This window comes from Hypanus sabinus, chromosome 21 (genome assembly GCF_030144855.1).
Source record: "Hypanus sabinus isolate sHypSab1 chromosome 21, sHypSab1.hap1, whole genome shotgun sequence".
NCBI lineage: Eukaryota > Metazoa > Chordata > Chondrichthyes > Myliobatiformes > Dasyatidae > Hypanus > Hypanus sabinus.
In genome coordinates this window covers 9,635,951-9,697,571 of record NC_082726.1, presented here as the reverse complement: position 1 = coordinate 9,697,571, position 61,621 = coordinate 9,635,951, and the positions used below count along the sequence as shown (strand labels likewise).

Sequence of the window (61,621 nt, the reverse complement as noted above, 5' to 3'; positions counted from 1 at the left end):
TAAGGTCCATATAGACAATATCCACTGCCCTACCCTGATCTATCCTCTTGGCTACCTCCTCGAAGAACTCCTAGAAATTTGTCAGACACAACTTCTCATCTATTCCCATGGAAATTATTTTGGTAATGAGGAAATGGCCAATGGTCTTCATGGTGGAGGATGTATCTAACATGCCAAAGAGAGAGGTTGTGGGTGTGATGGGAGGTGAGAATCTCGATACAATAGTTATCACTAAGGAGGCAGTGCTGAGCAAACTTGTGAGCCTGAAGATAGATTCCTGATGGAATGCATCCCAGGGTACTGAAAGAAATGGCAGAAGTTACAGTAGAGGGTTTGGTGATTTACCAAAATTCTCTGGATTCTGGGCAGGTCCCAGCAGATTGGAAAACAGCCAATGTCACGCCATTGTCAAAAAAGGATGTAGACAAAAGGCAAGTAACTATAGGCCAGTTGGTTTAACGTCTGTAGTTGGGAAAATGCCCGAAACTATTATTAAATAAATAGCGAGGCATCTGGAAAGAAATGGATCCATCAGGCAGACACAGCATGGATTCAGCAAAGTCACATCCTGTTTGACAAACTTACTGGAGTTCTTTGAGGAGGTAGCCAAGAGGATAATGAGTGCAGTGGATAGAGGGAAGCAGATGGACGTTGTTTACTTGGATTTCCAGAAAGTGTTCGACAAGGTGCCGCATAAAAGACATCCATAAGGATACAGAGTTGGGCGTGATGTATTAGCATGGATCAATATAATGGATAGATACTGGCTAACTAATAAAAAGCAGAGAGTTGGGATAAATAAGTGTTACTCCGGTTGGCAATCAGTGGTGAGTGGCATGCTGCAGTGGTTGGTGTTGGGCCTGCAACTGTTCACGATATACATTAACGATCTGGAAGAGGGGGCCGAGTGCAGTGTATCTAAGTTGGCGGATGATACTAAATTGAGTGGAAAATCAAATTGTGCAGAAGGTACGGAGAGTCTGCAGAGAGAGGTTAAGTGAATGGGCAAGGGTCAGGCAGATGGAGTACAACGAGGTCATCCATGTTGGAAGGAAAAATGTAAGAGAAGATTATTATTTAAATGGTAAAATTATTGCAGCATGTGGCTCTGCAGAGGGACTTGGGAGTGCTTGTGCATGAATCACAAAAGGTTGTTTTGGAGGTACAGCAGGCTATCAAGGCAAATGGAATGTTGGCCTTCATTGCTAGAGGGATTGAATTTTCAAGCAAGGAGGTTAGGCAGCAATTGTACAGGGTACTGGTGAGGCCGCTCCTCGAGTACCGTGTGCAGTTCTGGTCTCCTTATTTGAGGAAGAATATACTGGCTTTGGGGGTGGTGTAGAGGAGGTTCACCAGATTGATTCCAGAGATGAGGGGGTTAGACTACGAAGAGAAACATATAAAATTATGAAAGGGATAGATAAGAGGCAGAAAAATTTCCACTAGTAGGTGAGACTAGAACTAGGGAACATAGCCTCAAAATTTGGGAGAGTAATTTAGAACAGAAATGATGAGGAGCTACTTTTCCCAGAATGGTGAATCTGTGTAATTCTCTGCCCAATGAAGTAGTGGAGGCTACCTCAGTAAGTATACTTAAGACAAGGCTGGATAGTTTTTTTATAATAAGGGAATTAAGGGTTATGGGGAGAAGGCAGGTAGGTGGAGATGAATCCACGGCCAGATCAGCCATGATCTTATTGAATGGCGGAGCGGGCTCGACGGGCCAGATGGCCGACTCCTGCTCCGATTTCTTATGCACAAAGCCATGTTGAGTGTCTAGAATCAAGAATCAGGTACTCTCTCTCCAAATGTTGTTAGGTCCTGTCCCTCTAAATCTCCACCAGCAATTCACCCAAAACCAATGTCAGACTCTCTGAACTGTAGTTTCCTGGCTTGTTTTTGCTATCCTTTTTAAACAATAGTATCATTTTAAGCCACTCTCCATTCCTCTGTAACATCACCCGTGGGCAGGAATGAAGCAAAAAATTGCAAGGGCTCTGCAATTTCTTCTCTAACTTCCCTCAAGGTCTGAGAATGCATCACATCAGGCACCTTAAAGCACTTTAAGGTCTTCAATATCTCTTCCCTGCTAATTTGTATGTGATCCAAGACATCACCATTCATTTTTCTCACTTCCATCTCTCTCTCCACCCTCTTACTCATAATGTACCTGTAGAATATCTTGGGATTTTACCTCACCTGACCTGGCAGATCCTTCTGATTCCCTCTTTTCACCCTCATAATGTAATTCTTAAATGCTCTCTTGCAATTCTTGTGTAAGAATGTACTACAGTTGTTCAAGATCCCGTTGTGATCTTAGATAACCACTTTCACTGTCCATTATGCCACTAATTTTAGTGTCATTTGTAAACTTACTAACCATGCCAAAAACATTCTTACTGGACTTGATAATACGGATGAGATAAATAACATTTGACTCAGGACAATCCCTGAGGCACACTGCTGGATACAGGTCTCCATACTGAAAACCAATCCTTCACCACCACCCTCTGAATCCTTCCTCCAAGTCAGTTTGTATCCAATGGAATTTCTAACCTTGGATCCCATGTGATATAACCTTATGGACCAACCTACCGTGCAAATCCTTGTCAATGGCTTTGCTAAAGTCCATGTAGATATTTGCTGACATGCTTTCATCAATCCTCTTGTCACATTTTGAAAAAAAATATATCAAAATATTGAGACACAGTTTCCCACACATAAAGCCACGTTAACTTTCTCTAATCAGTCCTTGCCTTTCCAAACGTAAATCAATCCTCTCCCTCAGAATCCCCTCCAGTCCTCATTGAGGGGTAAGCAGTGGAAAGGGTGAGCAGCTTGAAGTTCCTGGGCATCAACATCTCAGGAGATCTCTCCCGGCCAAACAGATTGATGCAATCATGAAGAAGGCATGCCAGTGGCTATACTTCATTGAAAGTTTATTTGATATGTCACCAAAGACTCCTGCATTCTGACTGGTTACTTAACAGCCTGATTGCAGGCTTCATGCACAGGATCAAAAGAAGCAGCTGAGGGTTATAGACTCCATCAGAATCTGCAGAGTTAAAGACTCAGGCAGCACAATTGTGGACATCTTCAAAAACCCAGTGTATCAAGAAGGCAGCACCATCATTACAGACCCCCACCATCCGGGACATGTCCTCTTCTCAGTACTACCATAGGGGAGGAGGTACAGGGGCCTGAAGACCTACACTCAACGTCTTAAGATTAGCGTCTTCCCCTCCACCATCAGATAGCTGAATGATCCATGAACATTACCTTATTTTTTGTACGGGGGTCTCCTCCCCATCCCCAAGCACTTCCCTCAGTAACCATAGGAGATTAACATTTGCCACTACAACTCCTCCTTCAACACTATCCAAGGTCTTAAAGCCCTTTCAGGTGAGATAGACATTCACTGCAAACTCCTCCGAACTTTTTTGTTGCATGCAGCCTCCTTCTCGTCAGTGAGACTGGGCAACTTGTGTGGTACACCTGCACTCCATCCACCACGGCCCTTTTGGAGATCCCAGTTGCCAGACATTTTAATTCTGTTCTCCATTCTCACACCCACTAGCTACAACCTCCTCCTCTGCCAGGGTGATGCTGAACGCAAACTAAAGGAACAGCACTTCATATTCTGTCTGGGCAATCTACACCCCAATGACATGAACACTTAAATTTCCAGCTTTCAATAAACGGCTCCCTGTCCCTTTTCTTTCCACCCTATGATGTAATCATTTCCTCCTACAAATACCCCAGCTCCTTGCTTCTTACCCATTTCCCACACACTCCATCTGGCAATCACCTATACACTTCTCTCCTATCTTCACACCTCCTTTCCCCCAATTTGCACCTCCCTGTCTCTCAGCCCTTACCTGACCAACGTATTTCTCTTTCACTTCCTCATTCCCTACCTCACCCCTTACCCTCACTCTCCACTTCCCGTATCACCCCAACTCCCTACTCTTCCCTTTCAAAGTTCAAGGTATATTTATGATCAAATGATATATACTGAATGCCACCGTACACTACCAAGACTTGTTTTCCAGCAGACATTCATAGAACAGAGAAACACAATAGAATCCACAAAATCTACACAAAAATATTGACAAACAAGCAATAAATAAATAAATAATACTGAGAACATGAGTTGTAAGATTCCCTGAAAGTGAGTCTGCAGGTTATGGAATCAGTACAGTGTTAAAGTCATCTGAACTCTTTTCGGATGACTCCTCCCCCTCATCCCCTCCCTCCCCCTCACCCCCTCTCTTTCCCCTTCCCTCCTCTCCTTGCTCCTTCCTCTTTGCCCCTCTTTCGACATCTCTCTCCACCACCCACTCCTTCCTACCCATCGCAGCCGTATTTGCATCCCTCCTCCCCCTTTCTTTTCCCATTAGGGCCCGGGCCTCCTCCCTCCCGCTCTGCCGGGGAATGTCCAGCTATTCGAGCCATCACTGGCGAACCCTGGACCGGTGTGGCGCCTCCAGTGTGGTCGCCTGGCGCCCGCACCGGCTCTCGCTGCTGAAGCTACACCGGCAGAGCAGCTACTGGTCTCGGCCCAAGTGGGCCGCGGGCTCGGGCCCGGCCCGCTGCCGGAGCCTGGCCCTGGTTGCGGGGGTAGGGCTCGGCATCGGGCTCGGCATCGCTTTCACTCGCGATCTGGCCCTGCAATCGGAATGCCTGTCCGAGGAGGAAGAGCAGCGGGGACCGTCGGCCCGGAGCCTGGAGGCGGCCCGGGAGGTGGGCCGGGACTTGCTGCAGAGGATCAAGGTGAGCTCGCCGGTCCTTGCATTCCCCAAACCAGAGAAATCTGCAGATGCTGGAAGTCCCAGCAACACACACAAAATGCCGGAGGGACTCAGCAGACCAGGCAGCATCTATGGGGAAAAAAGTACAGTCGACGTACAGGACCGAAACCCTTCGGCAGGACTGAGCATTTTGTGTGTGTTCCTTCCACTCCCGACAGCTTTCACCCAGTGCTTACCCTCAAATCACCCCTATTACCCCAGCTCGCTCCAGCAACCCTCTCCATCAACCCTACCCCACCCCAGGTTCACCCTAACCCCCTGTGGAGATTCACCCCTCCCCCCCAGCCTAGGGTTACCCTCAAAATTCCCTCAGCCCTCCCATTTCCCCTCCACTCCTCACCCTCACCCATTACTACCCTTTACCCTCAAGACAGACAGACAGACATACTTTATTGAGCCTGAGGGAAAATGGATTTCGTTACAGTCGCACCAACCAAGAATATTGTAGAGATATAGCAATATAAAATCATAAATAATTAAATAATAATAATAACAAGTAAATTATGACAAGTGGAATTAAGTCCAGGACCAGCCAAGGGAGGACTCAACCCCCCCCCCCCCCACCCTTCACATCCTACCCCATTTCCCTCACCATTCCTTATCCTCCACATCCCCACCTCACCCTATCCCCACCCTCCACCCCAGTTCAGCATTCACATCTCTCTCACCATTCCTCATCCTCCACATCCCCACCTCACTTACACTCCAACTCCCACCCTCCACCCATCTCACCCCACCCTCCACCTTCACCTCACGCCCTCCACAACCCCTCTATGTCCTTTCTCTCTCCCTCCATGTCCCCTCACTCTCATCCTGTCCAAACCTCACCCCATCTCCTACTGTCCCAACCCTCTCCTCCCCAAATCAATAGACAATAGGTGCACGAGTAGGCCATTCGGCCCTTTGAGCAGCACCACCATTCAATGTGATCATGGCTGATCATCCACAATCAGTACCCCGTTCCTGCCTTCTCCCCATATCCCTTGACTCCGCTATCCTTAAGAGCTCTGTCTAACTCTTTCTTGAAAGCATCCAGAGAATTAGCCTCCACTGCCTTCTGAGGCAGAGCATTCCATAGATCCACAACTCTCTGGGTGAAAAAGTTTTTCCTGAACTCTGTTCTAAATGGCCTACCCCTTATTCTTAAATCCCCAAATCATTCTCAATCCAAATGAAAATCGATCTCTGGTGATGCGGACAATCAAAATTAAACCATGAAATGTTGCATCTGAGCGGTCTGTGACTGAGAAAGTATAATTTCTGTCAACACATTTGGTCAGAATTGGAACAGCAAGTAAACAGATTGATTCTTAAGTTGTACTGGTTGTGAGGCAGGATTGGATAGCACAAAGGAAACATCTGTGTTTGGATTTAACCTGGAAAGAAGGTCGCCTGGCTGATTGGTGACTGGCAACAGTTCATAAGGACATTGGAATAGGGATAGGAAAATAGGAGTTTGAAACCACAGAGGAACATGAGAGTTGTAAAATGTAGAAAGTGTTTCTGGGGAGAGTCAATGTCACAGACTTGATCCAATCATGAATTATACAACACAATGTCAACACATTTACAGAAACAGGTGTGTAAAAAGGGCCCAAAGGATCATTGGGGATCCAAGTCACCCCAATCACAAACTGTTCCAGCTGCTACAATCTGGGAAACGGTTCCGCAGCAGGACCAACAGACTCCAGAACAGCTTCTTCCACCAGGCCATCAGACTGATTAGTTCACGCTGATACAATTGTATTCTATACTATATTGGCTGTCCTGTTGTACATACTATTTATTACAAATTACTATAAATTGCACATTCAGACGGAGACATAACGTAAATATATTTACACCTCATGTATGTGAAGGATGTAAAAAATGTCAATTCAGTTCCTTCTTCCTGAACTTCTACCATCATTAACAAAGCCCTTATTTACATATTACTTATTTTCTACATTTGTGCTCTCACCCCAGGGACAGATCAAGGATGGAGTTCACTTGTCTCACCTTCACCTTGTTAACTTTCCCATCATCAGCCACATACAGCAAAATTCCAGCACTGGTACAACTTCTGCTCTACTTTCAGTACCTAAAAGGGATAGTTCCCTCCGCAATTCCCTGATTCATTGTTCCGTCTCAACTAACTGCTCCCCTTATTGCATACAACTGCAGAAGCTGCAGCACCTGTACCCCTTTCCCACTATCCAGAGACCTAAACAGTTTTTCCAGGCAAAGTACTAAATTCACTTGCATTTCTTCCAAACCAGTGTTCTTGCTACATTTGGTTTTAACAACGTGATCTCCCCTGTGCTAGAAAAAGTTAAAAAAACACATTGCAAACCACTTCTTAAGGGTCTCAGCCCAAAACATTGACTGTACACTTTTCCATAGATGCTGCCAGGCCTGCTGAGTTCCTCCAGCATTTTGTGTGTGTTGCTTAGAGCACTGCAGTAGTAACCCGGAGCTTCCAGGGAGCCTGATCACAAAGCAACAGGATCAAAAGAAGCCACAGAAAGTTGTAAAATTAGTCAGCTCTATCTTGGCTACTGGCCTCCGTAGTATCCAAGACATCTTCAAGGTTGGTGCCTCGGAATGGAGGCATCCATCATTAAAGACCCCCACAACCCAGGACATGCCCTCTTCATACAGGTATTGGCAGGAGGGAAATACAGAAGCCTGAAGGCACACACTCAGCGATTCAGGAACAGCTTCTTCCCCTCTGCCACCAGATTTCTGAATCAACATTGAACCCATGAACACTACCTCAGTATTTGTTTTCCACTCTTTCTGCATTACTTACTTCATTTATTTTTTATATGTATGTACTGTGATATACAGCTTTTATTACTATTTTTGCAATGTTCTGTTGCTACTGAACAACAAATTTCATGATTCTGATTCTTATTCTGACCATTCCAAAATCTATTTGAGGAGATTATGCGTTGGATAGATAAAGGGGATGCAGTGGATGTTGTTTATTTGGACATTCAGAAGACCTTGGACAACGTGCCACACATGAGGCTGCTTACCAAGATAAGAGCCTATGAAACTACAGGAAAAGTTACTAACATGTTTAGAGTGTTGGTTGATTGGTAGGAGGCAGTGAGTGGGAATAAAAGGATCCCTTTTCTGGTTGGCTGCCAGCGACTACCACTTCTTTTTATGCTTATATCAATGATTTAGATGATGGAATAGATGGCTTTGTTGCCAAGTTTGTAGATGATAGAAAGATTGGTGGAGGGGCAGGTACTGGTAAGTAAATAGGTAGGCTGAAGAAGGCTTGGACAGATTAGGCAAATGGGCAAGAGAGTGGAAGTGAAGTACAATGTTGAAAATGCATAGTCATGCACTTTGGTAGTAGAAATAAATGTGCAGACTATTTTCTAAACGGGGAGAACATCCAAACCTCTGAGATGCAAAGGGACTTGGGAGTCCTTGCGTAGAACAAAGTAAAGATAAGCTTGCAGGTTGAGTCAGAGGTGAGGAAAGCAAATACAATGTTAGCATTCATTTCAAGAGGTCTAGGATACAAATGCAGGGAACTGAGGCTTTATAAAGCACTGAAGTGGCCTCACCTTGAATATTGTGAACACTTTTGGTCTCCTCATCTAAGAAAAGATGTGATGGCATTGGAGAGGATTCAGAGGAGGTTCACAAGGATGATTCCAGGAATGAAAGGGTTATCATACGAGGAACATTTGATGGCTCTGGGTCTGTACTCGCTGGAATTTAGAAGGATGGGGCGGGGGGGGGGGGGCTGATCTCATTGAAACCTTTCAAATGTTTAAAGGCCCAGACAGAGTAGATATGGAAAGGATGTTTCCCATGGTGGGGGAGTCTAGGACAAGAGGGCACAGCCTCAGGATAGAGGGGTGTCCATTTAAAACGGATGCAGAGAAACTTCTTTAGCCAGAGAGTGGTGAATTTGTGGAATTTATTAGCACAGGCAGCTGTGGAGGCTAGGACAGTGGTTGTAATTAAGTCAGAGTTTCACAGGTTCTTGATTGGACACGGCATCAAAAGGTTACATGGAGAAGGCCAGGGAGTGGGGCTGAGGAGGAGAAAAAAGGATCAGCTATGATTGAATGATGGAGCAGACTCAATGGGTCAAATGGCTAATTCTGCTATGTGTTATGGTCTTACTTATTCTTGAAACATCATTAATAATGCTTTCACAATGTCATTAGCTGCATCTTTCAGAACTGTAGGGTGTTATCCATCTGGTCCAGATAACTTGTCTACCTTCACACCTTCCAGCTTCCCAAGCACCTGCTCCTTATTAATAGAAGATTGCTTCAAAACTACAGCTGTCAAAGTCCTACTTAAAAAGCCAAACCTTGATAGTGAGGTACTAGCTAACTATGAATCTTCCCTTCCTGGGCAAGGTTCTTGAGAAAGTAATTTTCAACCAATTTCACTACTTTCTGAATGAGAACAATATTCTAGAGAGTTTCAGTTTGGTTTTAGAGCACACTGCAGCACGGACGTGGCACTTAATGAATTTGTCAGCGGATTTAGGCTCAACACTGATGCCAGAAAAGTCTCAGTTATAATTTTTCTAACTTTAAGTTGACACAATTGACCACAATATTCTCTTAGATCAATTTGAGAACTGGGTTGGCATTTCTGGCGGTGCCCTTAATTAGCTTCATTCATATACCTTAGGAATTTTTCTCATCTGTCTTGGAGACCAGTTTGCTAAGAGATACAACATACATTATTGTGAGGCTCAGGGATGCTGCCTTGGTCCCCTACTCTTCTTCTTATCCCTGCTCCCCTTAGGAGACACCATTAGGGAGTACAAACAATTTTCAGCTATGCAGATGACACACAATTGTATATTGTGATGCTCTACAATAGGTACATTTACTGTCAGAGAAATGTATGCAGTGTACATCCTGAGATTCTGTTTCTTCGCAGAATCCATGAAAACAGAGTGTGCCAAAGAATGAACGGCAGTTAAAACGTTAGAATCCCAAAGCCCCCCCCCCCCCCGCCCAACTCCCCCACCTGCACACACGCAGTCCCATTGTTATGGGATAAACTTACAAATGGATGAGCAATAATTTCCTAAAACTAAAGGAAAATAAAACTGAAATACTTTTGGTTGGTCCCAAAAACAAGAAAAAATAAACTTTTTGATAAACTTGGGAACTTGGTTCTCCTTGTAAAATATGAAGTAACAAGCCTGGGTGTTATGCTTGATTCAAATTTGAATTTTAAATCCCACATTTACATTCTGCATAAGATCGTGAACCTAGCCCAGCACATCACACAAACCAATCTTCCATCCTTGGACTCACTTTACACCACACACTGTTGGAGCAGAGCTGCCAGGATAATCAAGGATGAGTCCCACCCAGCCAACACACTTTTTGTCCCACTTGCCTCCAGGAGAAGGTTCAGGAGCATGAAGATACGTACGGCCAGATTTGGGAACAGCTTCTTTCCAACTGTGATAAGACTGCTGAACAGATCCTGACCCGGATCTGGGCCGTACCTTCCAAATATCTGGACCTGACTTGCACTACCGTACTTTCCCTTTTCTATTTTCTAATTATGATTTATAATTTAAATTTTTATTATATTTACTTCGATTTGTACTTCAGGGAGCGCGAAGTGCAGAAACAAATATCACTTTGATGATTGTACGCTCTAGTATCAATTGTTTGGTGACAATAAAGTATTTGTATTTGTACATAAAGAGAGTAACCAGAGCAGCATTTCTACACTTAAGAAATATTGCAAAGGTACATTTGTTTTTGTCACAATGATGCTGAAAAACTAATCCACATCCTTTATATTGAATAGATAACTGCTACGCACTTTTTACTGTAATTCCAAAGCAATCTATTGACAAACTTCAACTCAATTAGAATGCTGCTGCGAGACTTTTAACCGAAACCAAACTGAGGGGATATATCACTCCAATACTACCTACTCTGAATTGCCTTCCTGTATCTTTTAGAATTGATTTTAAAGTTCTCTTGTTTGTTTTTAAAAGCTCTTAGCAGTCTTGGAGTATGTCACAGAATTGTTCTTGTTTTTTATAATCCTGCTTGAGCTCTCAGATCTTCTTCTGTTGGTTTCTTAAATTTAAACAATCTCCCTCAAAAGGTAATTGGGAGGTCAGCTTTTTTGAACGACCTTTAGGTACTCTATATCTAAAACTATAAGAGACACAGACTCTGTTGACACTTTTAAACACCAGCTCAAAACCTATTTATTTCACCTTGCTTTTTGTCTTTTATTCTCACATTTATTTTTATTTTATTTTCATATTTCTACTTGTATCCCATTGTAAAGCATTTGAATTACATCATCTGTATGAAAAGCGCACCATGAATAAAGTTGTCATTATTATTATTTATTTATTAGCAACTACACTCACTTTTGTCCCAGACACTCTCAAATTTCTGACATAGTGATAGGGTCTTCCACAGTGACGACTCACATAAAAACATTAAATACTAATTAAATTTGTCCATCATTTCTTAGTCCCCCATTTCCACCTCTCCAGGGTCTTTTCCCAGTGATTAAGGATAGTCAGTATGGCTTTGTGTATGGTAGGTCAAGTCTAATCAATCTTATAGTTTTTTGAGGAAGTTACCAGGAAAGTGGATGAAGGTAAGGCGGTGGATGTTGTCCACATGGACTTTAGACGTTTGACAAGGTTTCACATGGGAGGCTGGTCAGGAAGGTTTGGTGGTTTGGCATTCAGGATGAGGTGGTAAACTGGATTAGACATCGGCTTTGTGGCAGAAGCCAGAGACTGGTTGTAAAGGGTTGCCTCTCTGACTGGTGGAGTGCCACAGGGGTCGTTTGTTGTTTGTCATCATGTGGACTGGAAGTGAGGAAGGCTATCATGGCTTACAGAGGGATCTGCATCAGCTGGATAAATGGGCTGCAAACCGGCAGATGGAATTTAATGCAGACAAATGTGAGGTTTTGCACTTCAGTGGGACCAATGGGTTAGGTCTTACACTGTGAATGGTCAGACACTGAGGAGTGTGGCAGAACAAAGGGATCTGGGAATACAGGTCCATAATTCCTTGAAAGTGATATCACAGGTAGATAGGGGCTTAAAGAAAGCTTTTGGCACATTAGCCTTCATAATAATAAGTACTTTATTGATCCTAAGTGGGAAATCCTTTCATTACAGCAGCAACATTTAAAAACACACTTAGCAGTGTGCAGACTTAACTAATAATACAGAATAATAACACTGGACAACAAAGTTTTTTCAAAAGTGTTGCTTCCTCAGAATTTTTTTTTTTGTTTATCACAGACTGCTTGAAGATGAGCACAAATATAATTTCAGACTACTTGTATCATGTAGGAATTTGGAGAAACAACAAATTAACTTCTATTGAATATAATGTGTTTAAATGCATAATGGTGCTGATGCTTTGCAATAGTTCAACTAAGTTAAAAGTATTTTGTTAATGATTTTCATTTGTACTCAGTGTCTGAGGCTTCTTGCTTGTGTGCAACAATAATTCACCAGCATTGATGGATTCCAGTTGCCCTGGTATCTTTTCTCCATGACCACAATGTCCTGGTGAAACCTTTCACCATGCTCGTCACTAACAGCACCAAGATTTGCAGGGAAGAAGTCTAAATGGGAATGCAGAAAATGAATCTGTAGTGACATGTTGCATTCCATGGTTTTATATGCTTGAAGCATACTTTCAACCTGCTGCATGTAGTTTGGTGCTCTATAGATGCTGAGGAAAATTTCAACAACTTTCTTGAATGCCTTCCATGTGATTTTCTCCGGTCCCACTAGAAATTCTTCAAATTGCCTGTCATTGACGACCTGTTTGATTTGTGGACCAACAAAAATGCTTTCTTTAATCTCGGCATCAGTTATTCTGGGAAGCATCTGTCTCAAATATCAAAATCCTTCATAGAAATTTTTGTGCCTGGTGATAGCAAATTCCATCCTTACAGTCCCGAACCCAATAATTATTACTAAACCTGTCCTGCCATGCAGCAGCCACGCCGCCTAAGCAAGCACAAGCATGCCTGGACAAGATAGGAAACATTTTAATTGACTTGAATTATGAATTGAAATAATAAACATGGTGACAGGGAAATTTCATGGTGATTTTCATGACCAGTCACCCAAAATTCATAAGATACACCTAAAGGTATTCAGGAAGCAAAATCTTTGTTGTCCGGTGTAATATACATAATAATAATAATAATAATAATAATTCATCAATGTGTAATAATAATGTTTGAAATAATAAAACAGAGACTTTTTCACTATGATGACTCAGTTGGGGGGTGGGGGGGTAACGGTGTCGACTTCATTGTCGGCCGAGACTAGTGGAGTGAGAATGCCAATGCGGACCCCTCCATGATTCGCGGTTAGGAGGAGGGTTGATCTGTGTGTAAGGAGTGGCGACTACTGATGTTGGAGCCGCTTGGTAGCACAGAGCCTCTTTTAGGCAGGAGCACAGGACGATCAGGTCGGACGATCAGGTCTGAGGACCCTGTCACGAATTCTGCCAATGTCACTGCACACACGTCCAACGGAAGGTGCACTTACAGCAAGCGTTTTAATGGCTGGACATGTGGATGTGTACAACTCTACCGTTCATGACTGCTGTATCTCTTCAGGGTTTTAAAGAAGAAAAAAAAATTAATAAGTGTGAAGTGGTTCATATTGGTAGGTCAAATATGATGGCAGAATATAGTATTAATGGTAAGACGGCAGTGTGGAGAATCAGAGGGATCTTTGGGTCTGAGTCCATAGGACACTCAAAAACAGCTGCGCAGGTTGACTCTGTGGTTAAGAAGGCGTACGGTGTATTGACCTTCATCAATCGTGGAATTGAATTTAGGAGCCGAGAGGCAATGTTGCAGCTATATAGGACCCTGGTCAGACCCCACTTGGAATACTGTGCTCAGTTTTGGTCACCTCACTACAGGAAGGATGTGGAAGCCATAGAAAGGGTGCAGAGGAGATTTACAAGGATGTTGCCTGGATTGGGGAGCATGCCTTATGAGAATAGATTGAGTGAACTCTGCCTTTTCTCATTGGAGCGATGGAGGATGAGAGGTGACCTGATAGAGGTGTATAAGATGATGAGAGGCATTGATCGTCTGGATAGTCAGAGGCTTTTACCCAGGGCTGAAATGGTTGCCACAAGAGGACACAGGTTTAAGGTGCTGGGGAGTAGGTACAGAGGAGATGTCAGGAGTAAGTGTTTTACTCAAGAGAGTGGTGAGTGTGTGGAATGGGCTGCTGGCAACGGTGGTGAAGGTGGATACGATAGGGTCTTTTAAGAGACTTTTAGATAGGTACATGGAGCTTAGTTAAATAGAGGGCTATAGGTAAGCCTAGTAATTTTAAGGTAGGGACATGTTTGGCACAACTTTGTGGGCCAAAGGGCCTGTATTGTGCTGTTGGTTTTTGATCTTTCTATGTTCTATGTTTCACACAGAGATGAATTGTTGTATATACTTGTTGCATTTGGTAGGAAGGATTTTCTGTAACGGACCTTGTGACAGCGGAGCTGAATGAGTCTGTTCGAAAGGGTGCTCAGCTGCTTACTCAGTCGGTCATGGAGAGGATGTGCCAGACTGTGCCTAATGGATAGCAGTTTGTTTAGTGACCTCTTCTCCACAAGTTTTCCGCTCAAGTCTATTGTCTTTGTTGCTTTATGTGCTGGTGATGCAAAAAGTCAGTAATCCAGAAGAAAGTAGATTTATCCGTCCCCACCCTTTGCAGCTTCTTGCTCAGAAGGTGTGGCTGGATTGTGCTGAAGGCACTAGAGGATCAAAAAACGTGGTTCTCACAATGCCACCAGCATCATCCAGGTGGGAGTGAGCTCCTGCAACAGGTAGATGACGGCATCATCCACTCCCACATCAGGTTGGTAGGCAAACTGTAGAGGGTCCAATAAATTGAGGGTAATTTGTCTGTAGTCATTAAGTCCAGATGGAGTTGCCTTCTTGGGTACTGGAACCAAATACGAAAGCACCAGTATCTTCACCTGACTCAGACTCAGATTGTAAAGGTGCTGCAAAATATCAGACAGCCACTCGCACAGGCCTTCAGTACCCTGGGGCTGATTCTGTCCAGCTGTCTCCTAACCTGACCTGCAGTCACAGTCAGGCGGGGAGGGTGATCATCCCCATGGAGGCAGGATATTCCAAGGATGGTTCATAAAGCGATGTATTGTGTACAGGAGATGGGATATTATGTTGAAGTTGTGTAAGATATTGGTGAGGCCTACTTTGGAGTATTGTGTGCAGTTTTGGTCAGGAAAGATGTAAACAAGGTTGAAAGAGTGCAGAGAAAATTTACAAGGATGTTGCTGAGTCTGGTGGACCTGAGCTGTAAGGAAAGATTGAATTGTTTAGGACTGTATTCCTTAGAACGTAAAAAGATTGAGAGATTTGATGGAGGTGTACAAAATTGAGGGATATAGATGGGGTAAATGCAAGCAGGCTTTTTCCACTGGGGTTGGGTGTGACTACAACCAGATGTACCGAGTTAAGGGGAAATGAGGGGAAACTTCTTCACTCAGAGGGTAATGAGTGTGTGAAATAAGCTGCCAGCATAAGTGGTGCATGTGAAATTGATTTCAACATTTAAGAGAAGTTTGTATAGGTACATGGATGGTAAAGGTATTCAGGGCAGGTGCAGGTCAATGAGAGTAGTTTAAATGGTTTCAGCATGGGCTAGATGGGCTGAAGGGCCTGTTTCTGTGCTGTACTCTTTATAACTCCATGAGTGCTTGAACACAGCCTAGTCCACTGACTCAGAGCAATCTCATAATCACTCCTCTGTCTCCTGTGACCACCTTTCAGTTGTCCTAATCTCTGGAGCCCTTCTTTATAGCCTCTGCCTGTCCTCAGGTGGGAGGTGATCAATTTTTCCAAAATGTGGTCTGGGCAAGGAACTGTAGACATTCCTTATCTTAGTATAGCAGTGCTCTAGTATGTTGGGACCTCTGGTGCTACTGATTCTAACTGGGCAGGACTTTCTTTTCAAAGTGTGGAGGAACTCAGCAGGACAGGTATCATCTGCAGACGGGCTAACCAGCTGAAGTTCCAGGCTGAGACCCTTCATCAAGACTGAAGCGTCTACTGTTTCTCTACCTCCACATAAATGTTGCCTGACTGGCTGGGTTCCTCTAGTACTTTGTATGTGTAGCTTTATCACATTCTGTGGCAATCAGAATGACACACAAATGTGCTCTAATGTTTGAATAACTAGCATTGTGTGCCCCAGTCAATCTACTTGTGCTCCACTTCAGGGATCATTCTGTGGATCTGTTCTAAGGTGTCTGTGATGAACACTCCACGGGTGATGGAGGGATGGGACGGAGCTAACGGGTTGTCCGGCCCGGCCGGCCATGCGCTAACTGCCCTGACGGCGGTTGGTCAGTGTCGCGTGTTTGATTGCGGAGGGGTTGCCCCGGCAACGCGGGGCTGTCGGTTGGAGGGCGGTTGTCGAGCGAGCGGAGGGCAGACGGCCGGAGAGGCAGGAAGACGGCGGCAGCATGTTCTCGGGCTCCAGGACCTCGTCGCCCAGCTCGGCCACCGCATCCTCGGCGTGCCAGGAGCGGCAGATGGAGGTGGTGGCGAGCGAAACGAGCGGCAAGGAGCTGCAGGACGGCATGCAGGAGGGCAAGGACCAGATCAAGGATCTGAACGAGCGCTTCGCCAAGTACATCAACAACACGGTGCTGAACCTGCAGCGCAAGAACAAGGAGCTGCTGGCCGAGGTGAAGAAGCTGGAGAGGGAGGAGTTCAACGCGGCGGAGAAGGCCTACCAGAAGGAGTACCAGGACTTCCAGGCGCGGGTGGACGAGGCGCAGAACGAGCTGGTGTTGCTGAAGCTGGAGAAGGACAAGCTGAAGGCGCGGCTGGAGAAGGAGTGCCAGCTCAAGCGCGAGTTCGACCGCGACTTCCAAGACCTGAAGAAGAAGTACGAGGACTCGGGCAGCGGCCTGGAGAAGCTCCAGTGCCACTTCAAGCTGCTGGAGGCGCAGCTGGCGCAGCTGAGGCTGGTCCGCGACCAGGAGCGCATCTACTGGCAGCAGAAGCTGGACAACCTGCAGAACGTGGAGCAGGCGGAGTGCACGGCGCTCGACCTGGAGCAGGGGCTGCGCAACATGCGCCAGGAGTACGAGCAGGCCGCCCGGCGCAACAGAGAGGAGCTGGCCCGTTACCGGCACCGGTTCGAGGAGAACAGCGTGCCGCTGCAGAAGGTCAGGAAGGAGACCGAGTGCTTCCGCAACGCCGTTACCGACCTGCGGCTGCGGGACGAGATGCACAAAAACCACCTGCAGGAGAAGGAGCGGGAGATCGGCCGGATCCGGGAGTATAACAAGGCGCTGGAGAAGAAGATCGAGGCGCACACGGCCGACTTCCAAGCCCTGCTGACGGTGAAGAATGCGCTGGAGCAGGAGCTGGCCGGCTACAAAAGTCTGCTCAACCAGGTGGAGAAGAAGTCCAGAGACTACGCCAACCCTGCCTGTCTAAGCGGGTCTCCCGCCACTCTAACCACTTCTCCCGCCAAAGCATCCGAAGACCTCAACAAGATGTGGTGTTAAGTGTACCCACATGTACCCTCAATTTCCTTTGAGCTTGATACATATTTCAACAACCCTCTAATTAGCTGACCGCTATCGGAGTATTTATTTTGTGGTTTTTATGCGCAACCTGTTTATCTTTGGAAATACATTGTAACCTCTACACCTTTTATAAAATAGTAAAAATCCATTATGTCCCCTTTAAAGATGAACAAAATTTTAGAATGTCAGCTGTATGGAACATGTCATAGGAACAGACTTGTTATTATTTGAAATAGCCCAGTTATAGTCAAAAATCATGCTGGATGGATGACTGTCTCAGCAAATACAGCATTTCAATACCATTACTGATAATATTTTGGCACTAGTAGTGTTTTTCTGCTATGTAATAGTATAATGAAACAGCGTTTTAGGCTTTCATTCAAACAAATGCAAAGAAAGAGTTGATCCTCAAAAATCTGAAACAGATGTTAATTTTGGTCCCACTATTCTCATTAAACCACATCTTAAACAGTGAAGATTTGTGATTTTCTTTGAAGATTATTATCTTCATTTTGAGATGGAGATAATTATATTGGTAAAGACCTACACACAGATATTCAGCATATGCATCAAACAGAAACTGATATGTAGAAATAATGTACAATTCTAGTCCATATTTTACTTTGCTTTTATGACAGAACAAATTTAACTGACATGTGACATTCTCCTGTGACTTAATTAGGAAAGGAGCTTCCAATTTGCCTTCTACATTTGTTGTACTCAAGACAAAACACTGTTGTCTTGAATTTATGCAGTTGCAAGAGGGCACCCAATGGAGTTAGCTCTTCTTGGATGTAAACCCTTAATGTTGCCCTTGTATCTAAAACTATCTAGAAGCAGGAATTCTACCAAATGAGAATTCTATCTGTAGTCTCAGTAATAACCTTGAAAACAAATGACATACATCTCATTCTTGTAATAGTGAACTGAAGCTGTGTGTATAACTGTGTTACTCACTTACAAGAAATATACTTGGTAGCTGATGTAGTCCTTTTTTATTAATTAACCAGTTTCTTTTTTCTGCAATGCCATGACTTGGACCTTATATTGGGTGAAAGGATACATAAGACTTAAATATACACAAAGACTTTGCATTTTGTAATCCTATCAGCCTAGTTTTTCATCTGATAATTTACATACTGTATGATTTTGGTCTGTATGTAATTGTACATCAATTGAAACACATCATTAGACTAAGAAGAGTGTTGCTAAACTTGAGAACTTGCCCACAGAGAGAGGGTGGGGAGTCTAGGACTTTATACCTTGGAATATGGGTCACTATAGAGGTGTATAAACCTATGAGAGGCATAGATAAAAATAATGGACAATGTTTTCCCCTCAGGGAATCTAGAGAGTGAAAGTTTAGGGTGTCAGGGATAGTTTTAAAGCTGACCTTCATGCAGAGTGAGTTATGTATATGGAACCAGCTGAAAGAAAAAGCAATAACAGCATTTAAAAGACATTTGGATATGCACGTGGATAGGAAAGGTTTAGAGGGATATTGGCCAAACATAGGCAAATTGGGTAGGCACCTTTTCCGTTTGAATGAATGGGACTCAAGGGTCTGTTCCTATGTTGTTCTGTGCTCTTTGCCTTTGTGATTCTATGTAGTTTACTATTATTAAGTGTACATGATTAGAATGGTGTATCTAAACTATAATCAACCTGGTATGTTAAAGCAGTTGATGCAAAAGTGTCTGGAGGAGGTGATCTTGTATCTTTCAGCTACAGTATAGAATGTGGATGTTGAGAACTATTGACAGAACCTCGAAGTCATAATTGTGAGAAAGGCTCCCCTCGTGTCTACATCGGTATTCTTCTGAATTGTGTATCCTTGCACTAAAGTTTCAGTTAGCACTTGAAACAGAGTGGCGCAGAAGGCTATAAGGAGTGTGCCATAAAATGGGATTAGCAAAGGACGTGATGGCCAACCTATGTTTGGTTATGATAATCAAAAGAATTAAGTGGTAAATAAATAAACTGAGAAGAAAGGTGAGAATTTAAAAAACATTTTGGTGAAAAAATAAAAGGCTTAATTAAATCAGCCAGCTAATGGAATGCAGAATATTATTAAGATTTGTATTTGGTGTTTGACAAGTATCAGATAGTAACTAATAAACTTGAAAATTTGTTATACAATAGATGGAAAGCACTTGGAATACTATTCTACACTATCCAGCAAATTATTACTTATGTTTAGAGTGATAGGGTCATAGAGCTTTGCAGCAGTACAGGCCTTTCATTCCAACTAGTCCGTGCCAAATTCGGTGCTCAGTCTTGATTCCCTGTGTTCGGGCCATATCCCTTTTTCTAATAGCATAGAGCACACAGTCTGATGTAGTACAGTTCACGTAGCCCTACGGTGTACTTTTTAGTTCCTTGGCACATTCACCGCAGCTCCAGTAAAGGATAATCTGGCCAAGTTTGAAGAGCGAACTGAAGCTGTGATAAGTTCCAACATCATTCAGCTTGCTCTGACACTTGAATAGCTTCACGTTATTTCACAGGTGCTCCTCATTTTAGCAATAAGGCAACTTGAGATTTGACTTTAAATAAATATAGGTTATATCAGATGGATTATTGCTATTCCGAGACAAAATAATTATATGTAAATATTTGTATTCCCTTAGATTAACAAGATTGAGGGCAATCTAACAAAAGATAAAATGTTGAGGGATTTAATAGATAAAATGATTCTGCTGGTGAGAAAACCCAGAATAGGAATTCAGAATTCTGATGAATTGACCTAGGCCTTTTATAAGAATGTACTGACACAGGTTTACTGGAAATCTGAATTCAGCTCTTCCAAAGAGTTATGGATGCTGAGTCATTTAAAATGTCCAAGACAAGGCCAATAGATTTTAGGCAAATAAATCAGGAAATACAGGATCAATGCCATTAAATTGAATTGAAGTAAAACAAGTTTGAGGATCTGACTGATGTATTAAAGGAGATTCTTGTGGTCCTGGTTTAACATATCAATACTCCGAGGTGCAGTAACCTATGGTTCTAGACTGGAATGTCAGCATTGACTATGCTCATGGCTCTGGTATGGGGCAAACCTGGCTTCATGGCATCTGACTGACAAACAGTTCATGCCCAGTAGAGAGGAGCTCACTCAGTACGAACAGGAATTGAAGACAACTCTTTATCCCTTTATCTGAGACCCCATTGAGAAGCATTAGACCATTTCCTCCCACACTATCACCAATTTCATCACATCTGGAGACCTCCCATCTACAGCATCAACTTAATGGTTCCCCAACCCCGTCTTGCCCGTTTCTACCTCTTTTACAAATTCCACAAACCTAACTGCCCAGGTAGGCTCATCATTTCTACCTGTTCCTGCCCTACTGAGTTTATGTTAGCATATTGTGACTCAGTTTTGTCCTCCTTGGTTCAGTACCATCCCGCCTACATTTGTGACACTTCGTATGCTCTCTAGCACAACAACAAATTTCAATTCCGTGGCCCTGACCACCTTTATCCATCCCCCATCAAGAAGTCCTTAAGAGCGTCTGCTTATAACCAGTTTCCCTCCGTATGCACTCACATAGACCCTAAATATGAAGCAAAGGAGGATGAGAGCCAGTGTTTTTGTTATCTACAAGGAACAGTCCACATCACTAGCATATGCTGGTAATGCTCTCCAACTTTTTCTCTGCTACAGTACTGTGGAAAAGTCTTAGGCACATGTAAATAAATTTTGTAAAGCAAAGATTCTTTCAAAAATAATGAAGTGAAAAGTCTCTAAATATCAAAAAATTTACTATAAGGAGCAGTAAACAGTACAAATCTAAATCAAGTAATATTTGGTGTGATCACCCTTTGCCATTAAAGCTACATCAATTGTCTCAGGTACACTGTTGTGTAATTTTTATAAAACAATCAGCTGGTAGGCTGTTCCAAGCACCTTGGAAAACTTGCCACAGTTCTGCAGACCTTGGCTGTTTTGCATGCCCCTGTCTCTCCAGGTAATCCTAGCTGGCCCTGATGATGTTGAGATCAGGGCTCTTGCCATCTGTTGCAAAACTCATTTTTGCTGAAGATAGTTCTTCATGTGTTTGGAGTCATTGTCTTGCTGCAGAATAAGTTAGATTGATCAGACACCTTCCTTATGGTATTGTATGATGGATGAGCATCTGCTTGAGCATTGAGGATTCCATTAACTCTGACCAGACCACCAACTGAAATGCAACCCCAAACATGCAGGGAATCTCAGCCATGCATCATTGTTGGCTGTAGATACTCATCCACGTAGTGCTGTCCATTTCTATGGACATGCTGCTGACTAGAGCACCTGCTGCTATTCTTCAGCACTCCATTACTTAGGTGAGTCTCTTGGCTTTGTTTCCGCATAAGAGGAACAGTTGTTTGGCAGCAACTCCATGAAGACCACTTCTGACAAGACTTTGCCTAACTGTAGAGGAGTATACTTGTGTTCCAGTGGTTTCTGCAAGTTCAGAGCTAATAGTGTTGGATTGCTTCCAATTTAGGAGGGACATTAGTTCAATGTACGTATCTTTCATCTGCTGCACTCAGTTTCTGTGGCCGACCACCAGGTCTCTGGTCCTCAATGTTGCCCATTTCCTTGTGCTTCTTCAGAGCTTGGACAGCACATCTTGAAACTCTTGTCTGCTGCAAAATTTTTGCTCGGAAGAGACTTTGCTAATGCAGGATGACCACCTTGAGTCTTGTTGCAATGCTCACACTTGCCAAGCTGGAAGAATTGCTGATTTTAAGGTTAATCTGTCTCATCTGCCACACCCTCTTCGTTTAGTTTGGTTATCCTTCACCCAGTCTGATTCCTTTTACACCCATTTCTGTTTAAGTTGATCATTAGCACCTGTTTGTTATCTTTGTTTAATCATGCACTGGGCTATATACCTATAATCAAGTTTTTATTTGAAAAGTGGTCAAACTTAATACTTCCTTCGTAACATTAAATATGTTACAAAAGTTTCTCTGCAACATTAAATTTTTTGAAAAATGAACTTTTGAAAATCTAAAATTTGCTCATTTCTACTGACGTAAATGCAGAAGACAAAAATAAACATCAGAAACAAAATTTATATAAAAATTTTAGGGTGCTTAAGACTTTTGCACTGTACTATACATTGACGTTGACGGCTGCTTCCAGATCATTGCTGAGCTTGTCGATTTTGTCAACTTTTCCTCCAACTTCCTCCCGGCCCTAAAATTTATTTAGCCCATCTCTGACACCTCTCTCCCGTTTCTGGATCTCTGCCATCTTTTATAAACCCATTGATTCCAACAATTATATTGACAATACCTCTTCCCACCCTGTTGTTTGTAATAACCCTACTTCCTTCACTGAGTTCCCTTGCCACCGTCATTTCTGTTTTCAGGACAAGGCTTCCCATTCTGGAATATCTGACAGTAACACACAAACTTGCTGGAGGAACTTGGCCAGTCAACTAGCATTTATAGAGGGGAATAGTCGACATTTTGGGCTGAGGCCCTTCATCAGTCCTGATGAATGGACTCTGCTAGAAACATTGACAGTTTATTTTCTTCCATAGATGCTGCCTGATCTTAAAAGTTTTTGTGCTTAGAATATCCATCTTTTCTTCAGAAAATAAGGTTTCCCTTCCACCGTATTTCCTAAATATCTGTCCTCACCCCATCCCCTGCTTGACAAAATAGGGATAAGATTCCCCTTGTTTTCACTAGAACACCATGAGCTTCTGCATCCAGTGCCTCATTCTCCACAACTTCCGTCATCTCCAACATGATCCCACCACCAAGCCCATCATTCACTCCCACACACAGGAATCCGTCTGTCCCTGACTCCCTTATCCACTGTCCCTTCCCACCAATCTCCTTTGTGACATTCATCTCTGTAACTGTGCTTACTACACCTGCCCCATACCTCCTCTCTCACTGCCTTTCAGGGCCCTAAACAATCCTGCCTCTTCACCTGTAAGTGTCTGAGGATTATTTATTGCATCTAATGCTCCTGGTATGGTCTCCTGTACGTTGGTGAAACCTTCGCTCCCTCTGCTGCAACAACCAGAATCTCCCAGTGGCCATTCATTTCAAATCTCCTTCCCATTCCCACACTGACATGTCCGTCTATGGCCCTTTTTTACAGCCACAATGAGGCCAAATGCGGATTGGAGGAGTAACATCTCATATTCCTTCTTGGTAGTCGCCAACCTGATGGCATGAACATCAACTTTTCCAACTTTGGTAGCCATTCCCTTCTGTTCCACCCCTTCCCTTATTCCGGTGATCCTCTCACCCCTTCTCTTTGCTACCTCCGTGATCATAACCTTCCCATCACTTCCTTCAGGTTTCCGTGGTCTACTGTTCTATCAGATTCTTCCTTAACCCTTTACCTCTTCTGCCTATCACCTCTTAGCTTCTCACATCATACACCACCCACCTAACTTCTTCCTCTCCTGGGCATACCTATCATCTGCCTGTTGGTGCTCCTCCACCTTCCCTCACCTTTTTCAAGTCTAGTCAAGTCACTTTTATTGTCATTTTGACCATAACTGCTAGTACAGTACATAGTAAAAATGAAACAATGTTTTTTGGGACCATGGTGTTACATGACACAGTACAAAAACTAGACTGAACTACATAAAAAAAAAACCACACAATAACTACAGTAGACTACAGACCTACCCAGGACTACATTTAGTGCACAAAACAGTGCAGGTATTACAATAAATAATAAACAGGACAATAGGGCAGTAAGGTGTCAGTCTAGGCTCTGGGTATTGAGGAGTCTGATAGCTTGGGGGAAGAAACTGTTACATAGTCTGGTTGTGAGAGCCCGAATGCTTCGGTGTCTTTTCCCAGACGGCAGGAGGGAGAAGAGATTGTATGAGGGGTGCGTGAGGTCCTTCATAATGCTGTTTGCGGATGCAGCGTGTAGTGTAAATGTCCGTAATGGCGGGAAGAGAGACCCCAATGATCTTCTCAGCTGATCTCACTGATCTGCAGGGTCTTGCGATCCGAGATGGTGCAATTTCTGAACCAGACAGTGATGCAGCTGCTCAGGATGCTCTCAATACAACCCCTATAGAATGTGATGAGAATGGGGCGTGGGAGATGGACTTTCCTCAGCCTTTGCAGAAAGTAGAGACGCTGCTGGACTTTCTTTGCTATGGAGCTGGTGTTGAGGGACCAGGTGAGATTCTCTACCAGGTGAACACCAAGAAATTTGGTGCGCTTAACAATCTCTACCGAGGAACCATTGATGTTCAGCGGGGAGTGGTCACTCTGTGCCCTCCTGAAGTCAACAACCATCTCTTTTGTTCACATTCAGAGACGGGTTGTTGGCTCTGCACCAGTCCGTTAGCTGCTGCACCTCCTCTCTGTAAGCTGACTCGTTGTTTTTGCTGATGAGACCCACCACAGTCGTGTCATCAGCGAACTTGATGATGTGGTTCGAGCTGTGTGTTGCAGCACAGTCGTGGGTCAGCAGAGTGAACAGCAGTGGACTGAGCACACAGCCCTGGGGGGCCCCCGTGCTCAGTGTGATGGTGTTGGAGATGCTGCTCCCAATCCAGACTGACTGAGGTCTCCCAGTCAGGAAGTCTAGTATCCAGTTGCAGAGGGAGGTGTTCAGGCACAGAAGGCTCAGCTTTCCAATCAGTTTCTGAGGGATGATTGTGTTGAATGCTGAACTGAAGTCTATGACCAGCATCCGAATGTATGTGTCTTTTTTGTCCAGGTGGAGAGTGATGGCAATGGCGTCATCTGTTGAGCGGTTGGGACGGTACGCAAACTGCAGGGGGTCCAGTGAAGGGGGCAGCAGGGTCTTGATATGCCTCATGACAAGCCTCTCGAAACACTTCATGATGATGGATGTGAGTGCAACGGGATGGTAGTCATTTAGGCAGGACACTGAAGACTTCTTCAGCATGGGGACGATGGTGGCGGCCTTGAAGCACGTTGGAATGGTGGCGCTGCTCAGGGAGATGTTGAAGATGTCAGTGAGAACATCTGCTATCTGGTCTGCACATCCTCTAAGCACTCTACCAGGAATGTTGCCTGGTCCAGCAGCCTTCTGTGGGTTGACCCTGCGCAGGGTTCTCCTCAGGTTGGCCACAGTGAGACACAGCACCTGGTCATTTGTAGGAGGGGTGAACTTCCTCGCTGCCACATCATTTTTCACCTCACAACAGGTGTAGAAGTTACTCAGTGCATTTGGGAGCGAGGCATCACCTGCACGGTCAGGTAATGTTGTCCTGTAATTGGTGAAGTCCTGGATGCCCTTCCACATGCGCTGTGTGTCGCCGCTGTCCTGGAAGTGGCTGTGGATTAGCTGGGCATGTGCACGCTTTGCCCCTCTGATGGCTTGGGGCAGTTTGGCCCTTGCTATTGTTAAAGCTGCCTTGTCGTCTGCTCTGAAGGCGGAGTCACGGGACCTCAGCAGTGCACGCACCTCTGCGGTCATCCATGGCTTCTGGTTAGCACGTATAGTGATGGTCTTGGACAGAGTAACATCATCAATGCACTTGCTGATGTAGCTGGTCACTGATGCTGTGTACTTCCCTAAGATGGTAGAGTTGCCGTCGGTTGCAGCCTCCCTGAACATGTGCCAGTCAGTGTGCTCAAAGCAGTTTTGAAGAGCCCAGATGGCTCCTGCAGACCAGGTTTTCACCTGCTTCTGGACTGGTCTGGAGCACCTGATGAGTGGTCTGAATGCTGGGATTAGCATAACAAAGATGTGGTCTGAGTAACCGAGGTGGAGGCGGGGGCTCTGTACGGTACACATCGGGGATGTTTGTATAAGCAAAGTCCAACACGTTCTCCCCCCTCGTGGCAAAGTCCACATACTGATGGAATTTGGGGAGCATTGACTTAAAGGTTCGTGTGGTTAAAATCATCAGCGACAATAATTCTGTCTACTGTCCCCTTCCTTTCCAGTTCTGATGAAGGGCCTTGGCCTTATTTCTCTCCATAGATGCTGCCTGACCTGCTGAACTCCTCCAGCATTTGTGTGTGTTCGTCAATGTTTTCAGCATCTGCAGATTCTCTTGTGTCTAATAACATCAACTAGTGGCTTATCCCATGAAGCCTTTGTTAACCCTTGCTTTAAATATGATTCAGCCCAAGATTTCTCTCGGGCTGAACTTTACATCAGAATTGTTTCATTATGTTGCTGAAAAGAAAATTGATCTTTCATATTCATTGATTAAGAACCCTATAAGAGGCATAGATTTGGAAGATATTCAGAGTCTGTTTTCCATGGTAGGTGTGTCTAATATTGGAAGGCATAGGTTTAAGGGGAATGTAAATTTTACACTGTTCTAGTGCATGTTTTATGTCATGTAGCTATCATTCAGCCATACGTAAGTGAATACAGCCAAATAAAACAGCATTCCTCTGGGGCTAAGGTGCGAAATACAGTACTGACAGTCATACACAGCACAGACAAACACAGCACATATAATATAGCAGTAAACATACCAAAATATATATAGCCCAAGTCCCCGAGTCACCTGTCCTATAAATGGGGCATGTGTGTTGTCAGCAAGAATAAGCAGTTCTCAGAAGTCCGCGGACAAGCGCACAAATGCAGACCAGCTTGTCTCCCATCAAGAGAAACACTGCAAGAGAACCAGTTTCCAACCCAGCATGGATGCCATTCCACCCCAACAGCATCTCCCATCCTGGACTGCGTCAACAGGCAAGCCCATGACATGAGGCCTAGACCTCGCTACAAATGAGCTCTCCTGCCATCGGTCTCATCAACAAACCATGAACCACACTTTTACATTACCAATATCCAACAGGGTCTTGTGATCACAGGAAAAACATCCAAAACAATCACTTGCAGTTCGACTACACACCATCTTCACATACTGACTACAATGCCTCTCCATAGGAGGCAGCAACATGGTCTGCACCAAGCCCAGCTCCTCTAGTACCTCCACTATCGATCAACTTGCTGATGAGATAGACCTGCAGTACTTGAAGTTCTTAATGTCCAGCAGTATGTTATGATCATAAAAAAGACATTTAAAAAAGCCAAAAGCACATTTGGTTGCCCCGAGAGAGGCCGCTGTGTCCGAGTGCACTGCCATCTTTCTGGAAAATGGAATTGGAAACAAAAGACTTAATAGTGGGCCAAATGCCTGTTTCTAGTATACAGTACTATAAAACTGTATGATTCTCTGAGTGACATAGGTTTTGCTGTTTAATGTTTAAATTATGAACCTTTTGGTGTTTCTTGAATTAAAAAAAAACATTAAATATTTTTTCCTCTTTAGGATGAAGTGGGAGCCCCTGGGATAGTAGTTGGAGTTGCTATGGATGGAAAGGAAGTTTGGTCTGAAGGTGTGTATTGCATTCTAATTTATAATGAGTTGCACATCATTTGGTGATGAGTGAGTTGTGTTTTTTGTGAAACGTGACCTGAAATTGTGCAAAGCAAGAAGAAGCCCACCAGTCTCTGTGTGTAAAAAAAAACCAAATTAACTCTGACATCCTTCCCTATACTTTAATCACTTTAAAATTATGTCCACTAGTATTAGCTGTTTCCACTGTGGGTAATAATCTCTGGCCATCCACAATCGATGCTCTTAACATCTTATACTACCTCTATCAAGTTGCCTCTCACTCCTAAGAGAAAGGCCTTATCTTGCTTAGCCTATCCTCATAAGTCATGCTCTCTAATCCAGGCAGCATCCTGGTCAATCTTAAGCCTCTGCATCATTCTTATATTGATGAGAGTAGGACAGTGGATGCAGATTTTAGTAAAGATTCTACAATATTTCACATGGTAGTCTGATTTAGAAGATTAACATACATGGGATCCACAGAGTTCTGGTAGATTGCATTCTCTTGAATGTACCATGGAGGGGTGTTATTCTGGTTTGGAGGTCTGTGAGCAGTGGTGTTCTGCAGAGATCAGTGCTGGTGCCTCTGTTGCTTATGATTATGCACTCAGTGACCACATTATCAGGTACGTTTCTACACCTGCTCATTAATGAAAATATTAAATCAGCCAATCATGTGGCAGCAACTCAATACATAAAAGCTTGCAAAGATGGTCAAGAGCATTATTCAGACCAAGCATCAGAATGGAGAAGAATTGTGATACAAGTGACTTTGACCGTGGAGCGATTGTTGGTGCCAGACAGGGTGATTTGAGTATCCCTGAAACTGCTGATGTCCTGGGATTTTCACAAACAGTGTTTACAGAGAATGGTGTGAAAAACAAGAGTCATCCAGAAGGACAGTTCTGTGGGTGAGAAAACCTTGTTACTGAGAGGGGTCAGATGAGAATGAGCAGACTGGTTCGAGCTGACAGGAAGATGACCATAACTCAAATAACCATGCATTACAACAGTGGTGTGCAGAAGAGAAACACAAACACACTAAACCTTGAAGTAGGTGGGCTACAGCAGAGAAGACCACAAACATGTTATTAGGTACAGGAGACGCCTAATAAAGTGCCCACTGAGAGTAAGAGAATGACTTGTATAGAAATGTCAGTGAACTGTAGAAGAGGTTTACTAGTACACTGCCTGGTTTAGAGTGCATGTGCTACAAGGAAAGGTTGAACAAACTTGGGTTATTAATACGGAGGTTTATAATACTGTGGAGTCATGAAAAGAGTTTACAACTGGTAATTTTTCCCAGGTTTGAGATGTCTGATATCAAAAATCATGCATTTGAGAAGGAGAAAGTTTGAAGGAGATGTGTGGAGGAAGTCTTGACGCAAAGAGCGATCAGTGTTTGGAATGTGCTGCCAGGGGTAATGGTGGAGACAAATAAGATAGAGGCATTTAAAAGGCTCCTGGATAAGCACAAGGATGTGCAGGAAATGTAGGGATATAGACATTGTCTAGACAAAGGGTTTATTTTAGTTAGACATTTAATTGCTAGTTGATTTAGTTCAGCGCAACATCATGGGCTAAAGAGCTTGATCCCATATTGGTTCTATGTTCAAACAGAATGGAACATCTCAGCTGGTCAGGCAGTATGTGTGGAAGGAGAAGCAGTTGACACTTTGGCCTGAAGAAACTTTGTTAGAACTAAAGAAGTGAGAAAAGAGAAAATGTGCTAGTCCAAGCAGCAGAGAAGGTGGAAAAAGGAAAAGGAACTGGGGAAATGTGTGCGTTGTGATGAACAGTCATGAATGGATATCTCATCTCCTTTGCCTGTGTAATGTTTTGAAGTCTGGTTGATGCCGTATCTCTGGCTAACTGCAACATGACCAGCAGACCCGAATATACAAACAAGCAAGTTCTCCAGTGTACCTGGGCAAGAAATCAAATGTTATTTCGTGAGCTAATGTTGGGCCTCACTATAATATTGCAGGAGGCTACAAAAGGAAGGGTCAGAGTGGTAGTGAGGTGCCAATTAGAAACTCAGGGTCGCTCCTGCGCACCAAGCACAGGCACTCTCCAAAGCAGTCATCCGGTTCTCCAGTGTAGAGGAGGTCACATTTTGAGCATGGAATGCGGTACACCAGATTTGAAGAAGAGCAAATGAATTGCTGCTTCACCTGGAAAGACCAACTCTGGGTGGTTTTAAAGAGGTGAAAGGACAGGTGCAGATGTGAGAGTAGACCTCATCTAGAATCTCTTCCTCTTCAGAGATCAACCTGTTACACAGGCTGAGCAGCTGTCTGCTCAGTGGCTCCTTATTTCACTGTGTAAACCATACAATCCATGTTCCATCCATGGCAGTCCTCTCCTCTGCTGCTCAGTTGCTTTCTTTCCCAGTCCAGGTGTCCACTCTGATCTGAAATGACAACTTTTCCACATTATGTTGTATAACCTGCTAAGTTTTTTCCATCATCATCTATTTTTGTTAAAAAGAACTCTTGATATGCTTTGCAGCCGTGAAAATGTTTGGGGAATTGGAAGACAAATCAGGCATTGTAAAGTAATCTGCTTTTAAAGCTAAATATTTATGTGGCCAGTTCCTGTTAACCTTATGTTGCTTTCCAAATTTGCGTAATTTACATTTTGGCAATTTACTATTGCTAAATGTCAAGGGGAGGTGGTTAAGCTCATTCTTGCTGGAGGTGCTCTTTGTCTGCAGTTATGTATCAAGTACAGGTAGCCCCTGTGATACAGCTGTTCGGGTTTACCCTTACAGATTTCACAAATCACTTCCCAAAAATTTGAGACAGAAGAAAATTTACTCTCACAGCAACTGTGTGAAAATTAAGTAAATAAATCAACATGAATTTCAATTCTTCAACTTGCAATTCTTGAAGCATGCTTCATGTTATGGGAAATCACGATACAGTCCCCCCCCCCGCCGCCCCATAATTGGGATTGCCTGTATGTTGTCAGTTAAGCTTTGATGTTGCCAAAGTCTTTGATTCCCTGCATTTCTGAGCAAAGGTTTCACTTACCGTTCTGGCTTGCTTCAAGGACTGGGCTATGCAGATGTGGAAAACAGAGTGCCGTGTAAGCCAGATACGGTGATGCGAATTGCCAGCATCAGCAAACCCCTTACCATGACTGCCATCGCCAAGCTGTGGGAAAATGGAAAGCTGGATTTTGATGCTCCGGTGCAGAAGTATGTGCCAGAATTTCCAGAAAAGGAGTACGAAGGAGAGAAAGTAAGAATGATACTTGTTTGTTAATTCCACCTTACACTTTATTAGTTATCTCCTGCCTTCTGTTGCTAGCCATTCCACTTAAAGGTTTGACGTATTGTGTGATCCAAGATGCTCTCCTGCACACCACTGTTGTAATGTGTGGTTATGTGAGTTATTGTCACCTTCTTGTCAGCTTAAACCACTCTGGCCATTCTCCTGACTTCTCTCATTAACATTTTTGCCCACTGAACTGCTGTTCCCTGGGTGTTTTTCATTTATTGTACCATTCTGTGTAAATTCTAGAGACTGTGGAATTCCAAGCAGGTTAGCAGTTTCTGAAAAACTCAAACCTCCCCATCTGGCACCAATGATCATTCCACTGCCAAAGTCACTTAGATCACATTTCTTCCCCAAACCTGCTGATACCTAGATTGGTGGTGTTCAAGTCTGACAACCAAGGACAGTGTGGAAAGTCCAGATGGGACTCGGGGAAAGCCCTCTCACATGCCAAGTGGCAATTCTGTACCGAACTGGAATCACAGAAGGGTGCTGAACAGCTGTGGCAGAGCTCGAACACCATCACTTCCTACAAAAGTCAAACCAAGTGACATACGTGACAAGGTTTCACTCCCAGATAGGAGAGAACATCCCCCCACCCCCATTGTGGGGAGTGCTGAGCCCTGGGGTGGGCTGATTGGGAGTCTTGCCAACCTACTGGTGGACAATGGTACACCAGTAGACTGACAGGTCAGACAAGCTAGACTCCTGTGAAGTGAAAATGGGACACCACATTGTGTCTATACTTAGTGAGATAGGATTCCCCAAGAATAAGGGGAGCCAGAGGCATCTTTTCTAGCTGCTGGCAGCAGTACAGGACAATCTCACAGAAGGAGAAAGAGGTAGATAGCTGGAGACATTATATATTAGCATGGATGAGGAAAGCTGCCCAGTTAGTGCAGATCGGGTGAAAGAATTAGAGGACAGGAGTACAGAGGTGCCCTGTTGGCAGCAGTAGAGCTAAATGGAGACCTGACCTAGTTAAGGTCCGAATTGCGTGGAGACAACTTCGACATAAGGGCGGGGGTGGGGACATTTGATTAGATAGTGAGGAAGGGGAAGTGAGATTCTTGGCTTAGTGTTCCCTCTCTGTGAGCACCCCCACCCCCCACCCATGCAGCCAGACCAGTACAGGCTAGACTGGTGGCCCTGTGATCCCAGACCCGGCAAGAGAGCCACCAGCCCGTAGCCCCTCCAGCTTCCATGGAGCAGAGCAAAGAAAAGCAGCAAGCTGGGAGAGGAATAGTGTGAGGAAGAGGGACTGGAGGAGGATATGAGACGAACTCTGTCAGAGAGTTCCCTGCTAAGAAACTGACGGAACTGGGAGGCAGGTATGGGTAAAAGCCAGGGGAGCCTCTGCCCATGTGTTTGCTGAGGAGCTGGGGGGAGGGGAGTGGGTGGGGGGGTGCTGTAGTGAGTTTATCCAACAGGGAGATGGGTGTCCTGGGCAGGAGGTGGGGGGGTTGTCCCACTATGGGAGAGAATGACAGTGGCTTTTAAGGTCAGATATCCCTCACTCTTTGAGTGGGATTAGAAGCCCCAGAAAGAGTGGAGCCCTTTGCCAACCTCCCTGCATATTTGTTCCTCTTCTTTCCTCCACCTGACTTCTTAATACCTTCAGTGTACATGACTAGTGACCTGCCAGGACTTAGCCCAAATGGAATGAGATGCCAGAAGAAGCAGGTACTGTAGCATGATTTAATAAGCATTTGGATAGGTATGTGGACAGCATAGTGTGCATGGACTCATTGGGCTGAATGGCCTGCATCTGTGCTCTATTGCTTTATGACTGTAAACAGTACAGCGTGACCATTAGTGACTCTTTGATACTTTCATTAACTAATGCATCACCCTCTCAAACACAAGTCACTCACTCCAAGAAACACATTATTCCTTTAATCTGCAGTAATTATTTTGTAAGCTATAGAAACGTTGCATCTTTGGACTGTACTGCTGCCAAGAAACAAAAACTTTCACATCATATACTGTATGACAAAGACAATAAACCTGATTCTGATTTGAATCCTGGCACTAAACCAATCCACGCCCATCATCACTGGTGAAAGCTCCAGGCCATAACCACAATAAACAAATATTGCCTCCTCTCTATCATACATTAAATGTCATATCACATGGCATACTGAGGCAAGACAGTAGTGCATCATGGACTGGAAGCTGGATAAAACCCCCGGGGCCTGAACTGCTGGCCCCTCAGGCTCATGGAAGACCCGTGCATAAATTGAAGGTGCCCTAACAAACAAATTTAAAAACACCTTTATGCATGGGTAAGGTCCTGGAGGACTGGAGGATATCTAATGTTGTTCTGGTATTCAAGAAAGGTTCTAAGGAAAAAACAGGAAATTATCTGGTGTCAGATGTGTGTAAATTACTAGAAGGTATTCTAAGGGATAGAATATATAAACATTCGTATAGACAAGGCCTGATCAGGGATAGTCAACATGAATTTGTGCGTGCAATGTTATGTGTGACAAATCTGAAAGTTTTACGAGGAGGTTACCAAGAAGGTTCATGAAAGAAAGGTGATGGATATTGTTTACATGGACTTTACTATGACCTTTGACTAAGTCTCGCATGGGGGACTGGTCCAGAAGTTTAATTTGCTTGGCATTAAAGATTCAATACAGGTCGGCCTTCTATAATCCGGCACCATTGGGACCTGAGGATTGCCAATTAGTGAAAATGCCGAATTACAGAAGGATCACATTAAGAAATAGCTGACCACCTCATCATAGCTTTAAAATATCATGTAAATCAGTACGCTAGATAATAATGAAACAGAAAAATTAAATGAGTAGCAAGTGAAATCTTAATTAAGTAATATACTATACAGGCACAGATAGAATAAGTGTACAGGAATTAACTTATACAGAACAGTTGAGCACTACCGCTTCTAAAGTGAGACATTTAATATACCTTCAGGCAAAGTTACATGTCTGCAAGTGTGGGGTTGCCAGGACCATCAACATCTTCGTCTTGAAAAATGAGTGAAGCATCAGGAGGAACTGGTGCTGAAACTGGCACAACAGTTTCTTCAAAAACTGTTGATGTTGGTGGCAGCACATCTGGGTGAGCAGAAGCAGAAGTCGGAGAAAGAAGGTCTTCTATACGCCACGTTTCACACGACCGCCAGGCGGCCGAGGATTCGGCGCTGGGCTCTTCCCTCTTCACTCGCAGTTACTGAGGAAATCCTCGTTAGTTTCTTTTCCTCCGCTTAGTAATACGCTTAAATTCAGTGGGTTACCACATCTGATCTGAGGTCGTAGGCAGAAGGGAATGGAGCGCCGGCCGAGTGACACCGGAGGGCAGGCGGGCAAGAAGGCGGACATACCCAGTGTGCACCAGCTCCACCGCTGCTGGCAGGTGAGACAGGCGGGTGCCAGCCGGCCACGCTTGATGCAAATAAATGCAGGAAAACAAGCAGGAATCACCTGTCTGTGCTTATAAGAGCGTGCCAACACGTGTACAGATCTAGCACAACCAAAACAATGTGCAGCAGATTGGTATGGTGGCCTGGGAAATCTGAAATTACAGTTGCGCGGAAAATTTGGAATCGGTGCCAGATTATCGAAGGAACCAGATTACAGGTAGTCGGATTAGTGAAGGTCGACTGTACTGGCTCGGCAGGAGAAGCCAGAGAGTGGTAATAGATGGTTATCTCTCTGAGGTCTGTGACTAGCAGTACGCCAAAGGGATCGATGCTAAGTCCACTGTTGATTATCATCTATATCAATGCATGCCATTTCAATTTGCCTGTCACAGACATACAGACAGACATACTTTATTGATCCCAAGGAAAATCGGGTTTCATTACAGCTGCACCAAGAATAGTGAAGAAATATAGCAATATAAAACCATAAATAATTAAATAATAATAAGTTAATCATGCCAAGTAGAAAAAGTAAGTCCAGGACCAGCCTATTGGCACAGGGTGTCTGATACTCCGAGGGAGGAGTTGTAAAGTTTGATGGCCACAGGTAGGAATGACTTCCTATGATGCTCAGTGTTGCATCTCGGTGGAATGAGTCTCTGGCTGAATGTACTCCTGTGCCTAACCAGTATATTATGGAGTGGATGGGAGTCATTGTCCAAGATGGCATGCAACTTGGACAGCATCCTCTTTTCAGACACCACCGTCAGAGAGTCCAGTTCCACCCCCACAACATCACTGGCCTTACGAATCAGTCTGTTGATTCTGTTGGTGTCTGCTACCCTCAGTCTGCTGCCCCAGCACACAACAGCAAACATGTTAGCACTGGCCACCACAGACTCATAGAACATCCTCAGCATCATTTGGCAGATGTTAAAGATGTTAATTCGTCACCACAATGCATCTACAGTGGGTGCAATCTCACTGGTTCTCCATTGGGCACTGAACCACCTGAACAATAGCAATACCTATGTCAGGCTGCTGTTTATACATTACAGCTCAGCATTCAACACCGACATACTCTCCGTACTAATCACCCAACTCCAAAATCTGAGGGTCTGTACCTCCCTCTGCAACTAGATCCTTGACTGCCTCAACAGGAGATGACTGTCAGAATCAATCAGAAATAACATCTCCTTCCTAACAATCAACATGCAGACAATATTCAGGCATGGTCTGATAAGTTCCACATTTCATTCATGTCATAAAATTACCATTTACCATCTCAAACAGGGATGACTTGGACCATCTACTCGCCACACTCAATCGTGTTGCCATCATTGAGTCTTCCCCCAGTTCAACACCCTCAGGTCATCACTGATGGAAAAACTCACAGAGCAAGCAGAAGCTGCTGGGATCAATGCAACTCACCTCAGTTCCACCAACTACTGGTGTGTGATGGAAAACCCTCCACTTGCCAGAAACAGCGCTCCAGGACAAAGCAACTCACATCCTTCGCATGCCATTTACTTTTCTAAAATTCAGGTTCTCCGAAACCAGAGCAGAGTGGATGCATAAGTACCATCTACAAATTACCCACCCTACTCCACCTTCAAGTAGAGTATGGTAACACTAGCACCTGCATGCTCCATTCTAAGCCTTCATATGGACATAAAGGCACCATTACTCCTGGAAATCTTACTATAAACACCATAGTGACAGCACGCTCACAGAAGCAGTTCAAGACAGCAGCAAGGATAATTAGCTGTTGAATTGAAATCCCACAAGATGAAATTTAAAAATTCACAGATCAAATTTCTTTACGCTGTTTGTAGAATCAAACACCAATCATTTGGAAGGGAAAGTGTTGGTATTACCATATCCTTCTGTAAGTCAAAGGAGCTTTTAGACTAGCCTAGACAAATTACTGCTGCGTTGTTCAGTAGCGTACATGCAGATCTGCTAAACACCAGAGCTTTGAACTATTACTGTTAAAAGCACATGGTGAAATATGAGATCGTATGTCTAAGCAGGGAAAACACAGCCAATGTGGTTTGGATGTTGCAAATGACAATGCAAGTGTGAAGAAGGATGTCCTGTGAAGAGGAATACTGTAATTCTGTGATGTGGATTGGAAAATGGATTCTACAAGCAGTGTACAAGAAAATTGATGCCATGAGCCACTTCCACAGACAGTATTAAAGCCAGATTTCCAATGAAAGATCATCAATTTCTTTCTTTCTCCACAGATGCTATCTGACCTGCTGAGTCTTTCCAGCATTTTGTTTTTAACATGATGTACTAAAAGAGGTTAATTCTGTGCAATGATGTAACTGGTCATATGGCATAGAAACTGGAGCTACAAATCCCTGTTGATCATCAAATCCATAACACCCACTCCATTCCCTTTCTCCCAAATTCCCATCAACTCCGCCAGATTTTTCTCTTCATCCACACACATTTATAGTGGCCAATTAGCTTAGCATCTTGAACATCTTTGGAATATGGGAGAAAACCTGAGCACCAGGAGGAATACACTGTTGCATAATTCACTGGATTTGCCTCTAGCAGAAGGTATAAAAAGCAGAAATCAGTTGAGAAAATCATTGACTTATAATCAAATCATAAAGTATCAATAGTATTACTCCATAATAAAGTTCAAAGTAAATTTGTTATCAAAGTATATAAATGTCACCATATACTATCGAGATTATTTTTGTGGGTATTTATGGTAAATAAAATGAAAAACTACACAAAAAATGGACAAACAACCAATGTGCAAAATGCAACAAATTGTGCTAATACAAAAAAGAAAAAAACAAAATAAATAACTGATAAATATAGAGAACATGAGTTGTAAAATCCTTGAAGGTGAATCCAGAGGGTGTGGAATTAGTTCAGTGTTGGGGTGAGTGAAGTTATCCATGCTGGTTCAGGAGGCTGACGATTGAAAGGAAATACCTGTTCCTGAACCTGGTGGTGTGTGGCCAAGGCTCCTGTACCTCCTTCTTGATGGCAGCAGTGAGAATAGAGCTTGGCCTGGATGGTGGGGGTCCTTGGTGACGATGCTACTTTCCTGCAACACACTCTGTGTAGATGTGCTCATTGATCAGGAGGCCTTTCCCTGTGATTGACTGGGCTTGGAGGATTTTCCGTTCAAGGGTGATGTGTGAAATCAGGTTTGCTGGTTCATTTAACGAGGGTAGAAGACACTGACTAGTGGTAGGTAGGTTAACTATTTACAGGATAAGAGAGACATTAAACATTCAGTAAACCCTTCAAGTTACAGCCAGTTACAAATACTTACCTGGGTTGACACTCTGTAGCCCTCTCACTGGCCAGAGTCTCCATCACAAAGATCGTGCGTATCAGTTTCTGGGAATGCCTGACCCATACAGGGAAAAGGCTATCATCCAGAACCTTTCTGCCTCTGTGATACATCTCATAGTGTAAAGACCTTCATGGGCAGGGTGCCTGTCTGGACTATCGAAGTAGTGTATATACGGTACCATGTGCCCTGGATAGCAGCAACCATACCATCCTATGGGGAGCCATGGAGCTGCCTATCCAGTACATATCATTTAGCACCCAGGGAGTGCTCACCTTCACGGCATCATTTGAGGTCACCACAGTCATCCCAGCTACAGCTCTTGCTCACACTCGTTCTGCTCCACAGACTGGCTGGACTTGTGCTCATCATACTGCATACACCAACACTACTTCCCCTCCCTGATGGCAGAGGGTCACCACACTATGGGCAAGGGGTCGTTGGCAGGAACTTCATTGACGATGTAGGGAGAGCCATGGTCTGCTCATGGAGGCAGTTCACCCCGTTCGGGACCCTTCTCTGCCCAGTCTGCAATGTACAACTTCTAGTTCACAATGGAAGATCACTGGGCCTCAGAGAGGGGCAGCCTCACCCACTGTATTAAAGGGAAGTGCGATCACAACCCAGCTTACTCAGGGGATGGTCTGATGCTTCATGGCCAAGAGAACCCAGTAGCAGACCAACAGCTGCCTCTGGAGGGGGCTGTGGTGAACGTCATGCCCCTTCACCACCTGCCACAGCTCCACTCATCCACCCTGGGGGCAGCAGAAGCCTCCAGTTCCAACGCCACTCTGTCTAGGTTCCTAGGGGAGGACCTGCTCTACCGTCTGCTTGGCGGTTTCAAAGGCTGTCTGCTGCTCAGGATCCCATTGGAAGGTGGTCTTTTACTGTGAGACCCGTGCAGGGGCTCAGCGTCGTCATTGGATGGGGGATGTACTGACAGCAGTACCTCAGGAGCCCCGTAAAGCACGACCTTTCTTCTTTGTAGTTGGGGACTGCAGCACCCAAAATTCTGTGCTTTGCATGATCTGGTATCTCCCACTGCCCAGAATGCCATTGCACGACCAGGAATATGACATCCTGGCTGGAACCTTGTCGTTTTATCGGAGTTGATGGACCAACCCCCATTCCACAGAGGGGTGCTTTTTGATAATATGCACATTTTGATAATATGAGACAGGAGCTTGCAAAGGCTGTTTACAGGCAAGTGGGAGACTTTTAAAGGTAACATTGTGAGAGCTCAACCTCTGCGCATTCTTAATAGGGTGAAGGGGAGGCTGGTAGGAGTATAGAGCCCTGGATACTGACTCTGACTCTAAATCAAAGTCATTGCCAAATCAGGGTCATGAGCTGCAGGAATGAGATATCAATTAATTTAGGTCAAGCTAAGAAATAGTACAGGGCAGAAAATATTGGCTTGACTTATTCACAGATATTACATAGTGGTTATAATATTGGCAAGACATAAATCAGGATATTAAAGAAGCACGTAACAACTCTGCACAAAGATAAAGCAAGTCAAATTCGAGTTTATTCTCATACAGACTGGTGCAGGTGCAATAAAAATTAACTTGCAGCAGCATCACAGGAACATGGAATCCAATACACAACATTCACAAGAAAAACATAAGTTAGATTTTTTTTACAAGAATACAATTAGAACAAAAAAAGCAAGTCCATTCTGTTGCAGTGATCGAAGTGGCCATAGCATTGCTAAACTTTAGTGATTAGGGTTTTGATAATTGGTTCAAGAACAAATGATCACAATCAGCTTTATTAGCACAGTTTTAAATAACGTGAGATTTGTTATTTTACAGTAGCAGTACAGTGTAAAGACAAAATTATTGTAAATTAAAGTTTCAAAGGTTCATTTATAATCTAAGTTTCCAGAAAGCCATGAAACCAAGAAAGGCAGCTTGATTATCAACCCCAAATCCCACCTCCATAAAAAAAACAAAAACGGAACATTGACTTTCAAATTCCCCTCCCCCTACTCAAAAAAAGAAAGATCAGGCGAAAAACACAGAATACAAAAAAACCATTATGACTGAATAAAAGTCCACAGTCCAAGTCAATATCCAAATGCAGAAAACCTGGGTAACATTCTCCCTCTCCCTCACCAGTGATAAAAAAGCAGTCTCCCCTCTCCGTAGCAGAGTGATCTCACCAGTGATAAAAAGGCAGTCTCCCTCTCCGTATCAGACGATCTCACCAGTGATAAAAAGGCAGTCTCCCTCTCCGTATCAGACGATCTCACCGGTGATAAAAAGGCAGTCTTCCTCTCCGTATCAGACGATCTCACCAGTGATAAAAAGGCAGTCTCCCTCTCCGTATCAGACGATCTCACCAGTGATAAAAAGGCAGTCTCCCTCTCCGTATCAGACGATCTCACCAGTGATAAAAAGGCAATCTCCCTCTCCGTATCAGACGATCTCACCAGTGATAAGGCACTCTCCCTCTCCGTAGCAGAGTGATCTCACCAGTGATAAAAAGGCAGTCTCCCTCCGTATCAGACAATCTCACCAGTGATAAAAAGGCAGTCTCCCTCCGTATCAGACAATCTCACCAGTGATAAAAAGGCAGTCTCCCTCTCCGTATCAGACGATCTCACCAGTGATAAAAAGGCAGTCTCCCTCCGTATCAGACGATCTCACCAGTGATAAAAAGGCAGTCTCCCTCTCCGTATCAGACGATCTCACCAGTGATAAAAAGGCAGTCTCCCTCTCCGTATCAGACGATCTCACCAGTGATAAAAAGGCAGTCTCCCTCCGTATCAGACGATCTCACCAGTGATAAAAAGGCAGTCTCCCTCCGTATCAGACGATCTCACCAGTGATAAAAAGGCACTCTCCCTCTCCGTATCAGACGATCTCACCAGTGATAAAAAGGCAGTCTCCCTCTCCGTATCAGACGATCTCACCAGTGATAAAAAGGCAGTCTCCCTCTCCGTATCAGACGATCTCACCAGTGATAAGGCACTCTCCCTCTCCGTATCAGACGATCTCACCGGTGATAAAAAGGCAGTCTCCCTCTCCGTATCAGATGATCTCACCAGTGATAAAAAGGCAGTCTCCCTCTCCGTATCAGACGATCTCACCAGTGATAAAAAGGCAGTCTCCCTCTCCGTATCAGACGATCTCACCAGTGATAAGGCAGTCTCCCTCTCCGTATCAGACGATCTCACCAGTGATAAGGCACTCTCCCTCTCCGTATCAGACAATCTCACCAGTGATAAAAAGGCAGTCTCCCTCTCCGTATCAGACGATCTCACCAGTGATAAAAAGGCAGTCTCCCTCTCCGTATCAGACGATCTCACCAGTGATAAAAAGGCAGTCTCCCTCTCCGTATCAGACGATCTCACCAGTGATAAAAAGGCAGTCTCCCTCTCCGTATCAGACGATCTCACCAGTGATAAAAAGGCAGTCTCCCTCTCCGTATCAGACGATCTCACCAGTGATAAAAAGGCAGTCTCCCTCTCCGTAACAGATGATCTCACCAGTGATAAAATGACAGGTAGCCAATGTTTCAATCTTTAATCAGCAAAATGGAGTCGAACATCGGCTTGCAGCCTTCTTGCCACAAGGTTCCCACGCACTGCCTGTGCCTCCCGGAATCCCCTCAGAGACTGCAGTGTGCTGAAACATGCAAACTGCAAATCACAGTCTCCAACAGTTCCAGAATCACTTTCCAGAGGAAGGAAAAAACGTAAAAGACTTTAGGGAAGTGAAATAAATGATTTCATGATCTATCCAGGAGATGTCGACCGAAGGAATGTTGTACACAGGCACCATCTTGACCAGAATAAATCATGCAAAATAAAAGAATAATGAAGGAAGTAGCTGTAGTTCAAGGACGATCATCAAAGACCCCCATGATCTCTTCTCACTGCTGCCATTGGGAAGGAGGCCTTGGGCCCCACACCATCAGGTCAGGAACAGTTATGTTACCCTTCAGTCATCAGGCCCCTGAGCCAAGGTGGTTAAACCTCACTCACCTCAACACAACCTCAATGCACTTTCAAGCACCCTATAGCTGATATTCCCAGCATTATTTATTTATTTTTGTATTTACAGTTTGTCTTCTTTGACACATTGGTTGTTTCACAGTCTTTGTAGTTTTTCATTAATTGCATTGTGCTTTTGCCATGAATGCCTGCAAGACATTGAGTCTCAGGGTGGTATATGGTAACAATAATGTCTGTGTACTTTATCAGGCAAGCATTTGGAAGTGTAAATTGGGAGCAGATGTTCTCAGGGAAATTCACAGTAATGTCAGGAGCAGAGAGAGAAACTACAGCCAGGGATGGCAGTGCAGCAAAGATCGGCAGCTCTGTGCTTGAGGATATGTGAGGCAATCAAAGTAGGAGTGGCCAAGTACCCACACAGTGACAAATGGAATTTGAACCTGTTCTGCTGAGTAGACGTGAGGCTTGGCCGTGGCTGCTGAGCTCAGCACCTTCCTGGGAGGAGGTGAACAGGAGAACACTTTAGGGAATCAAGACAAGATCAGTGTAGTGAAACAGAAAGAGAGGGAATGGGAATACAGATTTCACAAAAGTGGTTTGGGTAATGCAGAATAGCAAATTAACAGAGAATATACCTTCTGTAACTTAAAAAGGTTAGGTGCATGTCTGTTTTGTACAGAAAATTAAATTTGCCTCAGTGTCATTTGACCAGGATTCCTGGATGGCTCATTGTTAATGTCCCCTGCTGGGCATAGTAGTCAGTGCTGCTGCTTCTCAATTCCAGCACTCGAGGTTAGCCCCACTTCTGGTGTGCTTTGCATGGAGTTTGCATGTTCTCCCTCTTGGTTCCTCTCCAAGAGTTCTGCTTTCTTCTTGGATCTCAAAGACAAGTAATTGGCTACGGTAAACTGCCTCCAGTGTGGCCAGATGCAGCTGAATCTGGGGAGTTACTAGGAGTGTAAGGAGAATAAAGTGTAGGATTAGTGTAAGTGGGTGTCTGATGGTAGGAGTAAACAGTGGGCAGCAGGATCTGTTTCTGAATCACACGATTCTGAGACACAGACACTCTTCTTCAACATCTTGAAATCTTCTGTGTACACGTGGCAGAGCAGGCAAGCTCTAGCTTTAATATCACATCCAAGAGTTGTTATTCAATAGTGCAGTAGTCAGATTTCAAGTTAAAGAGTAGGTAAACATAATGGATTGATTCAACTGATATTGGGACCTATTGAGCTATATAGCTAAAACTACTAATTTGCAAGTAGCTTAACATGGGAGTGGTTGTCGTCTAGTGCAGAGGAGTCAATTGGATCAGGTCTTGCAAATGTAATTCCATTTATAATTCACAGATATTTTTCACAATTTTATACTTAAATAACAAATCTGACAACAAATCAAAATTAGAATTGACTGCTTTTAAGACTGCAGTTTGATGTGCTGAGAAGCCAAGCTGAAGATGAGGCTCTATCACTACTGGAGTCACAGAGTGAGAGAATAACATAAAATAAAACGGGCTTTTCAGCCCAGTTTGTCCATGCTGGCCATGGTGTCCCATTTACCTCCATATCCCCGTAACCAGTCCTATCCACTTTCTTATCTAAATGTCTTTTGACGGTTGTTATTGGACCTGCAACAACCACTTTCTCTGGCAGCTTGTTCCATGTAAAAAGTGATGATATTAAAGATACACCATATTGACTTTACATAAGCAAGTTATAATGATACAAATATGTATCAGCTAGATGTGGATTCAAATAGTTTGACCATTTTTATGTATTATAAATGATTTAAAATATTTTACAACCTATTAAAAGCACCATTAAATCTCTTTCAATAGGTAACGATAACTATAAGGTTGTTGGTGTCCCACCTGAGTGGCATACGGCACTATGAGAAAGATGTTAAGAAAGTACGGGAACAAAAGAAAAAAGACAAGAAGGGACAGAAGCTTGTTAAAGACACTGCAGAGCCAAAAACCTGCCGGAACAAGAAGGAGTTTGAATATGAAGAATACTACATCAAAGAAAAATTTGAGAATATTTCAAAATCACTGAAGCTCTTTGAGAATGACCCCTTGGTTTTCAAACCTGGTAAAAAAAAATGCTAATTATGGATCAGAATTCTAGGTTTCAGTTCAAAATGTGTTAACAGTAATAGATTCAATTACACAGCACCAAAATAGACCCTTCAGCCCAACTCATCCATGCTAACAAATTGCCTACCTAAGCTCATCCTGTATTCCCCTAAACTTCTCCTATTCCTGTGCCTGTTTAAATGTCTTTATAAACATTGTAATTGTACTCATCTATGCCACTTCCTCTGGCAGCTCATTCCTTATACTTACCATCCTCTGCATGGAAAAACATACTCCTTATTACCTCTCATCTTAAACCCATGTACTCTACCGTTATGCTCCCCTACCCTAGGAAAAAGTCTGTAACCATCTACCTTATGTGTGTCCCTCATGATTTCATATACCTCTGGAGTCACCTTTCAGCCTCTTACATTCCAAGGAAAAATGCTGCAGCTATTGTCTTGACATAGCCAAAGCCCTCGAGTTACAGTAAGATCCTTGTGAATCTTTTCCGTAATCTACATTGACATCATCCTTAGTTTGTGGATTGCAAAACGTATTCAGGGCATCAGAACTGCTCTAGAAGGGAAACAGACCCCTCCCTGCCATCCCATAATCACCTGAAAAGAGGTTGAGATTATGAATGTTAGTTTCAGCAAATTTGAATTTCTGCACAAATCTTCGTGGACAATCATTCTGCTACAAAGTTAATGATGTTTTTCTCCTCTGCGTCTCACAGGGGATCAGTTCTTGTATTCAACTCATGCCTGGACCCTTCTTGGTGCTATAGCGGAGAGGGCTTCTCAGCAAAACTTCTTGCAGTTGATGGTTAAACTGTTCCGGGATCTTAATATGCTCAGGACTGTGCCAGATGAAAATGAGCCAATCATATACAACCGAGCCAGGTAAAGTCTGCTGATGAGCTCCACTGTGTTTTTGTTAACACACTTCACTTTCAAATGGATTGTGTCCTCCTTTATTTCAGTTTCTCTTAGTAGCTCCTTGTAAACAGCACTGGGAGGAGAAAAAGCCTAGAGCTCCCTCAACAATTGGGCAGAAACAAGAGAAGATGAAGATCTGAAAGGTTACTAGCACCTTGGCTGTAACACTTGAAAGAAGGGAAGTCAAAACAAAATTATTACAGATAGTATGGTAGCAATAGAAGTTAGAAGTTTAAATAGTCAAGCACTGGGGTGCACTGGAGCTGAGATTAGCAAGTTTCTGAGAGAGGGAGGTAGGCAGTTTTACAAGTGATAATATTTTGTCACTTGGGAATTTTGACAGTGATGCTTCTTAAAACCTTCTCAAACACCCTAGTGTTTGGTTGTCTAAACACTTCCTTGACAATTCATGTATGTCAGGCTTATTCCAGGTGACACCATCACATACAGGCACCCCCCAATCTCCACCCAGCTATTAGGATTCACCTGTCGCTCATTCCAGACTTATTACCTGCAGCCTATTTAACCCTAGTTCTCATCCACACACTGTTCACTCATTGAACTAACCGGCCTCAACCAGTTACTTGTAGCTTTCACTCTCCCTGTCTAAAGGTTGCCTTGTTGCTAGTTGTGTTTAGGGAGACAGAGGAAACTCTCGACCTCACCAAGCTCTCTTAGGAATATTATGACTGAGCCATCAGTAAAAGGAAAGTCAGCACCTCATTTCAGCTCAGGGTATAAGAGTTCTGAGTGCAATTCTGGTGTAGTCTGTAAGAAGTTTGTACGTTCTCCCCATGACCACTCGGTTTTCCACCGGCTGCTCCACTTCCTCCTACAGTCCAAAGATAGATAGTGGGTTAATTGGTCATTGTAACTTGTCTTGGGTTTAGTCTGGGGTTAAGTAGGTGGGTTGTTGGGCTGTAAGGGCCTGTTCTGCACTGTATCTCTGATTAAATAAATAAAGGTTGCCAGAACCCTGCCACCTCACAGGCTACACAGCAATCAACCTTCTCTTGGGCACCACCTCTCCCCAAGGCTGACGGTTCTCTCTCTCTCCTCCTGAGACCCAAGCCATGAATGATTACTTTGCTAAAGCGCTAAAATATGGCTTCATTCACCCATCCAGGCACCCAGCCAATACGGGATTCTTCTTTGTCAGAAAGAAAGATGAGGGTCTTAGTCCCTGCATTGACTACTGCGGAGATTACAAAATCACCATTAAGAACTGCAACCCTCTGTCCTTGAGGGAGAGCAAATTCAAAACGCTCTACAGGGTCAAGATCTTCACCAAAGTGGATCTAAGGAGCAGGTACAACCTGATCCATATTCACCATCGGAAGATGGTGTTTATAACGCCCACTGGCCACTATGAATACTTGGTGACTCCTTCTGAATTTTCCAAGTCCATTTTCCATTAATGAGACCCTCCGAGACATGTTACACAGGTATGTGTTTGTCTACCTTGATGACATCCTCACCTTCTCCAAGAACCAGCAAGACCACATCTATCTCATTGTTCAGATCTTCAGTGTCTCCTCAAAAACCAACTGTACTGCAAGTTAGAAAAATTCCAGTTCTGCACTTCGGTCATTACCTTCCTGGTGTATGCCCTTTCAACCCAAGTCATAACGGTGGACTCGGAGAAAGTGCGTGCTGTCATTGAATTGCCCCGACCACGCTCTCTCAAACAGCTACACTGCTTCTTGGGCTTCTCCATCTTCTACAGTCATTTCATCAGAAGTTACAGTCAGATCGCAGCTCCTCTTGCCTCCCTCACCAAGTTGCCTACTTTATGGATAGCCAGGCCTGCTGCTACAGACCAAGTGTTCGAGGAGCACAAGAGCCATTTCACCACCATTTCCATTCTCCACCATCTAAATCCCTCCGCATCTTTTCTGGTAGAAGCAATGTGGGTATCTGATGTGACGTCTGATGTGGGCACCAGGGGCATCCTCTTCCAGAGACTACTGGAATGGAAGACACATCTTTGTCCCTTCTTCTCACGCAAGTTCAGCCATGCACCACCATTATGGAGCTACTCGCTATTAAATGAGCTTTGGAGGAATGGAGATCCTGGCTGATGGGAAACACTGAGACCTTCCTGATATGGACTGACCACCAAAATCTAATATTCATACATTGACCCACTAATTCAACCTACACAGGCTCACTGGGCTCTCATCTTTGAACAATTCAACTTCACCATCTCCTACTAAACCGGTTCCTAGAACACAAAGGCAGATACCCTTTCAAGACAGTTCTACCCAGCTGAAGTGGAGACCAACCCTCATCATTCCAACCTCTCAGATCTCTCACCCCAATCGCTTGGAGCTTTGAGAACTCTGAAACTCTAGATTTTCTGAGATGCTGGTTCTGGTGGATCAACTGTACGTTAGTTTATCGCTGTCTGCCCTCAGTGTCCACGGTCCAATTCCTCCAACCTGTGGCTCTCTGGGCTCCTGTAGCTCCCTACTGGACCCTTGACACTTATGGTCGCCGTGGATTTCATCAGGGGTTTGTGTACCTCCCATTGGGGCCATGGTGATCATGACAGTGGTGGTCAGGTTCTCCAAGGCAGTCCACTTCATTGCCTTCCCCAAGCTTCCTTCAACCACTGAGACAGCAGACCTGGTTCTCAGGACAATGTGCCCACAATTTTTCTCCCTCTTCTGGCAAGCCTTCTGCCCCCTTTGTGAGTTTGTCCTCTGGCTATCATCTTCAGACTGATGATCATTCAGAAAGAGCCAGTCAACAAGTGGAGACGTTTCTGTGGTGTTTCGCAACTTCTAACCTTTCCACATGGAAGAAGTATCAGATCTGGACTAAGCTGTCCTACACTCCTCCTCTGCCACAGGTATGTCATCCTTTGAAGTGCTTCACCCCCACCCCCTTGTCCCTACAGAGGAGCCCACAGTGGTGGTCCTATCTGCCAGGGCCTTAGTACATCACGGTCGGAATGGCCAACTGCACCTTCTACCACCAGGTCATCTGCTGCCTGTGCCAAACCAGACTATTTTGGCCTGGCAGTACTGCTCAGGTAGGCAACATCCATCATCAAAGATCCCCCCTATCCATGTCCATGCCTTCTTCTCACTGCTACCATTGAGCAGGAGGTACAAACACTTGTAGTTCTACACCACCAATTTCAAGAACAGTTACTTTCCTTCAACCATCAATGAATAGCACCCAGTGGCACTGACTTCAACAGCCATAAAGTGCTTTGAGGAGCTGGTAATGGATCATTAAAAAAATGCTACCTTCCAACCTCATTAGACCCTTTCCAGTTCACCTACTGCTCAAACCGGTGCACTGATGGTGTCACAGCCTCAGCCCTCCACTCTGTCCTGTCCCACCTAGAAAGCAATACCTCGTATGCCAGGATGCTGTCCATCGGCATCTAACATGATCACCCCTTAGAGGCTGATGGGTAAGCTGTCCTCGTTAGGACTCAACATCTCTCTTAGTTACGGAATCTTGGACTTCTTAACCAAATGATCCCAGTCCGTCCGAGTTGGCAGCCAAATCTCACGTGCCAGTGAGAGTGTCCTGTCAGGCTGCACAATTACGCAGTGTGGAGGCTGGAAGGCATTGGACCACAAGACCCCACCGAGGATAGTAAAAACCGCCGAGAGGATCACCGGGGTCGCCCTACTCCCTATTTACCAGGAGTGTGGCAGATGAAGAGCCCAAAGCATTATTGAGGATCCCCACCATCCATTCCACAATCTCTTTGACCCACTACCATCAGGAAGGAGGTACAGGAGCATCAGGACCCGGACTGCCAGACTGTGCAACAGCTTCTTCCTCAGGACTAATGAATACCCTACCACCACCAAAGTCTTGACACTAGGTCAGTGTGCTGCTTACTGTTTGCCTGGTCTGTGTACATTTTGAATTATATTTTATTAATTTCTTATGGTAATATTTTGGGTTATGTACTGTGTGTATTATATGTTTTGGGGGTGCACCATGGTCCAGAAGAAATACTCTCTTGTTTGGCTGTATCTACAGTCAGATGACAATAAACCTAATCTCTACAGTTCAGCAACACTATGACCACTTGAATATTTTGCACTAAAATGGGCTGTTTTCTGTTCTTTCTTTCTTACAAAAACTATGCATAATTTGTTTTTCTTGTGAATGTTGCCTACATAATGCTATATGTCTGTGATGCTGCCTGCATTACATTTATGCATACACGTACCTTTGCAACTTTGAATGTGACATTAGTGAGATATTGTAAAAAGATTTTGTTTGCGTCCCATCCAGACATACTCATTCCGTACATGAGTACATCGAGCGAGTAAAAAGGAAAGCAGAATGATGGCATACTATCCGATCAATACTATCCGGTATTGAGAGAATCCTGCACAACCTCAGTTGCTACAGCCTGAGCTTTGGGATCCACCATCTGCTGTAACAGTCAGATTTCATTGGTATCACAGCACTACCTGAGGAAGCAAGGAATTATTGCAGAATTATCCCTGAGTTTTTCTGGCTAATACTTACCTTACAATGAATGTCAGTAAAAAACTGATTATGTTGTTGATTTGAAACTTCAGTATGAAACTGAAATCTTTCTCTGTACTGCAGACAGAAGGTGAAAACTGTGATAACGAAAGGGTTTTTCTGGGATGTACGATCATTGCCGCTGTGTCGTCGTAAATGATTAAATCTTTTCCGTTTTCATTCTGCACCAGGTACTACACTTACAATGAGAAGGGGCGACTGGTTAACTCTCCATATGTGGATTGCTCATACAAATGGGCTGGAGGTGGTTTCGTCTCCACTGTGCAAGACCTGCTGAAGTTTGGTAACGTGATGCTCTACAGCTACCAGGCTGGGCAGCTGCAGGATGGGCACCAGGCATTGCTCCCAGGCTACCTTGGGCCGGCCACCATGAGGATGATCTGGAGACCAGTAGGGAAAACCGAACTGAACTGGGACAGAGATGGTAGCTACGCCATGGGCTGGGGCGTTGTGGAGCAAGGGCAAGAGTGGGGGCAGTGCCGGAAACGAAGGCACTACCTCACACACACTGGTGGGTCTGTGGGTGCCAGCAGTGTCCTGCTGATCCTCCCCAAGGTATCTGGCCAATCAGAGACAGAAACTCTCCCACAAGGGGTAGTGGTTGCCATCCTCTGCAACTTGCAGTCTGTTAACCTTAACACCACCGCTCTGAAAATTGCATTAGAATTTGACAAGGTCAGGAATGCTGAACCCTCCATTCCAACCCCTGCCGGTGGTGGCCCAATACTAGCAGATGACGTAAATGCTGAAAGAGCCAGTTTTCAAGAATGAGCAGCATTTGGGGCTGGAGGACAGGGTATTCCTGTGCTGAGGACCCTCATTGACTAGTAAGCTTGCCACTCTGATTGGGGATATGTCTCTTCTCCCTCCACTGCATCATAAATGATACTATAACTCAAGCTAAGGAGTTGAAATTGGATTTATTTTTTTAAAAATAGGTTTCGTTTTTAGTCGTGACTAGGGGGTCATCTTGGAATCTATCAGTAATGATGAGCTGGCACCCGTGCAATTCCATCGTTCTTGAGTGCAGATCTTGCACGATCGGCATTTCAACATTTTGTTCAATCATTTCCAGTTGAATGATTTTACAAAACAATGTTTTATAAACTTTACTGAAAGAAATCTAAAAAAGTAGTTCATTATTTCTTTGTAACAGTATTGGAAAATGTTAATGAACTGTGTTTTAAGGTATTAAGCAAGAAGCTCTGTGACTGAGAAATGGTGATTGAAAGCTGGAAATGCTGATTATTCACGGATAGATTCTGCTTGTAGTCCAGACATTCAGTGTTGGGCAATCCCACAGTGAGATTTTGTTTGTTTTTCTATGAAAACCACAAAAGTTTTCTTCAAAATCATTAAAGCCTTTAATAGATTGACATCATCTTTAGGAATGTATATAGTGTACACAAGGACAGGAGAATTGGAAGAAGCAAGTTGTTTGACTCTGGCACCGCTCCATCATTTAATCTGGTGACTGCAAATTTCACTTCTAGTATCTTGCACCAATACCATTTCCTTTGATCTTGTTGATGTCAAAATATCTTTTGATCTGTCTCGAACAAATTTAGTGATTGAGCCCACACGACTCCCATGTGACAACAATTCCCGAGATTCACCGTGTAAAAATTTCTTCTCATTTCTGCCCCGAATCTTCATCGCCTTGTATTTGTTTTGAGCTTCAGGAAAACAAAATGAAAATTAATGATAAAATACAACACAGCATTAAAATCAAATAAAATTTGTTTGAAATATTATATCACATGTTGCAGGATCCCTGGTTGCAAACACGCAGCAGAGGAAACATTAATTCTGCATCTCCTGTTGGTCCCCTTATAGACTTTGCAAACTATTATGTTCTGATGGATGCCCATGCTGCAGGCTCGGTCTGTTTAAATTCAGGTTCAGATTTATTTATCAGATATAATTGAAACACACACTCTAGGCGTACAACATTCCCTCAGACTTACAGGCCCACCATACCTCCAATTAGTACATGTCATATAATGTACGTCTTTTCCCAGAATAATTATATGATTTTCACAAATCACAAGGTTATCAATGGATCGTTGGGTCTCAACAGAAATCCGACATCCAAAAAAAAAGACAAGCATTAAAACGGAACAAAGCAACATTCGGACAGGAACCTTTAACAACAAAAGGGGAGAGATAGAAATGATTTCATTCTCTTTTAGTCAGTTTACCCTTACCCACAAACACAGGATGTCCTTGTGCCATCACCCAGTTTGTATTTCCTTGTCTGTCAGCAATAATCTCACCCTCCACTGGTGGGAGAGACGGCTACGTCGCCCACACCTTACGCCCTTGCAGAACTGAATTGGTTCTTTATCTGCACGTTCAGTTGTGCTGTCAGGAACAAAAGTGTTCTGTCATTAACAGAAACGGGAATATGTGCTTTCAAGGGGCAGTTGTTCAAATTATACAAACCACAGGGAAAGACAGGTAAGGTTTGGGCAGAAATAAATAAAATAGGCCATTTATTTGTTCAATCAGATCACTGGCCCAGGGTTAATAGGGAACGTAGAAAACCCACTATACACCATTAGAGACAGTCCTGGAACCTGAACAGTGCAAATCATTATTGGATTGAATTTCAAGGGGATTGCCATATGCAGAAACAAGATGTTCTATATCTTGCTTTTACAGGCGGGATTGCCACTGAAAGGCCATAGTGAAGGAGGTGCTGGAATTGCTTCTGTAAAGGAAGGGGAACAATATGATCCATTTGTCAAATCTGAGCTGGAGCACACCCACGGCAAATGGCAGCCGAGGGTTGCTTTGGAAGTTGTAGGTTCTTAATTTCTAAACATAGCCCATAATTCCCTACCACTGTATGAGCTATGGCAGTGGGAAGGGCTAATCCCTGCTGCCTAGACCACTCCACAGTACCTGTAGCCCCAAGTGACTAGAAGACTCAAAGGCCCACCAAGCAAGTGGCAATAATGGTATTCGAGGCTGAGAGCTAGATGTCACCTTTCAGTTAGCAACAATGGTATAAATATGGGCTTCTTCAGTTTCGTGCATAACGACAGTATGCACTGCTACAAGCTCTGTATATTGACTCAACCCATCAGTGCCCTCCTTCTTCAAAACCTGGGTGGTTAAAGGCAACAACTTTCCAACGATGATGACCATTCTTCCATTTTGCAGAACCATCGGTAAACCAGACTGAGCAGGACTCAGACAATCAAAAGGAACTCCCCACACAATGGGCCGGAGTGGCTGCAGCAGACGCAGCAACCAGTTCATAAATCCGTCCAGTCGGTTTGATACTCGTTCAGAAATACACCAATTCCACTCTCCAATTGAACTCTGTTGTGCATGCCCTAACTTACAGGAGAGTGTATCAGAGAGCACCCATCCCATAATGTGAAGATCAGGGCAGAGAGATAAAAGGGAATTCCCCCATCTGTGTTTCAGTCTCTGCTAAAGCCTTGTGGCAGGCAAATAGCTGTTTCTCAAAAGCAGTGCATCTGGTGGCAGCATCAGGAAGCTTTTAGGACAAGAAACCCAGAGGCATATTCATTCTTCCATACTTCTCCACAGGTTCCAGACAGCCACATCATCTCTCACAGAAACTTGCAGCTCAAAGGGGAGGCTTTCTGAATGAGGAGAGGGGTAAGATCATGGCGATGGCCTCCTTTGCAGACTCAAGAAGATGATTGTTGCTCGGGGCCCCATACAAAAATAAACCTCTTTCTGGTCATAGTGTAGAAAGGTCAGAGGAGCCCAGGGAAGTGTAGGGCTTCCAGCTGCACCACCACCCGATGTGGTGGTCAGACCCAGCCCTCGGGAGAGGGTCCCGCGTAACGTGAGCCATCTCGTAGGAATGCCCATGCTCTGAAGCATTTCTTGTACGAGCTGCTCCTTCACATCTTTCACTTCCTTGCCTTCGTCTGTTGACCGGACACACCTTGGTGGTCCGTGTTACCAGGGGAGGTCCTCAATGGAAGTCTCTTTTTGCAGGGGACATTGGGGACCTGGGGTGGAAGGTGTTGAATCGGGCAGTACCATACAACAGATTTTTGAGCAGGTTCACTGATACCCTGTCCACCTGTCCATTCTGTGGGCGGGAGGGGTCAGTGTACCACACTCATATGGAGTGTGAGACATTGTAGCCGCTCTTTCAGTTTCTCATGGAGCTGCTGCTGAGGTTCTGGCTGCCCTTCAACCCCGTGCTCCTCATCTACAGGCACCCAGTGCGGAAGGGGGCGGGGTGAGAGGAGGATATCATGGTGGGCTTGGCCCTGGGCCTGGCCCAGATGGCCATTCACTGGTCTCGGTGGCTGAAAGTGGAGGGTGCTGCCCGGGCTGAATGCCCACCTCTTTTCCAAAGATACGTTCATGCCCAGCTGCCCTTGGAGAGGGGGCACGTGGTCGCAATGGGTGCAGCGGGGGATTTCTGGGAGCAGTGCCCCCCCAGTCTATTGACTGTTTTATAGACGGTAGTAACCATATTTTAATCTGACTATACTTACTGTCTTGTAAATATTGAATGTCTATACCTTGTGTATATGTGTTGTAAATAAACTTTTATAGTTTTGTAAAAAGATGTCAGAGGAGCAGTCAAATGGGGTGTGTGGTGCTGCCAGTATCCAGAAGGCCAACAAAGCGTTGGGTTTCTTGCTTTGTCGCAGGTGCTGCTATTTCTAGATTCTTATTTCTGACTTTACCCAGAATTATCCTATGCCATTCATCTACTGTATTCCCAGAAAATGTACAGTAGTAGCTGTGTCCTGCTCGATTTTGGGGTTGACTTCCCATTTCCTGGATCGTATGTGATCAATAAAAGTATGAAAAACATTGGAAAGTCCTGCAACCCCTTCATCTGCATGTGGGGTAATTTAATGCTCAGGGATAGGACACACACGCAAATCCTGTGCCACGACAGTGGCAAATAGTAGGACAATGGTCATCTCCATGTGGAAGTCATGTAAAAGAGTACTGAAAGCTGTTCCGTGTGAAAGCAAACCGATCTTGTGACTGCTCAGCATTAGGGATGGAGAAAAAATAACAAGCATAATAATTGTCAATCTCACTAGAAGGGTTCTCACTGAGGGTCACAAAAGATGTGACCAACAGAGGGGCAAACCGATTTAGCTAATGATAATCAGTAGTCATGCACCATGAACCATCAGGTTTCTGAACTGACCAAACAGGACTACCATTAGGTGATGAGGCAGGACAAAGTACCCCCAGGTTTAGGAGGGACTTGACTGTCCCATTGATGTCCTTATGCCCTCCTGATACAATATTGCTTGATAACTACTACTTGTAATGGCAAGGATATAAAGACAGGTTCCCATTTTGCCAGTTACCACCAGGATGGACACCTTCCTAGTATCAAAAGCAAATTGGCCAAAGGTTTGTCCTGAGATTCACATTAACAAATCAATTTCCAAAATATATTCAGGTACCTGGGGGATGAACACATGGACAGACCTAGGAGGCTCCTCGCCAATAGCGAGGCGGTCCTTCCTTCATACAGCATTCTTAACCAATCCCCCATATCCCTGAATACTCCCTTGCTGCCCTGGAAATAGATCCGGATTCCCATGTAATGAGGTAGCCCCGACCCCAGTGTCCACAGAGCAATTCACCGCTGCTTGTATAACCACAATGGGTACGTATGGTCTCAGGTCTCCCTCTGGGACACCGGGAATATGAGTGACATGGTCACGGACTGGTTAGGGCTACACTGTTACAGTTCAGAGTTCATCCTGGGTCTGATTCACCCGTCTAGGGAACGTTCTTTTTACGAATAACATTCCATTCCATGTAGGGACACACTGGCCACTGGTCTGTCTGGGCTTTAGAACGCAACTCACCTGGGTCCCAATACTCACAATGTAGCACATAAAGAACACCAGTCAGTATTCTGTCAATTCCTTCCTTATCCAACACTGCCTTAAGTTGGGACAGAAGCATTTCCTTTCTACTAAGACGAGAAGAGGAGTTCTTTGATACCGACTGCTAGGGCACAGTCGTCGGCTGCTTCGGAGCATTCCCACTTCCGTTCATCATGCGCCCGGAATGTCCCTGCTGCTGCCAGGATTTAGAAGTAGCCTTAACCTGCGCCCATTCCCCATCAACATCTGGCCCTTCAAGTTGGGCTAATAGACTGCTAGTCTCTGCAACAGTCTGACTCTCAGCTGGCCCTAATAGAGCCAACAAGACTCCTCTCCACCATGAGGGTCCCCATTCCATCAGTCAGGTGCATGTACCAAGGGAAAAGAGGACAGCCTCAGTCCATATGCGTCTATTTTTGGATTGACATACAACACAGGGTAGGCCTTCGAGCTGTGCCACTCAGCAATCCTCTGGTTCAATCCTAGCCTAGTCACGGGACGTTTTTCAATCACCAATTAACCCACCAACCAGTACGACTTTGGAATGTGGGAGGAAACCAGAGCTCCTAGGGAAGTCCACACCGTCACAGGGAGAACATTCTTACCAGCAGAGGCAGGAATCTAACCTGGTCTCTGGTACTGTTAAGCTTTGTGCTAACCACTACACTATCATGCCATCCCTTAATCAATTATAAATGGCAGATTATGTTGCCAGTCACAGCTTGGGCAAAGTCCAAAGGAAGTTCAAAAAGTAGTCCAATATGTCCACATGCCTCACAGAGACAGGCAACTCTTTGTTCTTGCCAATTAACAGAGTCTAATTTATTTCATTCAACCAACACAAGTGTCTATTAACAGTGATCAGTGTACCCTCATAAATCAATTAGACATTTTAATGGTCATTCTTTGGTATCTTGTGGTGCACAACATATGTTGGGCTTACAAAGCACATTAATGTTTACATATCAGTGATAAGCCTGAAGAAAGAATCCAGCCATCAGCAGACGGTTAGACCTCACATCCCACAAGATCAGAAAGAGTTTAATTAAGTGGTCATTGACCTAGCAGCCATTCACTCTTCCTTTACAAAATCCAGTAAGACACAGACAGTTGTTGGCGTTAACAAACACACTCATGGATGTGCTGGTGTCGTCACACTTTCTGGTAACATTACATGCCCACAGTGTTGAATTCAGTAACACAACACAGACAGCAACAGCAGAACAAGCCCCTTTCCTCCCTCCCAGACCTCACTCACAGAAACTTCTAGCTGCAAGACAGGCCTCCTCTGGGTCTCCAGTCCTTGGCCCTAGGCTCTCAGTCTTGCACACGTTGGACCAACAACCTCTAACGACTGGCCTAAGCTTCCAGACTTGCAATCACCAGGCCTCCAGCCTTCAGTCTTAGACCCAGACTCGCCCTCTATATCTGGACTTGCCAACTTCGGTCTTCGACCTTTTGGTCCAGAGTCCAGACTCGAGCTTTACAGAATCACTTGATGTAAATAAATTTCTCTTAGGTATTCTCTGTTCATAATCACTATACGATACATTTTTATGACAGTGGCACTTGTCAAAAAAAAAGGAAATGCAGGCGCTTAACACAATTTTCACAGAATATAAAGTAATCCTTCCAGATTAAAAATATATACATTTCTACTTTGCTCAAAAATACCAAGTGTTAACTTGTTTAAAACGTATTTTCACTATATAAAGCTGCAGACTGTTTTGGAAATGTTTTTATCAACGTTCAGACCAAGGCAAAAAAGGTACCATCAGTTTTATAACAAGTTACACATAGGTTATACTAGCGTTAAAAGAGTAAAAAGCATACAGCCTTTTCGTGTACTCTATGGTTCTGATCATAATGTATACATACATAAGACAGTGGCCCTAAAGTATGTCACAAACGAAAGAATGTCTGCTGGAAATCCAAGCAACCCACACAAAATGCTGGAGGAACTCAGCAGGTCAGGCAGCAAATAGGAAAAGAGGACCATATTCTTTTCCTGGACGCTGCCTGGCTTGCTGATTTCCTATAGAATTTTGTATGGGTTGGACCTAAAGTCTGAATAGTTACTGGCAGATTTTTAACACTATTTGCACAGAATGTAATGCTTGCAGAGTAAAAATTATACATTTCTAATTTGCTCAAATACTAAGTGCTAACTTGTTTAAAACATTTTAGTTCTCACTACATTATGTTATAGAGTGTTCTGCGAACATTTATTTGAGTCTGCAGTCTAAGTCAAAGAAGTTACATTCAGTTTTATAAGTAATTATTCTAAGACATATAAGCTACAGTTGCTTTCCAAGACTAAAGGCATACATTGCCAATTTTCCGAAAAATGTTTTGTGGCAACATGTTGTTATCAATGTTTTTGTGTATTCTATTGCCCTGATTACCAGTTTTATGACAGTGACCCCTCATCTGAAAAGAGAATTTGCAGTTGCGTAACACAAATTGCACAGAATGTGAAGTAATGCTTCCAGAGTAAAACACATATATATAGTACATTTTAATTCTGCTCAAAAATACTAAATGCGAACTAGTTTTAAACTTTTTTTTTAATCTTCACTACCTTCTGCTGTAGAGTGGTTTGGAATCAGTTATATCAATGTGCAGTCCAAGGCAAAAAAGTTACTCCCAGTGTTATAACAAATTGCACACAGGCTACACGAATGTTACAAGAGAAAAGGCCATTCCACGCAACAATAAGTATACACCTGTAGATATTTTTTGAGAGTGTCAACCTACCGGGGGAGCCACAGTGACCAGGTCTCTGGTGCTGTGGTTCAGAAGAGTAGAGGGGTGAAGAGGATTGCAGTGTTGATAAGAGTCAGAGGAATGGTGCGTTACCTCCTTGATGCCAGGGTCAGGCATGTCTCGGATCAGGCCCATGGTATTCTCAAGGGCGAGGGTGAGCAGCCAGAATTCTTGGTACATATTGGGACCAATGACATAGTTAGACAAGATGAGGAGGTCCTGAAGAGAGATTTTGGGGAGCAAGGTGGAAAGCTGAAAAACGGAACCTCCAGGGTGGTAATCTCTGGAATGTTGTCTGTGCCACGTAGGAATAGGATGGTTTGGCGCGGCTGAGGAATTGGTGCAGGGGCAGGGCTTTAGATTATGGATCACTGGAGTTTCTTCTGGGGACGGGTTACTCCTGAACCAGAGGGGGTCCAATATCCTTGTAGACGGAGTGGCTAGAGTTGTTTGACAGGGAGATGGGAACTGGAGTGATAGAGCTGAGGATGGGGTAGTTGGTTTGCAGAGGCAATGTGTGGTTAAGAGAGTCTGATGACAGAGCAAACTTACAGTCAACAGGATGAGTTGCAACTTAAAAGGCAGACAAAATCAAAAAGGGTGAGTAGTCTGTTTTATACAGATTGCACATAAGCTATACCAAGAGAAAAAGGAATACACTGTCGATTTTCTGAAAAATGCTTTGTGGCATCTTAACCATAGAACACTACAGCACAGTACAGGCCCTTCAGCCCTTCATGTTGTGTCAACCCATATAATCCTTTAAAAAAAGTACTAAACCCACACTACCCCATTACCCTCCATTTTTCTTTCATCCATGTGCCTGTCCAAGAGGCTCTTAAATACCCCTGATATTTTAGCCTCCACCACCATCCCTGGCAAGTCATTCCAGGCACTCACAACCCTCTGTGTAAAAAACTTACACCTGATGTCTCCCCTAAACTTCCCTCCCTTAATTTTGTACATATGCCCTCTGGTGTTTGCTATTGGTGCCCTGGGAAACAGGTGCTGACTATCCACCCTGTCTATGCCTCTCATAATCTTGTAGACCTCTGTCAAGTCCCCTCTCATTCTTCTACGTGCCAAAGAGAAAAGTCACAGCTCTGCTAACCTTGCTCCATATGACTTGTTCTCCAAACCAGGCAACATCCTGGTAAATCTCCTCTGCACCCTCTCCATAGCTTCCACATCCTTCTATTATGAGGCGACGAGAGTTGAACACCTGAGAACACAGTTGAGAATCTTGGTCGATATATTTTATGTGTTCTATGGTCCTGATCACAATACATACATGTGTAAGACTATGGCCCTTAAGACAGTAAGAGTAGGATTAGGCCATTTGACCCATCGAGTCTGTTCCATCATTTCATCATGGCTGATCCAATTTTCCACTCAGTCCAATCTCCTGCCTTCTTAAGTCTGAATAGTTACTGGTGGCTCTGTTGCACAAACTACACAGAATGTAAAGTAATGTTTCCAGATTAAACATACATTTCTATTTTGCTCTAAAACAGTAAGCGCCAACTTCATTAAAATGGCTTAGTTTACACTATCTCATTGGGTAGAGTGTTTTGTGTTCAGTTATTTAAATGTGCAGACTCCATCAAAAAAGTTACATTCAGTTTGTAAAAAATTGACCGTGAGCTATACTAGTGATACAGGACTAAAAGGCATGCATTGCCAATTCTCTGAAAAATGCTCTGTGGCAACTTAATAAATGTATTCTATGGCCCGAATACATTTTATGACAGTGTGTCTTAGGTCTGAAAAGGTGACGTAGTCCTATAACACTAATTGCACGGTATGTAAAGTAATACTTTCAGTTGAAAACACTTATATTTCTATTTTGCTCAAAAATACTATTTGCTAACTTGAGTTAATCACTTTGATTTTCACCATTTTAGGCTCCAGAGTGTTTTGGAATCAGTTATTTGAATGTTTAGTCTAAGGCAAAAAAATTACAATCAATTTTATAACAAATTGCACATAACCTATACGAGCATGACAAGAGAAACAGATTCAGACTGCTAAGTTTCAATGTGTACTGTAAGGGAAAAAAGTTACATTCTGTTTTATAAAAAATTGCACAAAAGTTATACCAACCTTACAAACTTAAAGGCACACATTGCTAATTCTCTGAAGAATGCAATGTGGCAACATGTTGTATATGATATTTTTAAACATATTTTGTGTTCCTGATTACTGTATGTACATTTTTATGACAGTGGCACTCAAGTCTGAAAAGTTATATGCAGTTCTATGGCACCAATTCCACAGAATGTAGCAAGAGAAAAATGTGATTTCCATTCTTCTCAAGCATACTGAGTGCTAGCTTGTTTTTGTTTTCACAATCTTCTGCTTTAGGATGTTTTGGAATCTGTTATTTGAATGTATGTTCAAAGCCAAAAAAGTTGCATTCAATTGTATAACAAATTGCACTTAACCTATACAGGTGTCTCCCGCTTTACGAATGTTCGCTTTACACCACTTCGCTTTTACAAAAGACCTACTGTTTTTGCATTACAAAGAGAATTTTCACTTTTACAAAAAATGTTCTCACATAAATTAATGTTTCTTCGCTTTACGCCATTTCGGCTTAAGAAAGGTTTCATAGGAACACTCTACCTTTGTAAAGAGTTGGGGGAGACTCCTGTATGACTGTTACACAACTAAAAGGCATACATTGCTAATTTTCTAAAAAAATGTTTTTTGGTAATTTGTTGTAAAGAACTTTATCTTGTGTATTCTGTGGTCCTGATTTCTATATGTACATTTTTATGACAGTGATACTTAAGTCTGAACAGTGAAATGCAGTGCACTGAATGTAAAATATCCCTTCCAGAGTAAAAAGCATGCATCTCTATTCTGGACAAAAATTCGAAATGCTAACTCATTTTAAACTTCTTTATTTCACTATCTTCTGCTGTAATGTTTTGGAATCAGTTACTTGAATGTATAGCCTAAGGTGGAAAAGAATTGCAAATTGTTTTTTAACAAATTGGACATAAGCTATATGTGTTACCAGAGTAAAATTTTCTGAAAAATGCATTGGGGTAACTTGTTGTAAACAACTTTATTTTATTTATTCTGTGGTGTCTAAGATACATACATTTTTATAACATTGGCACTTAAGTTTTGAAAAGTAATATTCAGTCGCATATCACAAATTGCACAGAATATACTGAAGTAGAAAGCATATATTTCTATTTTGCTAAAATATACTGTATTAACTTGTATTAAACTTTTTAAAAATTTCAGTATCTTGCACTGTAGGTTGTTTCTGTATCAGTTATTTGAAAGTGCAGCCTAAGGCAAAGAAGTTCCATTCAGTTTCTTAACGAATTACACATAAGCTGTACTAGCGTTACAAGAGCAAATTTCCTGATATGTGTCAACTTGTTGTAAATAACTTTATTTTATATATTCTATGGTTTTATATTCTATATCTGCAATTTTATGACAGTGGTGCTTAAGTCTGAATGTAACTTAGTATTTGTTTTGCTCAAAATATTAAGTATTAATTTGTATTAAACTTTGTTATTTTCTTTATCTTCTGCTGTTGACTTTCTGTGTGAGTTATATAAATCTACAGTCAGAGGCAAAAAATGAGACCTTCAGTATTTTCACAAATTGCTCATAAGCTCTATTAGCATTACAAGAGCAAAAGGCATACATTGCCAAATTTCTGAAAAATGCTTTGTGACAATTTGTTGTAAACAACTTCATGTATTTTATGACAGTAGCACTTATTGTATGTCT

The 61,621-nt window shown here is 43.6% G+C and overlaps 2 protein-coding genes across 2 annotated transcripts; both read left to right on the top strand.

Moving 5' to 3' along the window:
* The first annotated feature begins 4,248 nt into the window (after window positions 1-4,248).
* Window positions 4,249-50,983, top strand: lactb (lactamase, beta). The gene is made up of 6 exons (XM_059945963.1): window positions 4,249-4,773; window positions 27,655-27,721; window positions 30,778-30,968; window positions 43,522-43,774; window positions 44,498-44,663; window positions 49,400-50,983. Exons 1-6 carry the CDS (start codon window positions 4,435-4,437, stop codon window positions 49,998-50,000), a joined length of 1,617 nt encoding a protein of 538 aa, XP_059801946.1. The 5' UTR covers window positions 4,249-4,434; the 3' UTR covers window positions 50,001-50,983.
* On the top strand, window positions 16,187-17,811 carry LOC132379190 (desmin-like). The gene has a single exon (XM_059946866.1). It carries the CDS (start codon window positions 16,325-16,327, stop codon window positions 17,378-17,380), a length of 1,056 nt encoding a protein of 351 aa, XP_059802849.1. The 5' UTR covers window positions 16,187-16,324; the 3' UTR covers window positions 17,381-17,811.
* Window positions 50,984-61,621: the final 10,638 nt, after the last annotated feature.

Excerpts from the sequence above, each read along its gene's own strand:
- lactb (XM_059945963.1), top strand. The coding sequence starts at position 4,435 with ATGTCCAGCTATTCGAGCCATCACTGGCGAACCCTGGACCGGTGTGGC. Across the intron at positions 4,774-27,654 it reads ACTTGCTGCAGAGGATCAAG|GATGAAGTGGGAGCCCCTGG; the intron begins GTGAGCTCGCCG and ends TTTCCTCTTTAG. Across the intron at positions 43,775-44,497 it reads CCCCTTGGTTTTCAAACCTG|GGGATCAGTTCTTGTATTCA; the intron begins GTAAAAAAAAAT and ends TGCGTCTCACAG.
- LOC132379190 (XM_059946866.1), top strand. The coding sequence starts at position 16,325 with ATGTTCTCGGGCTCCAGGACCTCGTCGCCCAGCTCGGCCACCGCATCC.